This window comes from Macrotis lagotis, chromosome 3 (genome assembly GCF_037893015.1).
Source record: "Macrotis lagotis isolate mMagLag1 chromosome 3, bilby.v1.9.chrom.fasta, whole genome shotgun sequence".
Taxonomy (NCBI): Eukaryota; Metazoa; Chordata; class Mammalia; order Peramelemorphia; family Peramelidae; genus Macrotis; species Macrotis lagotis.
In genome coordinates, this window is record NC_133660.1 from 22216796 (window position 1) to 22288884 (window position 72089).

At 39.1% G+C, this 72089-nt stretch overlaps 1 protein-coding gene and 1 long non-coding RNA gene across 3 annotated transcripts in view; both read left to right on the forward strand.

Annotated features, from left to right (window-relative positions):
• The first annotated feature begins 2414 nt into the window (after positions 1 to 2414).
• LOC141517369 (myozenin-2-like) lies at positions 2415 to 54490 on the forward strand. Of its 2 annotated transcripts, XM_074228318.1 has the most exons (6): positions 2416 to 2582; positions 3314 to 3403; positions 21283 to 21452; positions 35756 to 35885; positions 44127 to 44310; positions 54060 to 54490. In XM_074228318.1, the coding sequence occupies exons 2-6, from the start codon at positions 3382 to 3384 to the stop codon at positions 54292 to 54294; spliced, it is 741 nt and encodes a 246-aa protein (XP_074084419.1). In that variant the 5' UTR covers positions 2416 to 2582; positions 3314 to 3381; the 3' UTR covers positions 54295 to 54490. The 2 variants fall into 2 exon arrangements, with proteins under 2 accessions (XP_074084420.1, XP_074084419.1); XM_074228319.1 differs by lacking the exon at positions 3314 to 3403 and having other exon boundaries at positions 2415 to 2582.
• Positions 54491 to 65994: 11504 nt separating this feature from the next.
• Positions 65995 to 72089, forward strand: part of LOC141516004 (uncharacterized) — an 18809-nt gene continuing 12714 nt past the window's right edge. The window contains exon 1 of the long non-coding RNA XR_012476581.1: positions 65995 to 66411. This is a non-coding gene — a long non-coding RNA (uncharacterized LOC141516004). The remainder of the gene's footprint in view (positions 66412 to 72089) is intronic.

The following is a 72089-nucleotide window of genomic DNA, read 5'->3' on the forward strand; positions in this document are numbered from 1 at the left end:
TTTAATTTTTTTCTCCCCCCCTTTACTTTTTTGCCCAAGCAAGTCTATCTATATTCAATGGGGGAGGGGTATTTTGTTTACTTGTATACAAATATATCTTATTAATGTAAAGAAAAACATTTGTACAAAATGAGAATAAAAAATAAATTAAAAAAAATTGACCCTTAGGGACAGCTAGGTGGCACAATGGATAGAGCACTGGGCCTGGAGTCAGGAGTACATGAGTTCAAATCTGGCCTCAGACACTGTGTGGCCTTGGGCAAGTTACTTAACCCCATTGCCTTGCAAAAACTAAAAAAAAATTTGACCCTTAGAACAGGTCGGATAGAGAGGGTGGTGAAAGTGGGTAAAGATGGATGAAGGAGTAAGGAGGATGCTGAGAGGGAGTAAACTAAGTAAAAGAAGTAAGAAAGACAGACATCATTCAGCCTATGTTCTCATCTTCCCTAGTGTTGTCTCTAGGACATCTAGGAGGTGCAGTGGCTATAATACTGGGTATTGAGTTAGGAAGACTTGAGTTCCAATTTGACTTCAGACACTTACCTGGGCAAGTCACTTAATTCTATTGGTCTTAGTTTCTTCATCTGTTAAATGAGCTACAAAAGTGGCAAGCCACTTCAGTATCTGCCACAAAAACCCCAAAATGGGAGTCACAGAAAGCTGGTTATAAGTGAAAAATGACCAACCAACTAACAACGAGACTCATTTCTCATTTTCTTGACTGGATCATCTGAAAGTAATGTGCCCTCAGGAATAACAACCAGGGATGTGGACTAAGAAAATCAGGATTCCCAAGCTAGGCTGTGGCACTGGCTTCCTGTGTCATTTGGAGCAAGCCCTTAACTGGTTCTCTGTAAACTGAGCATGGAACTAGAAGCCCAATAAGCACTTTTCCAGTTCTGAATCTATGCTTTTAAATCAATATAATTTGGAACCATGAAGGCCTTTGTGAGGATGTTTCCAGAGAAGTCCCTTCTCCTCAGCTATTGCCACCCTTTCTCTCAGAGCCTGGCCCTTCCATGACCTGCTAAACTCACCTGCCCTGCAATCTATCCCCTCCTGGGTCAAGGTGTCAACTCTCACAATTAACAAACTGCTCTGTGCTCAAGGGAGAAGGTATCTTCCGACAAAGACTGGACACAATGTCTCCATCAGCAATTGGATTCCAGTCTTTTCTTTTTCAGGATAAATGATAGATTTGAAACCAGAGAAATAACAGGGAATGGGGATGCAATGAGCTGAAATGAAGTAAATAAATAAGTAACAATGCACCTTCAAAGAGTCAAAAATAACTCACATCACAGCAGCCAATCAAAAATCAGAAATTTGATGGCATGAGATGTATTATTTCATATTGACTTAGATTTAAATGTTGATCACATCTAAGGGGGGGGAACTCACCAATGGCATAATTATAACTTTTAAAGTGATATAATAAGGAGGAACCATTCAAATATGGTCCCAGAAAAATGCCAGCTTTCTTTTGTTCATGATTTTTCCATGACTACCATATTGCTTTAAATCACTATGTGTTTCTGAAATTAACAGGAATGTGATGCATTTAAAAGACTATGAGAGGAAAGTTTTATTCGTAGACTAGATCCATTCCATTAAAAAAATCCTTCAGGAGCAGTGGAGAGAGGACCAACCCAGGAATCAGGAGGATCTGAGTTCAAATTTGACCTCAGACACATAATAATTACCTAGCTGTGTGACCTTGGGCAAGTTATTTAAATCCATTGTCTTGCAAAAACAAAAAAACAAAAAATCCTGCCTCTGAGAACCTCCTACAAGCAAAGTCCTGTGTCAGCTGCCATGATACACATAAGGCAAAATGCAATTTAGTCCTGTCCTCTAAGGGTTTACAGTCTACTTGCAGTGAACAATCATATATACTCTCATCAAGGCTTCATCTGTCTCATCAAAGCAAATGTTTGCTAGGAAGACAACTCTGTCGGTAAACTGAGATCCATTGTTCAAGTCTCCCTCCCTTGATACAAATCTAACTAGTCAAAGGTAAAGGCTATGCCACCTTTAGTCAACAGCATCATGAGTCAATAAATGGCTCTCTTTTCTAAAGAAGGACTTAAATCCACCCCTCTCTCACCCCAGAATAGATCCCCAGGTTCAAGGTGACTTGATCAAGATCAAAGTCATTCCCCCAGCTACCAATTGTTGTAAATTTCTGGAGATCCGTGTCTTGGACTTTTGTTATTTTGTCCTTAAAGCACACAGTAGGTACTCTTTAAGTCCAGGGTGGATGGTGAAGGATGAATGTCATAAACTATGAGTCTAGAGACACAATAGGGACAAGCAAATTCTTCTCTGGTCTCCTTTTTCAATAGGGCAAGAGGAGGGGCTCAAGAGGGTGGTTCTATATTTAGTTTTTTGATGTCAGCTGGCTGCCAGTCTCTTCTGAAAGGCTCAGTCCTCACTTGATATTGGTGTGAGGTACCATGCAGACCCAGACACAAGGATAGAAGCTGTCTGGGCCCAGCTCCCCATCCATAGCCTTCTGACTTCCAAACTTTCCCTCACTGGACAGGCTTCTTCCCTGCCACGAAACAAAGTTGGACAGCCTGGTGAGTAGAACACTTCTCCAACCCTTGGTTCTGGTCTTACAGGGAGAGGGTCACCCCCTCGGAACTTAGAAATGGGCATTTTCCTTTCTTTTCATGGCAGGTACCCAGGTGTAAAGGCCAACACCAAAGTGGTCTTTGATTACTAGCATCTTATTCCTCCTTCAGACCCATCCTAAAAATCTATGAATGTGTTGTTGATGCTAGGAGAGAAATGACAAGGGGATGGGCAGATGACAATGAATCACCAATTCCAAACAATGGGAGGGTGGGAAAAGTTGGCCGATTCCTGAATACTTCACAGTGGCCTAGTGATATTGTACCTGTGTTCAGGAGGACGCTTTGCTCCATGAGCCATCATCAATCAGACCATCATCCAACAGAGATGCCGATCAAGGGCCACTGCTAATGTCTCTGAGACCTCCAACCCTCCTGCGCATCTTCCCTCTGAGATGACCTCCTATCATCTCCTTCCACCATCTGCATGTCTCATGTCCAATTTTTTTGCATGATGTTGCCTCCATTAGAATGAACATTTATTCTGGGGAGCTGGGTTCCTCCAGTTTTTCTTTATATACCCAGGGTTTTGCAGAGTGCCAGAATTCTCCCACTCCCCAGTTGCTTAATTGACGGACTATGCTCAGAGATGGTGACTGAGGAAAGATACCATAGATTGACCCTCTCCCCTGGGCTCAATCTTTTGTTGTTGTGTGCGTTTCTTTCTCTTTCAACAGGGAAACCACTGTGGGATATTAACACCCAGCAGCTTGAAAACACAGAGGAAGCAACAAGTGACACAATCATGAAGGAAATTCATGGAAACGGTAGAAAGCTGGTCCTTAGGGGGGCTCCTAACATTGTTCCCATCCTTCCTAACATGTCTGCCTCTGTTTCCCTCCTATCCTTGAGTCTGTTCATGCTGTCATAAATAACCTCAGGGCTGGGGACAGGGGGTGTGAGAGCCCATGGCTAAGTCCCTCCGCCTTTTGTAGTTGTCTTTTTTCATGGGAAAGTTATTTCCAGATGAACAACTGTTCCAAAGGCATGGAGCCATGGGACAGCTGAGGGACATTCTGCCTGCTTTGCCATTCAGAATTTAATCTGAAGTTCTCCTAATTGCTTTGGGTTGGGTGAGGTCCTAGAAAAACTAGACATCATTGGCCACCCATCTCTGATGGGCTTAGTGGTTTGTTTTTCTTCTCTTTCAGTCATTTGAAGCATCTTTGACTTTCTTTGATTTCCCACATTTTACCTGCCCCGCCCTTCATTCTCCTATCAATTCTCACCTTCTTCAATGATGCATGGAGGCATTTTGGGGAGGAAGTTTTTATTCTTGTATGCTGGTCTCATGAAAATAGGGAAAGATTCATCATATCAATATGGCATGACAGAGAGGGCTTTGACTTTGGAGTTAGCAAGATTTGGATCAAATCCCACCTCAAATACCTATGAGAGTTTAGGAAAATCATTTAAATACTGAGTCTTGAGGTTTGTCATCTGTAAAATGGAGGGTTGGACTAGCTGTCATTTCAGGTCTATTTCAACTCTAACACTTCCAAGTATGTGACTCAAGCCAATGAACCCTTTTAGAAAAATATTGTGATTCTGCAGTTTTACCTTTTTTTCTTTCTTTAAACTCTACCTCCCTCAAACTACCTCCCATACCTTCTTAATAATACAAAAGTGAAATGAATGAGCTTGTTACTGTAGAATGTCAGCCAAAGGTAGCAATTGCCAAGTTTCCTGATTAAGATCTGGCTTGTGTTTTGGGGAATAAGAGAGAAGGAATGGGCATTTCCTGTAGCTTCCTAGTAATTTTCAGAAAAGCTAAGTAGGGACAGCTAGGTGGTACAGTGGAGAGAGCACCAGCCTTGGAGTCAGGAGGACCTGAGTTCAAATTTGACCTCAGACACTAGCTGTGTGGCCTTGGGCAAGTCACTTTATTTGCCCAGCAAATAACCCCCCCCCCAATCCCAACAACAACAAAAAGAAATCCCAGGAAACCTAAGTAGTTCATTCTCCCTATGTGAATATTTATACATCTGTAGGAAAACACAGACATATTTTCTAAAAATCCATTCCTTTACATTTTATTCTTTATAAAACAAGTTCAATGCAAGCAGACATTTCCTAGATATGACTATGTGGGGTGGGGAGTGAATGGGGATTTGGATATAGAATTGGGTTCAAATACTACTTTCAACACTTGGGTAAATCATTAAAAATTTCCCTACTTCATTTTCCTCACCTGTAAAATGAACAATTCACTTAACTCTTCTGTGCCTCAACTGTAAAGTGGGGATAATAATACCATCAGTCTCTATCTCACTGGGTTGTCTGCAGAGTTCAATTGACATAATGTTTGTAAAATGTTTTGGGGACCCAAGAATATTATGAAGTTTTCAACTACATTCTGAGCACATGGGTTATAGTTTTACCTGAAGAGTTTGATTTTGAAGAATTTGTTTTTACTTTGTAGAAAGAGAGGATTTGATGAATCTACTCAGGAAAAGGTTCACAGGCTTACAGCTCATCCTTCTCCAGAAGAGTTCCAATCAGCCCCCAGGGTTACTAAAGGACCAACTGGTTTAGATAAAGTGAAATTTGAGTTGGAATCCAAGCCTAGAATTGCATTTTTATTGTCTTTGATATTGATGTTGCCCATGTTCTCTCTTCATATCCCTCCCAGGACATCAAGGTCATCTAATGGTTTGTTCCCTTGGTTAATCATGTCCCAGCCACTGACCCACCCAATCCAGCATCCAGGTCAGATTTGGTAACTAAGCCAATTCCTTGGCTAAGCATCCTGCCATTCCAATTTGATTTCCAAACTGTCCTCAAAATCACCAATCCCTCTTGGTCTAAACAAATCTATCACCCATTTTATGTCCTTCATAGACATTGACATGAAGGACCAAAGCAGAGGCTAGGGTTACCACTATTCTGGGGCCAGAGATAGATCTAGGAATGTAAGAAAGCTTCCTCCATTGCCAAGATCGAAACGATTTATGAATTATGTTTGAGGAAAGCTAGCACCAATCCAAAAAACTCTTAGGAGAGCGGCTTTAGGACATGACATAGAACAAAGCTCCTGAGATGGGCCCTGGCCATTTAAAGGCTGGTGACGAGGGCCTGCAGGCTGCCATAGGACACTTGCCAGCTGTCCCCCACAGAGTCACATGCCGTCCCTTTGCTGGAGTGGAGTGTTAACTATTCCTGATAACCCAGGGACAATCAGAAACGTGTTCTTCCTCCTGGCAGATATAATAGCTGCAATACTTCAGAACAGGGCTCAGATTCCTCCCTTTCCTTTCGGATTTCCTCTTCCAACCTCTGTGAATTGTGTTTGGGAAAAGGGCAAGGCTGAGGGAGCTGGTGCTAAATGGGGCCTTGTGAAGACTGCTGAGTTTAGAAGCAGGTGACCTGAACTTGTGGTGTCTGTCCTAAATCAAGAGCCTCTCTCAGGCTCAGTTTCTTTATTTGTCAACTGAGGGGTAATCAAACATTGTAGAAATAAATAGAATTGTATATATTTAATAAAACAGAGAAAAATATAATAGAACACAGATAAAATATCTATGTGATTTCTAAGTCAATATGGCACCCCCCTTCCCAGGGGATTCTTATTCATTCTTCTATTTCTATTTGAGTTTTACATCTCTAGACTAAGTGGTCTATAAGTTCCCTTCAGACAGGGGAGCACATGATGCATCCAAAAGAAAATAAAAAAGATTTACGTGGACTTATCCCTCCTCAGAACTGAGCCAAAGCTAATCAGACAGGGTAGCATGCCTTCCTAGTTTTTCAGAAGGCTTTCTGGAAATGCTCAGAGGTCACCTTTCTAGAACAGCAAATACTTGACTCCTTTAGTAGCAATATAGTCAGTCATGGCATAGTCATGGCAAACCAGGATCTTGGAAGGGTCTGTGAAGAATGGTACTTATACAGATGTGGGACTCTCTGCCTTCCTCCCTTAGAGTTGTATTTATCAAGAATATGGATCTTCAATAATAGAATTGGAAATTCTTCTGCCTCTTTCCATTTTTAGCATGCTCTGCTAGGAAAAGGAGATTAAACACATACAAGGGAAATGCAGAAAGGGCATCATATTTTGGAGTTGGCAGGGACCTCAGGGATCAATGGATGATGGGATTATAGTCCTAGAGACACAAGTGAGCCATGAAGGCCATTGGGTGCAACCCTCCATTTTACAGATGAGAAAATAGGACATCAAAGAAGAGAAATGAGTCACTAAAGGTTCCATGAGAAGAAAGCATCCTAAGTGGGTTCTGAACCCAGGTTTGAGCCCATGCTCTGTCCAATAAATAAACAAGCAAGTAAATGAATAGACTATAACCTATGACCCATGACTGACTCACTCTCTGGATCCCTCCCCACTGCAGATCTCAGGACCTCATATCTATTCTGTTATTTGTCTATCTATGTATCTATGTATCCATCTATCCATCTATCCATCTATTTATCCTATCTATCTATCCTGTCTCTATCTTTCTCCCTCCCTTCTTTCCTTCCTTCTTTCCTTTTTCTATCTCTATATCAATCTAACAATATAGCTATATAGTTATAAATATAGATATAAAGTCAGAGAAATGCAGGTGTGTCCAGCTGTGTACACAGCTGGTTCACCTAAGTGAGTGAAATGGGTCTAAAGAAGTGGATTTTTTGCTTCCTCCTAAATAAACTCATCAAAGTATCTCTCAAATAATTTTTATGACTGCCCATTTCCTGGAGTGTACTGGTTATCTCAATGAAGTCTTTCCTAAGTAAATAAACAGGCTGCTTGCCATGGTGGAGAGAACCTCTGTCTGGAAATCAGGAGCCCTGGATTCTAGACTTGATTCTGCCACTAACTAACTTACATATATGTAAGTTTTAAAAAGCAATTTACCAATACTATTCCAACTTATCTTCCTAACAACCCTAGGAGGTGGATGCTATTATTATTCTCATTTTTACAGAAGAGGAAACTGAGGAAGGCAGAGATAAAATGACTTGCCCAGGATCACATTGCTAGTAATTATCTGAGTTTGGATTTCAACTCTAGACCCAGAACTGTATCTACTCTATAATTTTACTGCCCTAGGTTCCCTCTACTGCTCCATTCAGTTCTCAAATTCTCTAAGTCCTTATCTTTAAAGAAGCTGGTATGTCTGATTCTTTTAGCACACTAATTAGAAAACCTAGACTCATGATTTGTTTTAATTGCTACAGAAATTTGTGGTTTCTGTCCTATTTCTTATTTTGATTGGGATTTGTGATTTCCTAGGTAAGGGGTATTTTCAATATGGAAACTCCTTTCACTGTTAAAGATTGTCTTAGAAGGTCATAGCTTTAGGGCTGGAGGGGACCTCAGAGGTCATCTGGTCCTCTTTCTCATGTTCACATGGGGAAACTAAGGTCAAATTAGTGAAGTGTCTTGTTCCTAGGTGGTAAATAGCAAAGCTTTGATTCAAACCTGGGGCCCTTGATGCTAAATTCATCACTGCTTCTACTCCAGTGACTTCTTACCAACACCACTGAAGCTCTTCTCTTCAAGAGTTATTAGATTAGATTGTAAGCTCCTTGAGGGAAAGGAATGTCTTGACTGTATGACTCTTGGACCTCAGAGATCAGTGGATGATGGGATTGTAGCCCTAGAGACACACGTGAGCCATGGGACCTCAAAGTTCTTGATACATAGAAGGCAAGTCATATGTTTAGTGACTGACTAAGCTATCTAGGGGCCTGAGTAACACAAAGCCTTGCTCTTGGTCAAATACATAATGGTGTCAGAAGAGAATGGTCTCCTCCTTAGAAGAGGAAATGAAGTAAATTTCTTCTACCTATGAATCACCAATAATACCAAAAATATAAATATGAAATTTCATGGAACTTAGGCATTAACTCTGAAAATTTCAAAATTGTTTAGGTTAAAAAAATTGCTCAACCTTTCCCTTTTTTGCCGTGTGAATTGAAACCTGGGCAGATGTACATAGTGGGCATAGAGGATAGGGTGTTGGGAATAGTGTAAGGAAGACCTGGGTTCAAATTTGACCTCAAACACTTTCTCAGTGTATGACTCTTAACCTTGTTTGCCTCAGTTTCCTCATCTGTCAAATGAACTGAAGAAGGAAATGGCAAACCACTCCAGGATCTTTCCCAAGAAAAGCCCCAATGGAGTTATGAAGAATAGGACAGGATTGAAATGGCTCAATAAAAAATTGAAACCCAGAAAGAGAAATGAGGAATTCCAAGATCAAAGTAGCAAAAAGTTGTGGTGAGATTTAAACCAAGGTTCTCTGTACTATATAACCTCATAGGTACAACTGAGTGAGTGACCTGGGCTATGGTCCAACCCTTCTATATGACTCACTTTCCTCATCTATAAAATAAGTGAGTTGAATTCTGGTCTCTGACTAATTCTGGTGATTGAATCACACTCTGGTAGATTGTTACATTTATGTCTTCATAGAAGGGAGAGAGATTGGCACAGGCATTGCCAGGGTGGAGGGAACTTTAAGGATGAGGAAATGCCTTCAACAACAGAGAGCAGTTCCTTTCCTACTAGGGGAAGTCTTAGAGAGTTGCCTTGGACACTAAGGATTTTGTGGATTGGTCCAGAGTCATACAGTCAGTATGGGTCAAAATCAAGACTTGAACTCAGATCTTCCTGACTCTAGCTCTCACTCTACTTTGTGGACAGGTCAGGGATGCAGGTGTGTGTGTGTGTGTGTGTGTGTGTGTGTGTGTGTGTGTGTGTGCCCCACATGGACCTCCATGTGAGACTCTCAGGTTGTACATGGATAGAGTCCAGATTGATCTTATTAAGAGAATAAATTGAGATAATATTTGTAAAGTGTTAGGTAAAACTGAAGCATGACATAAATGCTAGTTGTTATTAAATAGGATTAGGACATAGGGCTGGGGAATGAAGATGATTTTGCTTTCTCTCCTGCTCTGGACTTTTATTCAAGCCTTTGTTGTCTTCAGAATTCCAACCCATCCTTTGAAAGTTGACTCAGATGAAGAAAAGGGTTTCATGGAGGACTTTGAGCTAGAAGTTCCTGCTGCTGAGCTCACTCACTTTACATCTGGGGGAAAATGAGGCCCACAAAGGGAAAGTCACTGGTTTGAGGTCACACAGTTCAGAAGGGGTTGACCTGAGACCTGAGCCTGGGTGCTCTGATTCTAGGCCTTGAGGTCACTCTAGGCCCTTTCCATGACCCCCTCTCTCCCCCATGAAATAGTCCCTGCCCTTTGACTTCCCTGTCAGCACCAACCATTCTTTATGCTGGCAGGCTTGTGCTGAAGGGCAGGCTTCCACCTCCCTGGGCTGTGCATCTTAGCAAACTGAGAAACTCTGGGAGGATGGTGATTCCCAGATCACTTCAAGATAATGTCATGCTTGGACCTAGGGCTCTAGGACCAATGCTTGGGAATAAAACTCCCCTGGCACCAAGGAGAGAAAATTAGCTGAGCAACCAGTTAGAACTGAATTTGAGTTCTGCTCCAGCAAGGTTGTAGCTGTGTGACTTTGGGCAAGTCACCTTTCAATTTTCAGGCCTCAAAATACAACCTTCTAATAGATAAATTGCAGAACATGGAGTGACCTGTATTTGGGGAAAGATTTTCCTCATTTGGGAGTTCTCTTGACATAGGAAATCACAAGTCAAATCCATATGTATACATAGAAACAAAATATATATGAACATATATGGGCTTACACATATGTCCTGAGGTATAATTACAAAGGTTTAATAATTGGTTCTTCCAGAAAAAAAGTGGATGATACACTTTTAAGTTTAATTTGCTTAGTTAACATTTTCACCATCATTTTCTTAAATCTAAGCAATCAATAAAACAAACAATAAAACAAAAACTAAATCAATAAAACAATAAAACAATCAATAAAACCGTTCAACAAGTCTGGGTTTATAGCATTTGCCTATTTCTATAGTGTGAATGATCACCCTGAAAATGTAACAACCAGATCTCAAGAGTCAATTGTAGGGTGACTAGGTGGTACAGTGGATAGAGCACTGACCCTGGAGTCAGGAGTACCTGGGTTCAAATCCAACCTCAGACACTTAATAATTACCTAAATGTGTGGCCTTGGGCAAGCCACTTAACCTCATTGCCTTGCAAAAAAAAAGTCAATTGTGTGTTTTTTTGATTGAGTACAAACTGGTTGCAAGTTAAGCCCATGTGTATGTGTGTGATAGACAGATATGTAGAAATACATACATATGTCTGTATGGATGTATGTGTTTATATATGTGTGCATGTTCAAAGGTCATCTAGACTTTTGATTTCATTTCAATGGGGAAATTCTGAATAGGAAACTTCCCTCCAATGATGTAAATGAGACTCTCTCTAGCTTAGAGTCTTAGGGAAATATATAGGGCACAAGGTATTAAGTGACAGGCAGCAGGTTATGTATCATGGATCTAGAGAAGAATTTGAATTCAATTCTTTATGACTTTGAGACCGAATCTCTCTATTCCCTAATACCATGCTGCTTCTCGGACATGTACACACACACATACACACAAGGAATGGTTTCATATATGTGTGCATATTCGCATGTGTATATTTGTCTACTATATGTGTATTAGTGCCTCTTTATTAATAATATGTCATCATATGTAGTGTGATATAGTATCATATTAATGTGATATAATATATCACCTTATAGAATATTATGTAATGTATCACTATAAATTATATAACATGGCACCACATATATTTCATAATGTATCAACATAGAATCTGACATAAGCTATCATCATATAAACATGATATATTATCATATAGAATGATATAAATAATATGCAATGTAGCATCACATATATGACATAACATATATAATGAGAGATCATCATACAGAATATGATATATTGCTATATATTAGGATATAATCTAATCATCATAAGTAATATAAGTCATCATATATAATATGACAGTATATTATCTATAATATGATATACTATATAATCATTCAGAATATGAAATGATGTACTGCTATATATATATGATATGATATATGTCATCATACATAATACGAAATAAAGCACCATCCTATGACATACGACAGGATGTATCCTCATATATAATATGACATCAGATATTATTATAATATATCATAGTATATAACAGTATATAATATAGTATAACATGATGCAATATATAATTGGAGGTTCAATGTGATAGTGAATACAATATTTCTATTCTATATAAGAATCAATTGAAGACACATTTAATTAGGAGAAGAGAAGAGTCAAGGGAAATAGGATCCCATTTACAAGACTGTCAGGTGGAAGAAGACTTGGGTTTATTTGGTTTGTCCCCAGGAAAAAGAACCAAGAGTGATGGGAGGATGTTGCAAAGAGCCCAGTTGAGGAAGGATAAGTTTGGTTGGGATCAGGGCCATCCCAAAATGAAGTGGGTAGCCTCAAATGCTGATGCGTTCACCATCCTTTGGGCTCATTATGTTGGACATCTATTCATAAGGATTTCTCAAGGAATGCATCCCCCTTGGGAGTGGATTAGACTAAACCTTGGCTGCAGGTAGTTTTCTGATTCCCAAATTCTGTGAGTTCATAAGTGCCAGATCTGAAGTCAGAAAGACCTGGATTTACATCTTGATCTGACTCTGATTTTCTACAGGACCCTGAGAAAGTCAGTTGACTTTTGGGAGCCCCAGTTCCCTTACCTGTAAAAAGGGGACAATCATCCTTACAGAACAGGATTGTTTGTGACTCTCAAATGATCCAAAGTGCTTTGCAAACCTTAAAAGCCTATAGAAATGGCTGTATATTGATATTGTGATACATTAATGTGAATAATTGCTGAAGAATGTTTACTTTTGTTGAATCAATGAATGAAGTGTGAATATAGGCCAATTTACTGCAGATTCTTCTCAACCTTGCCCATGTCTCTCATGCCCACAAATGTACCTCAAGAGTATCACAGATGGGTAGCTCATGGCAAGAGGGGAGAAATGCAAGACCCTTTTCAGGTCTAGTTCAAAGATATGATGATTCTAGTCTAGAGCTAAGATTCAACCTGAATCCTCAGATTCCAAATTTGGGTCTAAACATACAAAAATGAATCTAATCTAGCTCTCTTACTGTCAAAATGTAGTCAGTGATTTTTTTCTTGGGTTCGGTTTGGCCCAGCAATGATTTGCAACTCAGACTCAGGAATACAGGTTTTGGAAAGAAGATAGAGATTTATTAAAATAAGTTACAACATATTAAGAAAGTAATAGAAAAATTAAAAAGAGAAGAACGTAGATTGCTGGTTGAATTGGCCAGGCCAGCTGACCAGGGTTCAGCAGGAGGCTGGAAGGTAAAAAAGTGAGCCCCTTCCTCAATCTCCTTAAATTCTCCCCCCCAGAGTCCATGGGAGAGGTGGTGACCTGGGAGGGAGGGCCAAGTGCCACATTGGAGATTTTTGCCTTTTGGGGCTGGGGGTCTCTTTTGGATGGTCTTGGGTGTTTACAAATCTAAAAATCTAAATCTAAAATCTAAATCTAAAATCTAAATCAGGTTGATGGTCAGGCCCTCAGGCGTGGCCTAAATTAGATGTTAAAGGAAGAAGGAAGATTCTCTTAATAATGCAAACAAAAGATTTACAAAGTTTCCTGTTGCTCAGTTTTATGACTCCTCAAATGAAGAAAAGAATATTCTCCTAAATTACCAGAATTTTTTAAAAGGTAATTACTATGAGAGAGCCAGGAGGGTTCTCCTAGAAGGTGACTTCATTCTATGATGAACATGTCATAAAATTTGAACAGTTATGCAATCAGGATTATCCTATCACAATGAGGTGGGATGGAGGGCTTGGCAGGCCTAGAGAGATAGTCTAGTATAGTGTCACAAAGAGGAGGGGAAGTAGCTTGCCCAGTGGCACCCAGCCAAGGGAGCAAAGCCAAGTCCTATCTCGTCACCAACTAAGTCTCCTTCCATCCCTTCATTAGGCCTCTCAGAATTACAGCTTTGAAACTCTTGCCTTTTTGCCTGGGAAGGAAGGTGGGGATCTAAAGGGGGAGGGATGGGGGAGGGCTCCTTCTTTGGTTTGTTTTCCCATCAGCATTCACATAACTCTGAGAAACCAAAGGAAGGAAGTCATGGGAAGGAACAAGGCCCCAGGCTATGTAGCAGGTATGCTAGAATAATCATTCCAAAGACTCAGACTAGGACCAGAATGCACTGGTGATCTGGCCCTATTGCCTAGTGGAACACCAGGGAGGGGCTTTGTAGTTCTGGGAAAGGCCATCAAGGAAGCAAAGTCATTTACAAAGAGGAATTGGGGATCCTGAGCTATTGGGGGGGTAGACATAATACCCATGTCTTTCCTCATTGCACTCTAAATTCATAGAATCATGGCTAGAAAGAATATTTTGTTTTGTTTTGCTTTCATCATGTCTAACTTTTCATGACTCTAGACTGTACTGTCCATGGGGTTTTGTTGGCAAAGAAATTGGAATGGGTTGCTACTTCCTTCTCCAGTGGATTAAGGCAAACAAAGATGAAATGACTGGCCCAGAGTCACACAGTTAGTGTTTGATGTTAGATTTGAACTCAGGTCTTCCTGATTCTAGACCTAGTACTCCAATAATTCCTGAGTCATCTTAGAAATGATCTAATTTAGGGGCTTTTAACTTATCTTCTGTCCTGGACCTTTTGGTCAGTCTGCAAATTTTATATACCCCACCTCAAAATAATGTTTTCCTTTGTTTTGTTTTGTTATTAAATTCACACATGAACAATTTGCTAAATTTCAGTGAGGGCTTAGTGAAAATAAAAGTGTATTTTTCTGTCCATATCCACCAACTCCCTAAAATTTGGATTCATGGATCAGGAGTGTGCTGAAAGATGTTAAACAAATGTACACATTCAAGATGCACTTTTGAGTTTAATTTGTATTATTAATATTTTTCTAGCCCTTGTTTTAAATCTAGACCAGGGGTGTGGAACCTTTTTTTTGCCAAGAGTCATTTGTATTTTTATAAATTCATTCTGAAGCCATACAAAATTATCCTCTTAAAAATTAACCTGCTATAATTGATCAACCATTTAATTAATTTTGGGGCATCTAGGTGGTGCAGTGGATAGAGCACCGGCCCTGGAGTCAGGAGTCCCTGAGTTCAAATCCAGCCTCAGACACTTAATAATTACCTAGCCATGTGGCCTTGGGCAAGACAATTAACCCCATTGCCTTGAAAAATCTAAAACACAACCCCCCCCCAAAAAAAACCCCCATTTAATTCATTTACCCCTAAAAATCTCCTAGATTTATTAAATTTTGAGTCCCACCTTCAGTTGCCATGGCAAATGATTTTGTTGATCTTATATGGCTTACAAGACATATGTTCCACATCCCTAGTAAAGACAATCAATAAAGCAAGAAATCCAGCTCTGATTTAAAACACAGGAGTAAGTTGCCTTCAGCACACTCCTGAGGGGTAGGGAGGAAGTCCAAATAAAGAACCACCATCAAGACCAGTACAACTTCCTTGTTTGATAGCTGAGGGAAATGAAGCCCAGAGGGAAAAAGGGGCTTTGACCAAGGTCACCCAGACAGTCAAGTTCAGATTAAAACCTTTTGAATGACTTCTTCCCTTGAGTCAGTCCCAGTGGTATCTACTCCTCCCAGGTGATCTTCAGAATTTTCTTAAGACAATTTTAAATGGAAGTGATTCAGTTTCCTGGTCTGACACGGGCTTACTGTCCAGGTTTCACAGACATACAGCAATGAGCTCAGCACACCGGTTCCATAGACCTTCAGTCTGGTAATCAGTCTAATAGCTCTTCTCTCCCACACTTTCTTTCAGAACCTCCAAATTCTGAGCTAGCTCGGGCAGACCATGATTACAGATGAGTATATTGAGATTCAGAGAAATTAAGTGACTCATCCTGGGTCGCAACCAAGAACTAGGGTGGGATTTGAACTCAGGACATTTGGCATTCCCCTCTATTCCACACTGCCTTCTCATTGAATCTGAAGAGCACATATTGGTTTTCTGGCAATAAGCCAAAGTTTTTCCTTCCTTTTGCCTCAAGGAGGACAGACTTGATATTATTTAAAAGAGGAACCACAACATTGCCAATCCTGAGAACTACAAATATGACTATAGGGAGCCCCACTTTACCCCAGTCAATATTTCCCCACATCTGTAAGTCAGATGAGTGATTAGGTAATCCTGCTATCTTATGCTCCTACCTAAAACTATTGATTTAATCATTGAGTTCCAATCAGAAGGGATTTGTATTGTTGTTCAGTCATGTCTGACCCTTTGTGATCCCATTTGGAGTTTTCTTGGCAAAGATCCTGGAGTGGTTTGCCATTTCCTCTTTCAACTCATTTGACAGATTCAAAAACAGAGGCAAATAGGATCACACCCTGATAGTGAGGATCAGATGCTCAATTTGGGCTCAGATCTTCCTGACTCCTATCTCTATCCACTCTATCCACTGCTCCACTTAGCTGCTCCCCAAGGAATTTTTTTTAAAAGCTAGCAAGGTCAGTAACTTACCCAAGATTCCAGAGATGGTAAATGATAAAACTGGAATTAGAATCCAAGACTTCTGAAACCAAATCCAGAATTCTTTCCCGGACAACCACACTGTCTACCCTAACTGCCCAATGGCCATTTCTATAAATGGGACAAGTAGATTTAGAGCTGGAAAGAATCTTAGAAACCACCAAATATAACCCCCTCATTTTGTAAGTGTGACAACTGAGGCAAAAACAAAGCTCTGTGACTTATTCTGAGTTGTAGAACTAGGAAGTATATGGGGAAAATTTTGAATCCAGGCCTTCCCGACCATTGTGGTAATCTAGCATGTTCATCCTTCATCCCCAAAGAATCAAGTGTCATCCATGTCCAGTGACATCATGAGGGTGATATCTTGACTTGAATGTGGATTGAATTTAAGAGAGGAACAACTGCCCAAAATCATCACCTCACTCTCTCCTCCAGAATCATCCAAGTCCAATGGCAGGACAAAAGTCTAAATGACTGACCATAGTTTGAGATCCAGTGGAAGGCGTTGGTTTTTCTAAACTAATTAATGGGAATTGGGAAGGAGAAATGAAAGATACATTCCAGTTTGCAATGTATCAAATGTCTTAGAGGTGGTCCCCTTGTTCTTCCTTTGAGTTCCAGGGAGCAGGAAGACAAAAAAGAAGCTTCTTTTTACTTCCTCCCCATAATATCCTGTATCAGGCAAATAAATACTTGGGGGAACCAATTTTTACAGGTACTTTGACAGATAATTTGATAGGACAGAGAACAGTGAATTTAATGTCAGAGAATCTGCATTCAAATTTCCTTCTTGTTCCTCATTGTCTGAGTTATTTTTGAACAAGCTAGGCCTCAGATTATCTACAAAATGGGGGGGGAGAATTCTAAATAGGGGCATTTTGGTGGCACAGTGGCTAGAGTGCCAGTCCTAAAGGAGTCAAATTGTCTGGAGTCAAATTCAGTCCCAGATACTATTTGTGTGACCTTAAGCAAGTCATTTCACCCTGTTTGCCTCAGTTTCCTCTTTTGTAAAATGAGCTAGAGCAGGAAATGGCAAATAATTCCAGGATTTTTATCAAAAAATAAAATGTATGTGTATGGGGGTCAGGGAGTGGGAAGAAGAAGAAGAAGAAGAAGAAGAAGAAGAAGAAGAAGAAGAAGAATCATAAAATCAGAGATGCCTAAAAACAACTAAATAACAGGGCTAAATAATCTTGAAGGTCTCTTCCAGTTCTAAATCCATGATTCTATGAAATTTCAGACTAGGAAACACAAGAGAGGCCTGCAAAGTCCAAGCGGTGTTGACATGACCCCCTTCTCTCTCACACACGCACACATACACATACACATGCACCCCTCATGTTTTGGCCAGTCCCCTTGCAGAGCTACCTGTGAATACTTGCCTCCATGAAAGAATGAATCCATCCACTTATATAGATCTCAAAGGGCATCTGGTCTGTCTTGATGAGGAAAACAGAGGTTCAAGAAGCTTGTCCAAGGTCTTATAGACCTAGAATTGGGAAGACCTTCTCGGGTCATCTTGACCAACTCTCACATTTTATCAATGAGGAAACTGAGGTCCAGGGAAATTACATGACTTACCCAAGATCATATAGACAGAGATTAGACAATCAAACATTTAATAAACATTTGATGAATATTCACCCACCAAGTGTCAGACACTGTGCTAGAATGAGGATGCAAAGACAAAGGTATCATGGGCAGGACTTGGTCCCTAGGCCAGAGTCAGCCCTTCACCCACAGCACTGGGAGAGGGAGGTTTTTGACCCTTTTTTCTACAACTTTTATCTGCCCTCATTATTCCAGGAGGGGAAATAGGGTTTCTATTATTTCTGAATGAAAATCTACTAATTGAAAAAGAATTCGATATTCATGCAACCTTGAAAATTAATGAGCAGAACAAGTGATTTCTTCTTTTGGGGTGGGGGAGAGGAAGAGAGAGGTATCATGAAGTTTAAGACAGAAGCCCAAACCTTTCACAGCCAGCAGACAAGACCAGGGTTAGAGAAGACAGGGAGAATATTTCAATGGGCTCCCTTTAAACAGTGGTGTTCTCTCTCACCATCTAGAATTCCTACTACTCTCCAAGCAAAACATAAACTTCCATCAGGTTTCTGAAATTCATAACATAGTAGGATAAGATAGTAAAGGAGGAAAATACACTTATAAACATGAAAATTTGTCTACAATGTATGGGATTGCTCAGATATTCAAACTCTTTTGTTGTTCAAGTGGTTTTAACACTCCCTGATCCCGTTTGGGGTTTTCTTGGCAGAGGTGCTGGAGTGATTTGCCATTTTCTGCCCAAGATAAATTTTTACAGATGAAGAAACTGAGGCAGAAAGGGTTAAGTGATTTGTGCAGGATCACATGACTGCTAAGTTTCTGTGGCCAGATTTAAACTGATTTCTTCCTGAATCCAGCACCAAAATCACCATATCCCCTATCTGCCCTAAGTCTAAGCCAAGTTGCCCAAAATCAGGAGTGTTATATGAAGCTTCAGTTTAGGATCACAAGGCATAGGGACATCATCTTTCCAAAGGATTAAAAAAAAAAGTCCCAAACCTTGAACCAACTGCCATGAATTGGTTTGGTCCTAGATTTGTTCTTCCCATATTAGAACCTTGAAGGAGCAGAGAGGATCACACCCTGATAGTAAGTATCAGATGCTCAATTTGGACTCAGATCTTCCTGATGCCTATCTCTATCCACTCTATCCACTGCTCCACTTAGCTGCTCCCCAAGGAATTTTTTTAAAAGCCCCCCCCCACAATAGTTTATCAGCATGGTGTTGGCATTTTGTGAACCTGCTGACTGGAATTATTTTCAATGAATGATCTAATCTCATAGAGACAGCTTTCCCAGCCATGAGTGTGAGGAAATAGATAATAGAAGAAGCCTATCATGTATCAGGTAATGCTATGATGAACATTGCTCAGGCCTTACATGGTAACTGGCAATGAAGGGTAGGGAATAACAAGTCTTGGCTTCATGGGGCCCAGGCAGCAACTTGGTTCTCTTAGAAGTTTAAAGAGAAGATAATTTTCATGAAGGGCTGAGATTAACTAAACCATAACTGGAGCATGGCAAATGGAGCTGTGCCTAGGGTGGTCATATTTCACCATCCCTAGCATTTGGAGTCCTTCAGTCATGTAGAAACAAATGAATTGAGCAAAGATATTTAGTTAAAATAGGAAACTACCAGGTGATCCACTTTCTCCCCCAGGTGACCACACCCCATATGAAACTCCTTCCAGCTCCACCCTTCTCTGCTCCCCTAATCTTCTAGCATTGGCTACTTGAACTGGGGGACAGTGAGGGTCATTGTCCCCAAGTACAATTGCCACATAGCATCTTAAAGCCAGAAGGAGCCTTAGACATTACCAAGGGCATCCTCCTCTCCACTCCCCCATAAACACACACACACACACACACACACACACACACACACACACACACACACATACAAACATACACACACTCTTTACAGAGGAGACTGAGACCCAGAGAAACTGTAGTTCCATAAGCTTTAGAGTATTCTTATCTTATTATCCACATGTAATGGGATGTCTTTGCCTGCTATTTATGGATATATTTTATAGGGCTGATGAACTTGGATGGGAAAAAATGACATCTTTATTTTCAATGACCTCTGGTTATCTTTGAAATCCTGTGAGCTTTCTAATGTGCATTTATAAACATTATTTTGGGGAGGGCCCCCTGAGTTTCCCCAGCTTCCCAGAGGACAAGAACTCTTGATTAGGTCAAATTCCTCATTTTACAGAGTAGGACATTGAGGCTCAGTGTGGTTCCTGACTTGTCTGAGGTCATAGAAATGTTCACAAAGCAGAAGTTTCTAAAAGGTAGATGGTGCTGTTGTTGATCCTTCAATTTCATCAGGCATTCATCTAGAGCAGGGGTTCTGGGCTCTTCTGTGTCATGGAAACCCCTTAGCTATCTGAGGAAGTCTATGAACCCCTTCTCAGAATCATGTTTTTTAAATGCATAAAATCAAATGTGTAGGATTCCATAGAAAACTAGTTATATTGAAATGCAATTCTAAAGCATTTTAAAAACAAATTCCCTGAGCCAAGATTAAGAACCCCTGCTCTAACCCAAGGATGAATTAGAAATCTTCCAAGGGAGAATCATCGACCAGCAATCAGAGAAGAAGACCTAGAATTGCATCTCAGGGTCTGGAGGCCACAGGGTGGTACCATGGACAGCACTGTGGGGGCAGAGTGGGTATCTTTTATGTTTCCATACCCTATTCCCTTCAACACAGACACTAACCAGAAGATGAATCCCTTATGAATATTTACTAAATGACTTAGTTACCCCTTAATTTGAAAATGTATTTCTTAACCATTTTTCCTTTTTTTAAAAACAAATTCTGATTGGTACTTTTCATTTTAACATCAGCTACAATTTCCAAAGTATCACTACTCCTTCCCTTCCTAAAAAGCAATATCAAAAAATTTTAAAAGAACTTTTAAAATAGTTCCACAAAACTAACCAAAACTGTGAAAAATTCTGAGATTTTCCATAAGGTTTTAATAATGATCTATTTTTTTATTTATTTAAGGTGATGGGATTGAGTGACTTGCCCAAGGTCACACAGCTAAGCAATTATTAAGTGTCTGAGGTGGGATTTGAATTCAGGTGCTCCTGACTCCAGGGCCAGTGCTCTAGTCACTGTGCCACCTAGCTGCCCCCAGTTCATAAGGTTTTATATACATAACTCCCCCCATCTTTGCAAAGAAGACAAGTGCCTTTTCATAATTCTTCTTTGGGGCCAGGTTTTCCAATCAATTTTAAGGTTTTCTTATTTGTTATTGATCTGAATTTTCCACAGAGAGTTGAAATGGTAGAAAGCATTGATGGATCACAAACAATCTGACTCCCCTTCCAAAGAAGGTTATAGAGAGGTTTTACTCTCTTTTTGTAAAGGGGAGGGGAAGGTAGAGAGGTCCCACTTAACAGAACACCAGAAGAATAGATCCCTGTTTGGTGGCATCAAATGAATTTAGGAAAAGATCCTCTTCATTTTTAAGATCTAAGAGCAGAGAGAGCACTGTAGATGATGAGTTAAGTCAACATCTGAAGCCATTGAGCATAGGGTAACTGGAATCTTGTGTCGTGCTTTTCCAGAAGTAGATGGTATGGACCTGGGCAAAAAGCTGAGCATCCCCAGAGACATCATGCTGGAAGAATTATCAGTACTCAGCAACCGAGGGGCCAGGCTGTTTAAGAGGCGCCAGAGGAGATCTGAGAAGTACACATTTGAAAATTTCCATTGTGAATCCAAAGCAGAAATGAATGTGAGTACCACTCAGCTCCTCAACTTGTGTGTATTTCCCAATGGGGCACATGGCACCACTGTCATGGGAAGCTGATTGTTGGAGCAATTTTTAGTAAAAATAAGTGTCCAGAGAGAGGATGAAGAATGATGGAATGTAAACTTAGTCAGCTGCTCTTCAGCAATTCCCCTCCCAGCATTCACCTGTTTATTATAACTGATACCTCATTTCCAATCCATTATTTCCACTTTATCAATCAATCAGCAACAAAACAAGTTATCTATTTTAAAAAAATCTTAATTGGTACCTCTTGTATTTACATCATCTACATTTTCCTAAGTATCATGCCCCCAAGTTCAGCCTTGTCCTATCTACCACTGGCGAAATAAGAGTTTAAGACATTTTCTCCATTCTTGTGGACATTACAGTATCACTGGGGAGACGAGACTAATTGTTATCTATTGTTTGAGATACAATATAACTCTTGTATGGAAAGGATGGAAAAATGGAAGGAGAAAAAGAAAGGAGAGGAGAGGAGAGGATAGGAAAGGAGGGAGAGAAGAAAGGAGGAAGGAAGCAAAGGAGGGAGGGAAAGAGGTAGAAAAGAATGGAGGGAGGAAGGGAGAAGGGAGGGAAGGAAACTGGGGAGGAAGGAAGGGAAAAATAAGTCTTTATTAAGTACCTGTTATGAGGTCAGTGCCTTCCAAATAATCTCATTTGATCATCACAATAATCTTGGGAATTAAGCATTTTGATTATCTGCATTTTATAACTGAAGAAACTATGTTAGAGAAAATTTAAGAGAGGCAGACTTGCCTAGGGAAACACAACTAATAACTCTGAATTCAGATTTGATTCCAGAGCTTTCTAACTCCAGGTCCAGTGTTCTATCTACTATATCACCTAACTGTCTCTAGAAAGGGAAATAGAACTGTCAGGGAGACCTGGGTTCAAATTCTGCCCTAGACATTCACTAAGTGTGATTTGGGCCAGTCCCTTATCTCATCTGCTAAAGGAATGATCTTAAAGTCAAAAGTCTCTAAAGTTCTAACTCTGAAATCGAAAGTCCTATAAATCCCAGCTCTATCATTTAATATTTGTTTGGCTCTAAGCAAGTCCCGTTATCTCTCTGAACCTCAATTCCCTCATTTGTAAAAATGAGGGGGTTACATTCATTGACCTCTAAAGTCCCTTCAGGTTCTATCTTTGACCCCATATCTGATCATCAAGGTCATGGTGATGTTAGAAAGGGGTAAGGATGATGATGATGATGACTGAACAATGAGTAAACAAGGCAATTGGGTTCTCAGCTGTGTGGGAGGACCAGTGAGTTTTGTAGGACATCCGAGAAGGGAGCTGTGAAGAGAGGCCAGAAGATCTCATGGAGAAGGTGGATCTGAGATTAAGACTAGAGGGTGGATAATAGTCAGACAGATGGAGACTTAGGTGTCCCAGGGAGGGGACCTTCTGTGAATGAAGGCCACCACAAAGACAGAAACCGCTTCACAGGATGGGAAGAGCCCAACCTGACTCAGATGGGGAGGAGTGGGAAATAAGGCAAGACTGCATCCATCAAGGGCGGGGGTGAAAGCCAGGCAGGGTGGTGCAGGCCGGGTATCCTGGGCACATACAGGCAGGTAACAAAAAGAGAAGGTCCTAGAGGTAGTAATGTTTATTTAAGGAAGACTCATTTAGGAAGGACACATAAAATGAATTGCAGCAATCACTCACATTTATCTAGTGTGGTGAGTCTTGCAAAATAGCTCTTTTACATTGGTTATTTCCTTTGATACTCATATAAACCTTGGGAGGGAGGTGCCATTTTACAGATGAGGAAACGGAGGCAGACAGGTTTAATGACTTGACCAAGGTCACCCAGTTAGTAAGTGTCAGAAATTAGATTCAAATTCAACTCTTTCTGCCTCCATGCCCAGTGCTGTAACCACTGAGCAGCCTAGCTACCTCACTAAGAGTTCCAGAGATCCACTAAGGCATCTATCTGTTAGAAGAGTTTGGACTAAAGAATATAAGAATAAGGGATGGAAAAAAGAGACATTGAAAAGGACAAGACTGATTTAGAGAATGAAGGAAACTGAGTCAAAAATGACTCCAAGTCTGGGAACTTAAAGGATTCAGAGTGTCCTACTTCTTCCCTGGTCTCTGTCCTTCTGTATTCACCTTGCTCATGTTTGCATCCTTTCTTCAATAGTCCTGAAAGGGGAATGGAATCTGTTCACTTATTTTCCATGCTTTTTTTCTTTTTTAATACAAATCTGGGATTTTACTGAGGTAGGAATATACTGATGTTGACCTTAGACTGTTAGACAGTCATGGTTCTGTCCTTGGCCAGGGCCACACACTGAACATGTATCAGGATAGGCCTTGATTGTCCAAGGTCACACAGGTCTTCCTGACCCCAAGTTCAATCCTCAGATCACTATGTCACACTGCCTTTTCCACCATAGTTAACAAAATGTCAGCTTTTCTGATAGAGGCATTGTGGCTTTCAGAAACCAATATAAAGTTTTATGGGATGACTGGGAGAAAGGGATAAGGGAAGGGTAAAGTTTAAGTAATATAGAAATAAAGGATATCAATAAAAATCATTTTAAAACAAGAAATTGGTATGTAATCTGTGCCCTCAGAAAGTTCTGTTTTAGCAGATAATATGGATTTCCAGATTCTTTGTTCAGCAAAGCTAAGTATAGTCTAACCTTAGGCCCATTCAAGTAATTTAATAATAATAATAATAATAATATAATTTTAAATTAACATTTTATTTTTCTCCAATTATATGTAAAAACAATTATTAATACTCATTTAAAAGTTTTTTGAGTTCTAAATTCTCTCCCTCCCTAATAACCTTATAAACTTTCTTTCTCTCTTCTTTTTTTTTTACTTTAAGAATGGGGAGGGTCCCCACCCAAGATTATAATTATTTCTGTTACAATCATAATTCTCTACTTCAAGTCAATTTACATCCCAAGAGTCAATTTACACGTCCACCCAAATTCTGTTACATTCAAATTCTCTTCCTCCTTCCCTGCATCATTCCCACCTCAGTCATTTTAGGACCAGTCTTCTGGGCCTTTCAGAGTCCATTTGGAGATGAATGTATTACAGTGAGGGCTTCATTGAGGCAGGGTCCAGGAAATGATTGGCTGGCACAGCTGGTTGGCATCCTGTAGAGACTGGCCTTGGAGCTATATAGCTATAAACCAGAGCATCAGGCGGTTTGAGCACTAAAGAGAACCAAGAATGTTCCAGGCTGCCATTTGGTATGAGAGATTCAGAAAAAAAATCATAATTCAGTTGTTGCTCATGGAGCTAAGGACAGTGCTATGGAGCTCAATCCAATTTCCCAGTCTGTGTAGAGAGAATCCTTTTGTTGGCTGCCAAAATGTAGCCACTGGCTACTTGGGTTCAGTTATGCCTATGAGGAATCATTATTTAGACTCAGGAAAGCACAGGTGGAAATAAAACAAAAATTTATTAAAAAGGTTACAGGACATAAGGAAGGACGAGAGAGAGAGAGAGAGAGAGAGAGAGAGAGAGAGAGAGAGAGAGAGAGAGATAAAAGAACAGCCAAGCAGCCTTGGCTGGGCCATGGTCAGAGAAGTCTGAGCCAGCCCTCTCTTCTTTTTTTCATTCATTCAGCTAAACATTAATCCACCATTCTTTTATTGTCTCTCTGTCTCTCTCTGATACTGTCTCTCTCTTTCCTCTGTCTTCATCCATTTATCTATCCATCACTCCACCACCCACCCACCCACACATCCATATCCTGATAAAATGGTTCAGCTAATGTTTCAAGGATGGGCAGTCTTGTATCATAAGAAGATTACTAATTTTCAGAATCTGTGGATCTGAGTTTAAGTCATAGATTTGCTACTTTCTAGATGCTAAGCAGATAAAACCCCTCTTAGGGTTTCAATTATCTCATCTATCCATTGGAGGGATTGGACAACATAACTCCAGCCTAGAAGCCTAGCTCTTCATTGTTAATAAATTATCTTTTCTTCCCTGTAGTACAATATGAGGAACTTTTAGAAATAATCCAATTGGGTATATGATCAATCTCCACCAGTGTAATTTAATAGTAATAGTAGCAGCAGTGGTTAGGTGGCACAGGGGATAGAACACCAGCCCTAGAGTCAAGAGGACCTGAGTTCAAATCCAACCACAGACACTTAACAATTACCTAGCTTTGTGACCTTGGGCAAGTTACTTAACCCCATTGCCTTAAATTTTAAAAAATAGAGTAATAGTAGCTTGTGTCATTTAGTATTTTTTTCTCTAGAATTTAATCAAGTTTTATATTAATCTTTTCATCCTTTCCACATCCCTAAGTTAGTCTCATGGAGTCAGTCAATCAACAAAGAAATATTTCTCAAGTAGTTATTACATATTGGACATTTGGCTAAGCACTGGAGAGTGAAAGAAACATCAAACTATGATGAGGGACCAATGATGTATCAAGGACAACATTAGAGCTTCCAAAGACCATCTCATCAGCTTCACCCCTTCTCAGAAGATAGGTAGCAAAAATAGAACCTGATGCCATTTGCCTTCCACATAGAAGTCTAAGATGTCTGTGACTGTCAAGTTCTTTTTGAAATCAGTTGTCCTGGGTCCATTCTTTTTACAACATTTGGCTCTGGAAGGATGTTTTGATAGCCTGGAATGCCTAGGATAGATGATCAATGGGTTTCCAACTTATGATCTCAATATCTTTCCATTTGAATGGACACAGCATGTTCTCCTGTATATGACATGGAGCCTGGAGGCCATGGTCTATTTTGGACCTCCCCAGTAATGCTCTGGAAGAACTCCAGAAAGTTACTACAAGACAAAAAATGTTAACTGGTCTTCCATCTGCCTCATTTGGTATCTTCAGTAGAGAACTACACATGAGAGAACTTTTATTTCATACTTTAGAAACTTTTGCATCTTCTAGGAAACAAAGACTAGAGGGAGCATATATTTGGAGCTGCAGAGAACCTGAGTGGCCATCCAGTTCAACTCCCTCACTATTCAGATGGGGAAACTGAGGCCCAGAAAGGTGAAGTGATTGACTAAGAACACACTATAGGTGGGATTTGAACCCAAGTCCTCCAACTCCAGGACTAGGGTTTATTTCTCATCTAACCCTATCATTTGCAGCTAAGGAAACCAGAGCCATGAGAGAAAGTGTAGCATGTAACCAAGCCTACATGAAACCAGGTCTTTCTGACTCCTGGGGTAGGATTCTCCTTATATATCTCTGTGCTATTTAAATGTAATGATTTCCCCCCCCCATACCAAATCCAACACACATACATATAGTCCTATATAATCTACTCACATATGTGTATTCCTATGTACTCATATGCTCACATATAAATGCATAGACATGTGTGCATATTCACTCAGATACATTCACCTGAATTCACATATAAATACTCATATGCTCACATACTTGCACAGACACACATATTCACAAATGAGCCACTTTTCAAAAAAGTCAATTAAAAATGTTTTTTCCCAGGCTTTAAATGAGGTACAAATTGATAAGTTTCTTTAATTTTTTTAGTAACCCCTTTTCAGAAAAATATGAGCTAGTAGAATCTAAGATTAGCTATGAAGTAGCAAAATAAAAAGGGAAACTGAGGTAGTAAGTCTAGAATATACTTTTTTGTGGAATCCTCCAGATCTAGCAATCCATCAAAAAAGTATTAAGTGCTTACTGTATGCCAAACACTTGGAGGACAAAGGTTTAAAAAAAAAAGAAAAAAACAGTCCTTGATTGATCTCAAGAACTTCCCAATTTAATGAGGAAGGAAATGGGTAAATAATTAGGTATTTACAAGACATATAGGGAATAGATGGAGGTTATCCCAACTGCAGTCTGGAAAAGGTCTCCTGGAAAACATAAGATTTGAGGTGACACTTGAAGAAAGGCAGGGGACCCAAGAAAAGCCATGAAGGAATTAAAGAGAATTAGAGAGAGTTCTGGGTAGTGAAGGATGGAGTGGAGTGGGTGAGGAAGGTCAAGACTCAGGGTTGTATAGAGATCACAACATGACGTAGGTTAAAGCAACTGGAGAGGTTCCAAGAATTGGGTAAAGGAAGAGGGAAACAGAGGAGAGGCCCATAATCTGAGAGATTACTTGTTCAAAGCTAAAGGGGATTCAAAATTGCTGGATTTTTAATGTTTTCCTTCTTTGTAAACATTTAAAAATTTTTTTCTAGAATTATTTTTGGTTAAAAGTCTCTGTAACCTACAAGTGGAGGCTTTGGCAGGCTTTGGTGAAAAAAATAACAGTTCTGTGATTTATAAATGGTGTGGGAGGAAAGCCATCAATTATTATTTCCAGACTTCAGTGGAATTTAATTTTAAAATTTTAGAGAATAATTTAAAGCAATCTTTCTTTCCTCATTTCTCAGATTGATCACTTACCCTGGGAGAGACACTTAACCCTTGATTGCCTCGGTTTCCTCATCTGTAAAATGGGGAATAGCACCTACTTCCCAGGATTGTTATGAGGATCAAATGAGATAATAATTATAAAGTGCCTTTAGCACATTGCCTAACATATACTAAGCACTAGATCAATATTAACTATTATTATTATTATTATCCAAAAATAAAGGAATTGAGTTCTATGCTCTTTAAGGTCCCTTCCTATTGATTATACTACAACCTAAATTCAAATCTCACTGCTGACATTTTCTAACAATTCACATTAGATGTTGCTGAAGTATGATATGATTTATATCTCGAGATAATAGTACTTATCCTACCTATCATATCATTCTTATGAAGAAAGTGATTGAATAAACAGAAGGCTCTCTAGAAATGCCAACTATTATTATTGTTTTGTTGTTACCTTTTTTCCCACATTAATGAACATCCTTTAGTTTCCCAGGTCTAATCTAGACCCAGTTATGAAGCTAGTTGGACAACATGCTCCAGTCACCTCCTGAGAGTGTGAAGGATGGCTTGAGGCTTTGCAGTGGGGATAAATGTAAAATTGTGTGACCCTATAATTATGTCTAGTTTACTCTTAGCAAAATATGTCTCTGGCCCCTAGAGAAGCTGCCTAAAATCATCCCGACCTCACCTGACTGTCCTGGATTAGATAATTGGCCTCTTTCAGCTCCAACAGAAAGGAAGTTATCCATCAGGTCTGACTAGGGATAAAAAAAAGGGAGGGGACAAGAGGAGTTCCTCAAACAGTGGAATATGCCCAGGGATCTCTGAAACAAGGGAATGACACCAATTATTAATCTCTTCCATTTATTCTGCTAATCCATAGAAAGAATTTGTAATTATAGCTTGAGGAAAAAAAATCAAATCAGGATGATGAAATAGTCTTAGGAATGTGTTTCAAAATGGCAGTCCATGATTTCAGACATGGAAGCCCATGGACTTCAGAGATCATCATTCAGTCCAAACCAGACTGTAATGAGAATTCTTCCTAGAATATTCTGGCAGTAAAACCTAGAGACATTTCATTTAAAGAAAAGAAGAATGAGGCTAAGGTGAAGGGACAGGGATGAAGTGGGACAGATAATAATTATCTTCAAGTATTGTCGCCCCATGGAAGAGACATTAGGCTTCTGCTTGACCCAAATGGATAACACAAGAAATACTGGAACATCGGGTAAGGACCTAAACCTTTTGAGACTCAGCTTGGGTTCCAAGATACAGATTTTTAGTCAAAATAAGGAAAATCTTTCTGTAACTTAAATTGAACAAAAAGGGGGGCTTCCTTGGGTAGTGGTGGTATATCTCTCTTCAAGAAGAGGTCAGATGAACACATTGGGGAGATGTCAAAGAAGAGATTTTCAGTTGAGTATGGATTGGACTAGATTAGATTGAATTATTATTATGCTTTGTTGTTTTCAGCCATTTCTGTCATATCTAATTCTCTATGACCCCATTTGTGGTTTTCTTGACAAAGGTACTGAAGTGGTTTGCCATTGCCTTCTCCAGCTCATTTTACAGATGAGAAACTGAGGCTAACAGGGTTAAGTGACTTACCCAGGGTCACACAGTTAATAAGTTTCTGAAGCCAGGAATCTTCCTGATTCTGAGTTTAATGTGCTATCTTTTGCTTCATCTATTATTATGCTAAGGAGCCATAAAATCTTGCTAAAAATATCTCAGGGTCCATTTAGTCCACCCCATTCATTTGATATATGAGGAAAATAAAGCTAATGGATGTTAAATGAGTTGCCTAAAATCACACAGCTTATAAGCCTCTGAGGTCCTTTCTTGTTCTGTAAATCTGTGGGATTCTGTATTTTTGATGTCTTGATATCTAGTCCTAGATCCAAGACATCCTACTGATGGGTATTCCCATGATGGTTCATTCTGTTTTTCATAAGATCGCATATCTGATCATGCCAGTTTTTTCTTCAAAAACATACTGTGGCTCCCTATTACTTCCAAAGTAAAGGTCAAATGATAGAGCATCAGAGCTCCGTAAATTCAGCTCTGGAAGAAGCCTTAGAGCTTAATGAAAGAACCCTATGAGGAAATGGCTGTTGAGGCTAATGACTATCTATGGTCACTCAGGTAGCAAATGTCAGAGGCAAAAGAGGAACCTGGCTCCTTTGAAATGTAATTCTAACCCTAAATCTAACCAGTGCTCTCTCTTTGAATAGTTCTAATTACCCAGAAAATCTTCCTTAAAATCCAAACCAGATCTCCCTTCTGAAAAGGGAGTTTTCAGCAAATTACAAGTCAGTGTTCCCATCATATATTAATTATATCCTTGTTCAATCAACCTTTGGGACTCAATTTGAAATGAAAAAAAGATGCAGAATAGTAAAAAAACTGAAAGAACTTCCCATAAAATATGCAGAAAATCTAAGTGGTGGCAATAATATCATGCTCTGAAAACTAAATGTCAATAGGTTCTTCTTGCATGACATGGAAAAGCATTTGTCTCACTAATTAAAATGATATGACCCTAGATTGAGGGCATCTTTTCCCATTTCTCTTTCCCAGAGGAGACCACACTACCTAGAGTAGATTTTTTTTGGTAGGTTTAAGTTACACAATAATATGATTCCTAGAATCCCTGGCCCTTAGCACCAGCCTAGGCAGGGTGATGAAGGAGAGAGAGTACTGGGCTAGAAGTCAAAAGACCTAGGTTGGATTAAATAACTTTGGAGTTCCTTTCCAACTTCAGCTAGATAGAACTGGGATCTGGGATATGTCCATCTTCAGAATTTCTGTCTTGGGGTCCAGTTGTTTCCATTCATGAGAAACATGACAGAATATTACAGAACTCGTCCCAATAGACAAGAAATGAAAGAGAATGAAATTTGTAATGGGCTTTAATTCTACTTGCAACATTCTAGCAACCTAAAAGGAAAGGGATGGCTAGTGAAAATTTAGAAAGGAGAATAGCACTCACAGAGAGAAAGGTATCATCAAGATCAGGTCATGCTAGATTATCCTATTTCTCTTTTTGGAAGAATGTTATTAGATATACAGATATTGTTTAATCTAGGCTTAAAGTTTCATTTTAATCTTGTGGGGAAAAAATGGAGGCAAGTAGATAAATGGACAGTTAAGTAGATTCTAAAGTGTTTGAATGACTAGACCCAAAGAGAGTTGATAATGGGTCAATGTCAATCAAAGGGAAGTTCTCTAGTAGATTTGTACTTGACTCTATTATCTTCAATGTTTTAATCAAACACTTGAATGTTCATCAGATTAATGAATGTCACAAATCCAGAGCAGGATAGTGTGGGGGTGGGGTAAAAGATATAAAATGTTGGATGACAGAATCAAGAACTGAAGAGAAATTGAAAGGTTTGATTCCTTAATAGAAATCAAGCCAATTTGATTCCTTAATAGAAAGCAATGCACTTGGATTCAAGAAATCATTTTCAGAAGCATCAGATGAGAAAGACATGGTTAGAAACCAGATCAACTGGAAAGGGTATGGGGAGTTTAGCAAATTGGAAGTCAACAGTAAACATAACTTGAATTAAATAAGATATGCCCAGAATTAGGGAGACAATAGACTCCCTGAGCAGATCATATCTCTGTAGCCTGAATTTAATTATAGGGTCACATTTTAAGACGAGCCTTGAAGAACAACCAAAGTGGTAAGATGCCTTGAAAATTGGCCATATAAGAATTGGTTGAAGGGGCTGGAAATGTTCAATTTGAAGAGAAGAGTTTGGGGAAAAGAGGATTGTTATCTAACTATGGGACACAGAAGAAAGGTTATACTTGTTTGGCATTTGCCCCTGGAGGACAAAATGAAGAATAATTGATGGAAATTTCACAAGGGCTGATTATGGTTCAGGGGAAAAAAACCTTTCTAACAATTCAGACCACCCCAAAGTAGAATGAGATGTCTCACAAGGTTCTTCAAAGAAAAGATGTGGGGTAGCTTTTAAAAGAAATTCTTGGTCAAGTATGAATTGAACTTGAGGATTCAGAAGCCCCTTCTAACTCTGTGATGTAATAATAAAAATAATAATAATAATAAATAATAATAATAATTTGGTCTCATTTCAGTAGAGAAGGTAGATATTTCCCTTGAGGTCTCACTTTAACTTGGAAAAGAGGAAAAGTCTATGGCAATGAGCTTTCCTTCCCTGCCCAAGAGCTAGAGGATTTAGAAAGATCATTGGTATTATTTTCTAGTTTTGAATTCATGGATCAGTTCTCTAGATTTAAAAAATAAATTTTCAGTACAGGAACTATTTTTCCTCCAACTCCTCAGAAATTGCAAGTACATTTTATTTATAGACATCATTTTGGGAGTAGAGAGAGGAAAATTATTCTCTAATTTTTGAACTTCAAAAGATTTTTAAATGCATGATTCCATTCATTTTTATAATAATATTTCTAAATGACTGGAAGTATTATCCTGATTTTAGAAATTAAGAAATTGCAGTCAGAGACGTATTTTGATTTTAATAATTTTTTCCAATAACACATAAAACCAATTTCTAACCTTCATTTTTTACAATTTTGAGTTCCAAATTCTCTCTCACCTTCCCTCTCTAACTCCCTAATTGAGAAGGCAAGTAATTTGATAGAGGTTATATACTGGGCAGGCATACAGAATATATTTCAAATTAGACATGTGGTGAAAGAAAACGCAGACCAAAAAAAAAATTCAAGAAAAATAAAGTAAAAAGGAGTATGCTTTGATCTGCCTTCAGATTTGATCAGTTCTTTTCAGTTCAGAGATATTAAATGAATTTCACAAGTTCATAGGTGAATTAATGGAGGAATCAGAACTACCTCACATTTTAATCACCTCCCTTTGGGGAGAAATAACAAGTTATTTGAGTTAGTCGAATTTTTTTTCAAACTCTGTTCCATGATGTGAAATGTATTGCAATTGGCACAAAATAATGAGCAGTTTTAACAATCACCTGATGAGGAAAGGATCAAGGAAAGGTGGATGAAAAGATGGTAGAAATATTGACCCACAGTCGTGAACAATTATAGAATTAGAAAGAACTTTAGAAATCATCTGGTCCCAATTCAATGACAAATATACTGGGATATATGACTTTATAGTTTTTCTACCAAAAGAAGTTGCCTTCTCTACATGGAGCATATTAAAGATGTAATTGTCAGTATTTTCCAATGACAATAAAACCCCAAAACTACCACCACCTTTGTGACTCATTTAAGTACAGAGGAGAGATTCTGAGCCTTCAGAGTTGATGCCAATGAAGTTCAAGTGGTAACAGACCCTACCAGGTTGGTACCAAACTAGACTAAGGTCCAGCCTTCCAAGGTAAAAGAGACTCATATCCAGGTTGGCCATAAGATGGCCTATTTTTAGACCCCCAACTCTCCAAGACTATCTGCTAAGTCAGGAAGGAATTAAAATAATATGATTGGAGGAAATACTTATACTGATAAAAGAATTGATCCCTAGACTATTAAAGTAACAAAGAGAAATCTTGTGTAATACAGGCAGAAGAGAAAGACAGAAAGTGATCATCAGAGCAAAATCATTCTTCTAGAAGTCTGTTGTTTGGATTATTCTTCCTGGCTTAATGGTCAGTCCTCTATAACACCACCACTACTATTGAAAGATTCAAGCAGAATCTACTGACCAATTATTTCTTTTATTTATGGGACCAAAGCATGCGCTCCATTGGATACCACCCTTCCCCCAGAACCTAGTCTAGATCTAGGTAGATTCCCCCAATTTATTAACTGTATATATAAATGTATGGGAAGCTAATTTTTTTAATCCTTCATTTCCAAAGATCACATCAGGGAGATAATACCATGACAGTCACATGACTTGGGTTTGAGTGGGGGTGGGGGGAAGCTGTGCTAAGTCACCAGCCTCACTTTCTTCTCCAGAGCCATCTGGTCCAGTAGCTACATATGAATCAGGACAACTGGAGATGGCCCTGGATGCAAGGCAATCAGGGTTAAATGACTTGCCCATGGTCATTCAGACCTTATGGGCAGCTAGGTAGCAAAGTGCAGAGTACACCAGACCTGAAGTCAGGAGGATAGTTCAAATCTGAGCATAGACATTTATGAGCTGTGTGACCCTGGGTAAGTCACTTAACTCTGCTTGCTTCAGTTTTCTCATCTGTCAAATGAGCTGGAGAAAAAAGTGGCAAACCACTTCAGTACCTTTGCCAAGAAATCCACAAATGGGGTCATGGAGAGTTAGATATGACAGAAAAGACTGACCAACAAAAAAAAATACATATATACATATAGATAGATAGATTCATAATCTTTCAGTAGAGATGCTTTGTTCAGATTCAATTCAGCTGAGATAAAGATCTTTGTTTTTGTTTGCTTTTCTTACCTTCCTTGTTGAGAGTCACTGAAGAATAGAAAGAGGGCTATAATTTAGGTTGCATCTCTTACTAAAATAAGGCACAGCATGGCCACCATAGGGCATGACTGTGTATTTAAACAATAACCACTGGGGTACTTGGTGTTTCCTGTCAACTCATGACTAACTGGAAAGAGTAGATTCTCTAGTCTGTCATTAATCCCCAGGAAATGGCTCACCCTTGAGTAGGCTGGTGTGACTATTTTAAGGCATCAAGGTTGGCAATGTGATTGAAGCTTCAGATGATACTGGTTTCAGCATTGCATGGTGAGAATGAAGAGCAAATGAATTCCCTCAACATAGGTCAATCTCTCAATAGTCTATCTTATTTGTAAGGAAATGAATTTGGTCGTTTCCCCCAAAAAGTGAATAAATCAGTTATTAAGGTCAATGAAATACTAGAGTTCGAGACATATCTAGTCAGTCCTAGACCTCTGATCATACTTTATCTGCCTCATCTACCTTCCTACCCCTGCCCCATCTTCATGCCATATTTTAGACTGTTGCTGCTGCTTCTTCAAAGTAGAATCCAGAAATCATAGCCTGAAGCTGATCAGCTTAGGTTCTTGACCTGAGATAGTGCAGTCCTGTTGGTGGCTGTTAATGACTCTTCTTGATTCCACTTTTTGTTTTTTGGCAAAAACACTGGAGTGGTTTTAGTCATTACCTTCTCTAACTCTTTTTCCAGATGAGGAAACTGAAGTGTCTGTAGTCAGATTTGAACTCAGGAAGATGAGTCTTCCTGATTCTAAGCCCATCTATCTGGGCATGAATTGACTGAAACATATTACCAGTGATAGCCACAAAAAAAGTATAAAAATGTTAATACAGAAAATATATGAGCACAAAGGGAAATGGACTAGAGAGAGAGAGAGAGAATTTTTAGATTATAATAAAAATCCTCAAATATACTCAGTGTTCACAATCCACTGATACAGTGGCTATAGTTTCTGAGTCCAGAATAAAGAAGACTTGAATTCAAATTTAGTCTCAGACACAGGTCTCATGACCCTGTGCAAGTCACTTAACCTCTGCCTCAGTTTCTTCTTCTGTTAAAAATGGGAGTAACATCACCTACTTCCCAGAGTTGTTGTGAAGATGAAATAAGATAATATTTGGGAAGCATATTGCAGAACTCAAAGCAGTGTAGAAATGATGGCTATGCTTATTATGGTGAATTAGCAACATCCCATAAAATTCAGAAGAGGAGCTAAACCATAATTATGAAAATAAATGGAGAGGGGCAGCTAGGTGGCACATTGGATAGAGCATCAGCCCTGGAGTCAGGAGTACCTGAGTTCAAATCCGACCTCAGACACTTAATAATTATGTAGCTGTGTGGCCTTGGGCAAGCAACTTAACTCCATTGCCTTGCAAAAAATCAAAATAAATAAATAAATGGAGTAAGTGTCATGTATCAATGTTAGTGTCTCTTCTCGATGTGCTTAATATTAATAAGAGTTTCCTTTTGCTCCCATGCAGTACAGGATTGCCATGCAGAATGGAACTTTGGATGGTGGCAGCATGGAAGGTGGCTCCCAACATGGCCCACTGACACCTCCTAACACACCAGACCCCCGGAGTCCACCCAACCCAGAAAACATCGCACCAGGTAAAGAGCCATCCCAGCAAGAAAGGGGTTGGGAGCTAGCATTCATTCTACTAACTAAATTTTGTGGAGCTTTTTACCATCAAATCTCTCCCTTTGAATAGTATTTTAAAATGTAAGCCAACATTTAGATATGGGTTATTAGTGCCAGTTCTCTCTAGATATTGGTATCATTATCTTTTTAAAAAAACATGCAGTCATTGTATTCACAATGATACACCCTTTTCATAATAATAAATGACTTTTACCTTGGGCTCTAAGGCTTGCAAAAGTATTTTTTCCAAGTATCATTTCATTTGATTTGGGAAAGGTAGAGTGGAGCCGTGGCTAGAGCACCCTGGCCAGGAGTCAGGGGGAATTTATCATCCTGAGTTCAAGTCTGACCTCAGATACTTAGACTTACTAATTATATGACCTTGGACAAGTCGCTTAACTCTGTCTGCTTCAGTTTCCTCTTCTGTAAAATGACCTGGAGAAGAAAATGGCAAACCACTCCTGGATCTCTATCAAGAAAACCCCAAATCAGGTCATGAGAATCAGGCATGGTTGAACAACAACAACTCTTTTACAAATGAGGAAACTGAGACTGAAAAATTAAGTAACATGCCTTAAGTCATACAAGTAATAAATGTCCAAGGCTGAACTTAAGTTTTCCTAATTCCAAGTTCAGTAATTTGTCCACTCTAATATCTATGCACCTAAATTATTTCACATATTTTGACCACTTTCTATATACTATGAAAGATTCAAAAATAAAAATATACTGTCCCATGGGAATCCATGCTTATATATGAAAATAAAATGAAAAGCAAGCCCAGGCTCTATAAATGTAAATGCATTGGAAATGTTAATGAAATATGAAATATAAAGACTTTTACACTATCAAAATCTCAAACTAATTCAGGAGACAAATTTATTAAGTACCTTTCCTATGCAAGTAGCTAGGGAAAAAAGTCAGACCAAAATGACCTTGCCTTCAAGGGATCCTCATTACTTGCTTCTAAGAAAAGACCACCTAAATCAAGTGATTTGTCCATGTTGATCACATAGATGAGAACCTGGATCCCAGTACTTCCTAACTTCAAGCCCAAGGTTATAGCTATTCTCCCATGCTATTCATCATTCTCTAAAACAAGGCTAGACCTGTAGAAATGGATGCATGCCCATTGGATGCAATCCAAGTTAGCTAAGATTAGATAAAGCCAAAAATGACATTGAAACTGGACAAGTGGCATGAAAAGGATCTTTTAAGTTGAAAGATGGTTACCTTTGACTCTAATTAGTCAACTCTGACCTTATCCTGAGGTGTTTAAGGCCTACACACCTGGGAGGTCACATTGCACCACCTTTACAGACCCCCTTTAATATTCTGTGTTGACCTCCTGATGAGCAGGCACTGCCTGGTTTCTTCATATTGTCTCCTCAATGCCTAGTGCCTGTATATAGTAAGTGTCTAATAAATGTTTTATCTATCTATGCTCAACTACCTATCTAAAATAGGGCTAATTCTACCTGGGGCACTTCCATCAAAGAGTTGCTGTGAATTGACAGTTTGCAGGTGAAGCAGTTTTCAAACCTGGAAATGTTAGCTATAAGCAAATGGTCAATCACTGTATGCATATGCAGCCCCAGACACAGGGAAATTCCAAGAGGCCAATCAATAGAGCCTTCCCTCAAGGAGCTTGCAATCTAATATAAGAGAAAAGGCAAAGACATGAGCTAGACTGTCTCACAGAATGACCTATATCTAAGGCTGGGGTTAGGGATTGGACCTGGTATTTTGAAAGTATTGGGAAAAACTCCCTCTACCAAAGGAGTTTTGTACTTCCTATGAAAATTTTGATTCTGAGAATGGCCTGGGTTCCTTAGAAGAAGACTTGCTCAGTCTCATAGATGTTATGTGTCAATATATGCCCCTGCCCACTGAACCAAAGACTAGAGTGGGGAATTCAGGTACAGGCATGGGGGGGGGGGTCCCAAATCTTGTTATTAGGTAAAACAACATAAAAAAGGAGTGTTTGGAAGCAGAGAGTAATCTACAGTGTCAAGTGAAATAGAGGATGAGGCCTGGAAAAGAACATCAGATTTGACTTTTCTAGGTAGGATATTAGGGTTGTTGTTGCTGTTGTCCTGTCATTTCTGATTTTCTGTGACCCTATTAGGGGTTTCCTTGGCAGAGATCCTGGAGTTGTTTGTCATTTCCTTCTCTAGTCCATTTGGCAGATGAGGAAACTGAAGCAAAGAGGGTAAAGTGACTTGCCCAGTGTCACACAGCTGGTTTTGAACTTGTCTTCCTGATTCTAGTCCTGCTGCTTTAGCTCTTTTACTACCTAACCACCTAAAATATTAGAAAGGAGATATACTTTTGATCTATAAAGATTTCAGATTTGAATCACATAAACGTACAAGCTCTGGACCTTTGTTAAGGGGCTAGTCTGAGGTTAGAGAAGGACAAGGTTTGAACTCAGCCAGCAAAGTATTTCCTTCCCCTTTGATACACATTAAAATATGGAAAAATCTTGGTTTATAGAATTCTATGGAATTTTTAAAGATGTTCCCATTGATCATAAAGGAAATCAAACAGAACTGGACTATGAGAATCATATGGGATTGGAAAGGAAAACTACTTTCCTTAGGCACATCCCTTTCTTCCCGAAGCTTTGTTCCTCATCAGCTAAGTGAAGTTATTGGTCTAGATCAATGAATCCTATTTCTTGTTGTTATTGTATGAAACTCTTCCAAAGCTAATGACAATCAAAAAAGTGTTGTGAAACCTTAGAACAATTTAATATACTACTCATATGAAGCCTTATTAAGTTATTTGACTGTTTCAGTCATGTCCTACTCTTTCTGACTCCAGTTGGGGGGTTCTTGGCAAAGATACTGGAGCATTTTGCCATTTCCTTCTCCAGCTCATTTGACAGATGCAGAAACTGAGACAAAGAGGGTGAAGTGACTTGCCCAGGATCACACCCTAGTAAATATTTGAGGTTGGATTTGAACTTGGGTCCTCCTGATTCCAGGACCAGAGTTCTATTAACCTTATCATTTTAGCTACCTCATAGGATGCTTTACAATGAATTATTCATGCTTAAAGAATTTTTAGCATTTATCTACAAGGGATTCACAGACCACCAAGCAGGAATCCCTGGACTCTATGACATAAGATTCCTTCTAATCCTAAACTGATGATCTTGTATGTTAGGAATTTTGAAAGGGAATCTGAATGGATAGAACACTGGCCCTGGAGTCAGGAGGACCTCAGTTCAAATCTGGCCTCAGACACTTAATTACCTAGCTATGTGATCTTGGGCAAGTCACTTAACCCCATTGCCTTGCAAAACCCCCCAAAAAAATAAATTTAAAAAAGAAAGAGAATTAGACATTGATTAGGAAAGAGTGAATTAAAAATATATTTTTCATCAATAATTTTATATAATTATATTTATGTATACCTATAAATTTTATTCTTTCCAGAATTTGTCTAGATGTATCCTTGAGTTTCAAACCAAAGTAGATATATCAAGTTCCTGACTTGGTTCTAGGTAGAAGATGCAGGTGTGAGTAAGACAGGCACAAGGAATAGAGGGTTTAACACAACTAGAACAAGCTAGGATAATAATCACAAGAAGAGGAGAAACAGAATCTTAAAGTAATTCCTGGGAGGATGAAAAAAGGCTTTGGGAAGAAGCTCGGTTTTGAGTTGGCCCTTACATATGAGCAGAATAAGCAGATAGAAGGAATCACATGAGCAAAGGCGTGTAGGCAGTAAAACATTGTGCATATTGGAATTATGATGACTAGTTGAGTGGTTATTGCTCTGTTGACCAAATCACGTATAAAAATAGTCATTTTACAGAGAACAGAGAACAATGGGAATACTGAGAAATGATATGAATTCTATGGAATGCAAGTCAATGGATGCAGGAGCTCATGTGATCTCCATTGAATTGCTTGGACACGACTCTGGGAAGGTGGGGGACAAAGACCCCTAGCTACTTGTACCTTAGGGAGAAGTCTAATGAATGTTTAACAACCAGCTCTGGGGGGAGTGGGGGGATAATATATAACACACTTAAGTTTAATGTAAATTATTGACATTTTCTTCCTCATTTTAAGTCTAGATTATTAAAAAAAATCAAACCTCCTTTTATAGAATTTGTTGATCTCTGAGGCATAAATACTCATTCTGGAAATTTAACAATCCAGCCAAACTGGTCAGAGTTGACTTCAGGACATCTTTGCTTCAAGTTAGAGACAGAAATGAGTGGAGTTTTCCACTCCTCTGGCTTGGGGGGGAGTGGGCAGTTAAGCCCATGGAACCAAAGATCTAGAATTGAAAGGTATTCGTCTATATCCTCATTTTACTAAGGAACCTCAGACCTAGGAAATTAAGTAACTTGTCCACAAGGAGTGAGCACTAGAAGTGGGATATGAACCCCAATCTTCTAGTTCTCCAAGGAAGATAGATGCCACAATAAATGGAATCATGTCTTGAATCAGCAAGACTGAGTTCAAATCCAGTCTCAAACTCAAATACTGTCAGCTGTGTGATGATGATGAGTACTTAATCACTGCCTCAGTTTCCTCATCTTTAAAATAAGGATAATAATGTCACCTATTTCCTTGGGTTGTCAAGAGAATCAAATGAGATTCCTTTTTTTGCTTTGCTTTCATTTTTACATTTAAAAAATCTCAAATATTTTACTTTTTTCAATTTTATGTAAAAATTTTTAGCTTTTTAAAAAACTCTTCAGTTCCTAACAACCTCCCTCCCTTCTTCAAGTCCTCCCTCATTGTTTTAAGTAATATGATAAAGGTTATACACATGCAACTAAGGGTTGCTGAGGAAGGACCTAGAGTCAGGAAGACTCATGTTCCTAAATTTAAATGCAATCTTGGACATTTATTAGCTCTATGACTCTGTGCAGGTCACTTAGCCCTATTTACCTCAGTTTTTTCATCTGTCAAATGAGCTGGAGAAGGAAATGACAAACCCCTTCAGTATGTCTGCCAAGAAAACCCGAAATGGGGTCAGGGAGAGTTGGCTCCAACTAAAATGAATGAACAACAACTAATGCTTATGCAGTTATATAAAACTATTTCAGTGTTAGTCATGTGGAAACACACACCACAAAAAAAAAAGTCTAAGAAAAATAAAGTTCAAAAATGTATAGCTCAATCTCTATTCAGTCTCTTTCAGTTCTTTCTCTGGAGGTGGATAGCATTTTCATCATGAGTCTTTCTGAACTGTCTTGCATCACTGTATTGCTGAGAAGAGTTAAATCATTCACATTCTTCATTGCACAATATTGCTATTATTGTGTCCAATGTTCTGGTTATGCTCACTTCACTTTCCAAGAAATAATATATTTAGTTATTTTTTATTTTTTGCTAGGCAATGGGGTTAAGTGGCTTGCCAAAGGCCACCACAGCTAGGTAATTATTAAGTGTCTGAGGCTGGATTTGAACTCAGGTCCTCCTGACTCCAGGGCTGGTGCTCTATCCACTGCACCACCTAGCCACTCCAAAACAATGTATTTAAAGAGGCACATGGAATGTTCTCAATAAATATATATCCCCTTCCCTTCTTTTCCCTTCCTCCCAAGTTCTTTTGTGTCTTGGGTTAACTGCTAATCTCAAAGCAAATCTAAGTCCTTCGAATCTAGTTGTAGGATCATAAATTTGGAACTTGAAGGGTCATCTTATTTTAATTTTTTTGTTTTTGAAAATTAATGAGGTTAAGTGACTTGTCCAAGGTCACACAGTTAATAAGTATCAAATATCTAACACCACTTTTAAGATCTTCCTGATTCCAGGGCTGGAGCTCTGTTCACTGTGCCACCCAGCTGCCCCTTAAAGAGTCATCTTATCCAGTCTCTCACCACATGAAGAAGGAGGATGGAAGGGAACTAGATTTTATGAAGAGCCTACTAGTGTCCACCTTAACACCCCTTAAACCAAGGCTTAACAAAGGGAATTGGTTTGCACAGGAGGCAAATTAGAGAAGCAGGATCAGAGCCAGGTTTTAACTTAGGCATCGGGACTTCAAATCTAGCACCATTACGTAGCCTCCCACCACTCTGTCCCTCTCAGATTCACAATCCAGAACAATTTCATAGACCACCAGGTCATTCTACTAGTGAGCATATGTGAACTTACTTGAACTTCCTTTACAGATGATTTTTTTAGAGTTGCCAGCCACAAACCCTCCTCTTTTAAAAATAAATTCATTTATTTTCCAACTACATATAAAGATAGTTTTCAACAATCATATTTGGGTAAGGTTCTGAGTTCCATATTTTTCTCCCTCCCTCTCTCCCTCCTTTCCCTTCCCCCTTCCCTAGACAGAGATTAATCTAATATAGGTTATCCATGCATAACTGCTAAATATATTTCCATATTAATCAGGTCAGTCACAAACCCTTAAAGGGAAAATTCTATTGGATACAGACACAAACCAAAGAGTTAAGACTTGAAGTTAGAAACAATTGGGAGAATCTTCAAGTTTCCCAGAAGGAGATCAGTGACATTTGTAGAAAAGGAAATTTTACTGTATAAAAGATGGATTAGTCAGACCTCCTTGGATCATTTTCCTGGAATACTTCTGGGTGGGGCTGTAGAAATTACTTGAAAGTATTTTCTATTCCCCCCTTCCCCTTCTCGAAGAGGCAGAGCTGCATCTTACCCAGCTTCCCCAGATTTACCCTCCTGCATTCTTCCTCTTGGAAAGGGGGCCCTGGAGATTTAATTGGCCACACTCGGTTACAACAATTAGCTTGCTCTTAGCCTGGGCAGAGCAGCAATATAGTTGCTTTCCTAGCTCAAAGCATTTCTATGAGACACAAAGTTATTAATACAATTACAATAGCTCATGGCCCCCAGTTAGGGAAAAAAAACCTGTCTATACATGCTGGGAAAAATCAGGATATGGTAAACTCTTAGGGAAAAATAAAAGCAAATAGCATATAGTCCTGTACCTGTTACAAGACAAGGCAAGGGAAATTGGGGAAAACCCTCTCTTTTTTTTTTTTCTGAAATTTCCCCTCAATCTTTGAAGGCCCAAATGCACTGATCTGAGCTGTCTGCAGGAGTCCAGTAGCCCATCTCAATCTCTCCCTTCTCTTCCAGACTCAGCTGCCGTCTCAGTTTCTCCTTTTGCTTCCTGTCCCTATGTGATGCATTTTTTCCATCTTGGCTTCTTAAGGCTCCACTGGGGCCAGGCCGGGGTGGCTCCCCACAGCTGTTGTGACCACCACTCCTTCCTCTCCATCTGTTCTCTGTCAAGCTATGGGTCTCTTTTTATAAACCCAGGCATGACTCAGGTCTCCTTTCTGGCTTAAAGATTGTGATTCTCCAAAACACTCTCAGGGCTGCAAGGGAATTCTTGTCTCTTTGAACATCAAATCCCAGAAAGCTGGTCCTTTCAAAGGCCTATTCTATAGCCAGAGAATAATGGAGTTGTGAGAGATCAGAAAGACCATCCATCAAGACCATGTCAATTGTTTTACTGAGGAAAAATGAGGTCTAGAGAGAGTGTAAAGAAGGGGCCAGAGGCTAGAACTTTTTCTTTGGAATAAAATAAACAGGGAATGATAGGGCAAGGGATCAATTTGGGTGATTTCTTCAATGTGGGTCACTCCTGATGTGGAAGCAATCTCCTCTAATGCAGAGTTTCTCTTCATTGTGTCTCTGAGTTTCCTTGAACTGGGAAGTTCCATCCATGGTCACCCAGCATATATGAATCAAAGGCAGGACTTTAGCCTAGATGGTACTGATTCCATGGTTAATCCTCTATCCAATACACTGTACTGCCTCTCGGAGCAAAGGGCAATAAGAAAGGTTATTCTTTAGCTTTTCTAATCTAAAAAGTCAAAAATAATCCAAGTTAAAAAAAATCCCTCATTTTTCTGGTGCCTAATTCAAAGAACACTGAAATTAATAGAATTTTTCCTTTCCTATAGGACAAATATAATCTGTAGGTAAGGAATTTTTGGCCTCAGAATGATAATTCTTCAAGTTTATATGTTAAGAAAACTAGTCTTTCTTTAAAAGAAAATGCATGAGTAATTTTTTTAAAATTATAACTCTTTGGATTACAGTTTTCATGGGGAACTATCAACAGGTTGTGTATTTCACAAGTTTATTCTAGCATTTTAAAAATAACATAATAAAATGCTAGTTGTTGCTTAGCAAACCCCAGATAGTCTGTGCTAACTTCTTCTCGTTGTATTTTTTCCAAAGGATACTCTGGACCGCTGAAGGAAATTCCTCCTGAGAGATTCAACACCACAGCTGTACCTAAGTACTATCAGTCTCCTTGGGAACAGGCCATTAGTAATGAGCCAGAGCTATTGGAGTCTTTCTACCCCAAACTCTTTAAGCCCGAAGAAAAGGTTGAACTTCCAGACTTCCGAAGCTTTAACAGGTAATTTACTTCTTTAGGTAAAGAACAGTTAGGTGGAATACTCATTTTTTACATCAAAGAACACTTCATTGGAAAAGAGTTTTGAGTATCACATAGAATGGGGCAGTTTTTCCCTTTGGGGGTGTCCTTCACTAGTCATCTGGACCAGAAAGATGATAGGTGGGAACAAATTTAGCTTCCAGAATTCTTACTTTCAGGTCCAATCCCTACTCTATTGGATGGTCCTGGAAGTATCACCTAGCAGAAGGTTTAGTGGGCAGTTTCCCCCCAAGTAGTACAGTCACCCCTTTTCTAGACCAGGTTCACTTCTGCCTCACAGACTCTAAAGGTGTGTTTCACATTCATTCTTCCTGTATTGAAAGTATGAAGGGATTTCAATGTTTTCATTGCATTTGGAATTTGTGAGTAGAATGTCTGCTCTTCCTTCTTTCATCCATCAGAGAGGCTCAAATATGTCTCCAAACTCTCTCCTGAGATCCAAGCCTCTCCCCCTCTTGGCTCCTGGTCTTATATTAATTACATCAGACATTTAGAGACTAACAGATTTTCTTTTGAATAAAATAGAATAAAATGACAATGGAATATATAGGCTTTGGACTTTCTCTCTATCTGGACTCCAATTCATAATGGAAAATTGGGTCCCCAGAAGGCAGCTGGCTACTTGTCCCTTTAAGGAGGACAACCTCCACTAAGGTTCTAGGGATAACTCAGAAAGGTAGTGTTGGGTGTATGTGTGAGGTAGGCAAACTACAGGAACTGACAAACCTTAACCACTGTGCTTCCCCATATGGTGATGAACTGATTTTAATTGGTGAGCCTGTCAATTATTTTTTAAATTTTATTTATTTGAGGCAATGGGGTTAAGTGACTTGGCCAAGGTCACACAGCTAGATAATTATTAAGTGTCTGAGGCCGAATTTGAACTCAGATCCTCCTGATTCCAGGGCTGATACTCTGTCCACTGAGCCACCTAGCTGCCCCCCCCCATTAGCTTTTATACATGATTATATTTACAATGGCAGTTTAATGGGAATGGTTGACCCCAAACTGCTTCAAGAATCTGGAACATGTTCTCTACAGAGTCTAAGGGAAAGTGGATCAGCTTAAGGTTTATGGGGCAAATGGATTCTGGAAATCCTATTCTCCCCTTATTGAGTCCTCCTAATATTCTCTGGACATGGGCTAGCTTTCTGAGGGATTCCTTGAAGAAGCTGCCCTTCCTCTAGGGGCCTAGTCTGACTTTAGCTCTGATGGGACTGCTCTAGTAGGATCCTTCTCCAGGAACGTTGCTAGGAGGCTCCTGGGAGCTTCACAGCTTCAGTACCTGTTTAGATTTGCAAGATCATGTTTTTTGTGGTATTTGTGGGGGGGGGGGGATTATTCCCCCTTTTGGTGTCATGAATGTCTTTGACAATCTGCTGAAACCTATGGACCCCTTTTTTTTTAAGTTTTTGCAAGGCAATGGGGTTAAGTGGCTTCCCAAGGCCACACAGCTAGGTAATTATTAAGTATCTGAGACCGGATTTGAACTCAGGTACTCCTGACTCCAGGGCTGATGCTCTATCCACTGAGCCACCTAGCTGCCCCAACACTTTTTCAGAATAATGTTTCTAGACATATACAATAATATACAAATAAACATAAAACAAAATTCAAATAATACAAAAACATATACAATTAAATACAAATAAACATATAAAATAAATTACAAAGGAAAGTATATTTTGTTAAATTGTCAAAATACTTTGACAATACTTTTTTAATACTAAAAAAAATCTTAGACCCTAGTTTCAGAGCCCTTGCTCTAGTAAAAGAGAGAGGGCTTTTGAAGGAACTAATTCCTCCAACTTAAGCTGACCCTCCATTGAAATAGGCATTGGAGTTCCAACTTGGCTTTCCATTTTGTATAAAGCTCCCCACAGCATGATTTAGAATTGGTTCTATCTTTGCTGCTTATTATTTCTATGAACCTTGGCCTCAGTTTCCTCATCTCTCAAATGGAGGTGGTCTCTTGGGTCATATACTACATTTTGGATTGTATGTTTCTTTCTCATTTTCCAAAATATGTCCTTACTCTGAATGACTTTCATTGACTTCGGTCTGTGTGATGTCACCATTGTCTAACAATTATTATTTAAGAAAGGTTTTCCTTGAGGATAGAGTTAGTTGATAGATTTCTGTAAGAATCCACTGTAGCTACATCCTTGGAGTCCAATTCAGAAAGATGTTGAAACCAAACCCACCCTAATTATGTGGTAAAAAAATGCTCTGACCAAGTTCCAGGGCCAGAACAGAACAGAACAACTAATTATCTTTTGTTTTGTTTTGCTTTGAATTTAATTTTTTTCTCAATAAACAAAAAAAAAATCTATTTTCTCTTCTTCCCACTGTCTCCCTTCTTCCTCCATCAAAATATGGGGGGAAAACCCCAAAATACTTGCATATACATCTCTCTGTCTCTCTGTCTGTCTGTCTGTCTCTTTCTCTCTCTCTCTCTGTATATATATATATATATATATATGTATATATATATATATATATATATATATATATATAAAAACTCAAGTAGGGTAAAGGCCCACCTTGGCCAAATGCAAGAAAATATGTCTCGTTCTGTAGCCTGTGTCCAACCTTTCTTTACACAGTCTTCATTTCTGATTTTCTTGATTCGAGTTTTTAAATCTTTCAAATTTGTTTATCTTTAAGATATCGAACAATGAAGTTTCCAAAGCACTTGCCAAATTGACTCAGGTTATAGATTCATACAACAGAGATTTGTTTCTACCCAGTCTCCATTTATATTTTTTATTTATTTTGTGTGTGTATATATATGTATATATATATATATATACACATATATATATATATATATATATATAATTTTTTTATGTTTTTTGCAAGGCAAATGGGGTTAAGTGGCTTGCCCAAGTCCACACAGCTAGGTAATTATTGTGTCTGAGACCAGATTTGAACTCAGGTACTCCTGACTCCAGAGCCGGTGCTCTATCTACTGCGCCACCTAGCCGCCCGCCTAAATATTTTTAATGTGATGTAGTAGGAATGAATGAATGAATAAAAAAACACATTTATTAAAGCTTTAAAATGTGCCAATACCTGGGAATACAAACAAAATTAGAACAGACTCTGATCTCAAGAAGACTTGAGAGGAGACACATGTATAGGGAGGAGCCGGAGTAGTCACTGGTTGAATGGAAAGGCTTACGGTTTCTATCATCACTTAGGAAATCTAGATTTCAATTTTGAATTTGATGTGAGTATTATTGGAAAAATTACCAGGCTTTTTTTTTCAAAAGAAGAGGAAGACATAGAATGGGCAGACTAACAAAGAAAAGAAAATACTGGCAAAAAAATATATATAATAATGATAATAATAGCAACAATAATAGCTAATACAGCAATAGTACTTTAAGGCTTATAAAATCCTTCATATGTATCATCTTTGATTTGTATGAGCTAGAATTTTTATTTTTATATAATAAAATTATATCTTTTACCTTGTGTTAGCCTCTCAATAATCCCTTGTTTGGTCATAAACTTGTTTCTTATCCATAGATCTGTTTTTTCTCCATGTTTTCCTAATTTGTTGTGTTCTGACCTCTCATATCTAAGTCATGTACCCATTGGAGCTTATCTTGTCTAAAGTGCACAGTGTGGCCCTAAATGGAATCCTCTGCATTCCTAATCCTTACAAATTACAATGCTCAAATGCCAGCTAAACACATTTAAACAAGAAATCATTTTGTACGTGCTTATCTGAGTGAAACTGAAGTCTCTTATCTCATAGGCTTTGGGATTTAAAGAGGAAACTTAGACATCAACTAGCTCAGGAATTTTTAATATGGGTCCATGACTGTTTTTAAAAAAATATATTTTGTTAACTATCTTTCAATAGAATTGACCTCTTTTGCAATCCTATGTATTTCATTTTATGCATTTTAAGACTATGATTCTGAGAAGGTATCTTCATAAACTTCACCAAACTGCCTAAAGAAGTCCATAACACAAAGGGTTAAGAATTCCTGATCTAGTCCAAGACTCATAATTTATGGATCAGAAAATGGAAGCCCAGAGAGAGGATGAGGGGCAGCTAGGTGGCGCAGTGGATAGAGCACCGGCCCTGGAGTCAGGAGGACCTGAGTTCAAATCTGACCTCAGACTCTTAATAATTACCTAGCTGTGTGGCCTTGGGCAAGTCACTTAACCCCATTGCCTTGCAAAATCCAGAGAGAGAGAGAGAGAGAGAGAAGATGACCCAGAGTCTGGGATTCACTTAGGGAGTGAATAATAGAACCAGTGTTGCCATGTGGATAGGAGAATGAAGGTCCACTCCCATCCATGATCTGCCTCAAATCCCAAGAATTTAAGACTAAGTCTGAGGGGCGGCTAGGTGGCACAGTGGATAAAGCACCGGCTCTGGAGTCAGGAGTACCTGGGTTCAAATCTGGTCTCAGACATTTAATAATTACCTAGCTGTGTGGCCTTGGGCAAGCCACTTAACCCTGTTTGCCTTGAAAAAAAAAACTAAGTCTGATGGACTCAACTCCTAGAATGTCCACTCCAAGAAGTCAGGGGTAGAATTGTTAAATGATGGTGAAAAATAAGAGCTTGCTATCAAGGTTTTTGGTGGAAATTTCAGTCATCTGAGGCAACTCAAATCTGTTTAGTGAAACCTTAACCAACCCCACAGTCTCATTCTTGCACCTAAGCTTCTGCCCAGTTCTGTGTACTGAAAACAATGATGACAAAGGGCCTGGCAGTTCACACACAGCAAAATACCTTGTTATGAAATGGCCAGGAAAGAAGTCTAGCAGGGCAGAGCATGACGGTGGCTTTCCCAATAGCAATTCTCATTGATTCACTGGCGGGGAAACACTCTCTCATTTCACAGATGGGGAAAATAATAGCCTCAGGCCGGTGATGGGAATGATGAGGCAAGGATTGTTAAATTAAAAAAAAAATAAAGACACTAACCTAATTCTAGGACAGTCAGGAAGAGGAATTGAATATTTATTCTTTTTTGAGTAAATCCAGTAAAACAAGAATGAAAAAAAAATCATGTATGTGTATATATAATAGAAAATGACCACTTAGATCAATGGGTCAAATTCTGATAAAAAAGCAGAAATACTCAATTTCTACCATTACAAAAGAAAAGGCAATTATCACAAAAAATTGGCAGGTTTCTAAAAAAGTAGTCATAATGTAGAGCAATTGTTCTCAAAATATAGTTTGTGGACCCCTGGGGGATTCCCAAAACCCTTTGTGGGGTTCCAAGAGGTCAAAACAATTTTCATAATACTACCAAGATGCCATTTGCCTTTTAAAATTCTCTCTTTTCCACATAAATGTATGAGGTTATATTTTCTTCATATGCATGGTGCATTTTTTAGTATGTCATAGTTCTTCTTCTCCCAACCCCCTTTAATTTTGGTAGCTCAAAACCACACTAAGACTTCTGGGACACCTTGTTTCAACCCAAACAAACAACGTCAAAATAAATTGAATGCAGAAGCAGCTTTGAGAATGCAGCTGTCTTCTATTAAACCAGTCAAAATAGATATTGGCAAAGAAATATGGAAAACAAGGCCATTCTCACTCTGTTTTTTGTTTTGGAAATAGTCATTTTTCATAAAAACCTGACATTTATGATTTTAAAAAAAAATCTAATTTCTAAAATAACAAAAGTGGATAGGTGTAATCCATACAAACAAAAGCTCATTGGAGGAACCTCATCAACAAGAGGTTCAGTCCTGTCCTGAGTTCAAGTTTGGCCTCAGTCAATTCAAAACAAATAAATAATATTTAAGAGGATAAATGGATTGGGGCAGCTAGGTGGTACAGTAGATGTTCTATCTACTCGGAAGGAACTGAGTTCAAATCTAGCCTCAGTCACTTAATACCTGTTTGACCCTGGGAGACTCACTTAACCACATTGCCTGAAAAAAAAATAGAACAAAGGGGTCCTAGGAATATAACAGAAAGAACCCTAGATATGAATTCTATTTTAATAGATCAGAGTCTGAATGTGGATTCTGCCATTTTATCCCTGTGTGACCCTGGACAAGTCACTTGAACTCTCCAACTCCCCATTTCCTCATCTATAAAATGACAAGGTTGCATGTGAGGATCTCGGTGGTCCCTTCCACCTCTAGCTCTTAAAGAGAGAACTCTCAAAGACTCCCTTGAATTTTCTGTAGTAAAGAAAATGGTCCATATGACTTGTTCAGCGTTGCTCGATGAAAGGTGAGAATGAAATTCACTGGGTGTTGTATTTCAGTGGCATCGAACTGGTTGGACTGGTTTTGTTCTCTACACTGACCAGCCTCTTGACATGGCCTCTGGAGGTGGGGACTCTTCATTGAATGTTTCCCATGGGTCATAGAATCAGCTTCAGAAACATTAGCTGTGTTAAAGCTACAGTCACAGGATCTGGGTTCTCTTTGAGAACAAAGGTTGCATCAAGTTAAATTCTCGCCTTAAGCAGGAATCCCTTCTAGGTTGTTCCTAAACATGTGTTCACCCAGCCTTAGTTTGCCAGGAGATTGTTCCTCCAATAGAGTTACTTTAAAGCACTTTGCTGGCATCCCCACAAGACTGATTCTCTCTCATTGTTATGTTGTATTAAATGAATAAAATAAAACAGAAGACAACACAGTCTCTGCTGTCATACAGAGATAAGATCTGGAAGTAACCATGATACTAATAATTGTGATACAAGACTGAGTGTGCAGGCAGTTGGGTGGGGAAAGGCACAGAGCACCAGCCCTGGAGCCAGGTGGTCCTGAGTTCAAATCTGGCTTCAGACACATGAAAATTACCTAGCTATGTGACCTTGGCCAAGTCACTTAACCCCATTGCCTTAAATAAATAAATAAAATTTCAAGAAAAAAGACTGAGTGTGCAAGCTCTAAGAGATTTCCAGGTCCCAGAGCTGAGTTCAGAAATCACTTGTGGGGAGTGGGCCGGGAAAGATGGCACTCGAGCTGGCTGAATTCTTGAGAGATGTAGAGAAATGCTCCTCTTTATCAAAATTAGTGCCGGCACATCTGAGGACAAATAGGCCAAGAGACACATTTACATATGTGGGAATGTTTACATAAGTTTGTCTAAAACATTTTAAGACCAACTTATATTTGGAAGGCCTGCAGGTCCTATCTTTGACACTTATTGGCTGCATGATCCTGGTTGAATCATTTTGATCTCTCTATGTGCTGGGTAAATCTCTAAAATTAGAAATTTCAGGGGCAGCTAGATAGATCACTGACCATTTTCTATGTCCCAGATTCCATTTGGCAGTCTGGTGAGACCTTTTTCAGAATTCTCTTTATTATCTATATTTATAATTGAAGAAAATGTTAATTTCCATTTAGGTTAGTAAAAAGAAAGATGTCATTTTTTTTCTCCCATTCAAGTCCACTCCCTAAATGTAGCCACAGATCCCTTAGGGATTTGGGTGCCCATGAGAATCTTTGGATCCCAAGTTAAATAGTTTTGACCTAGAAGAATGTCCTGAATGAGAACATTCTTTTTAGACAGAGACAATGAGCTGGTTGTCGTCAGTGACTGTCTTCTTCCATCATCTGCTGTTGTTGGGATTGAGTGAATTTCCAGCATGTCTGACTCTTCATGGCTCCATCTGGGGTTTTCTTGGCAAAGACAATGAAGGGGGTTGCCATTTTCTTCTCTGTTCCCATCTTCTTCCACCTTGAGAATAATGAATAATAAATGTGATGGCTTATAGCGGGATCTGGAAAGCCAGATATGTCTGGGGCCAAGTCCTGTCTGCCACCTATGTGTGTGGCAGATTGGGCAAATTGCTTCCCCTCTAGAATGTAGCTTCTTCAGTCCTTAAAAGAAACAGTTGGATGAAGTGACTTCTGGAGTCTATGAGATGTACAGTATGTTTTGGTGAGACCTGCACTTTAGGAAAACTACTTTGAGGGACAGCTAGGTGGTGTAGTAGATAGAGCACTGGCCCTGGAGCCAGGAGGACCTGAGTTCAAATTCGATCTCAGACATTTAATAATTGCCTAGCTGTGTGACCTTGGGCAAGTCACTTAACCTCACTGCCTTAAATAAAAAAAACACTTTGACTTCTATGTATAAGATTACTTGGAGAAGAAGAAAAAAAAACTAATTTGGACAATTCAATTTTTTCCCAATGAGAGAAATGGGCTTCCAGGCTGCTTTTCACAACGAAAGTTGAGACTTCTCACTGCTTTCTGGATGGTCTGATGCTACTTAGATACAAGGACTGACAGGCCCCCATCTTGTCATGAACATATCACAGTTGTTCCTTCCTCCATTCCATTGCCTCTGCATTTTCATCTCCCTGGAATTCCCTCTCTCTTCTACATCATTTATCTAAATCCTACTCAGGTAATTAACTCCCATGTTTTTGAAGTGTTTCCAAGTTTACAAACTGCTTTCCTCTCTATAAAAGCAGATAGTGTAACAATTATTCTAATTTTACAGAACAGAAAACACTCTCCAAAAACCTAAATGACATTCCCAAGGTCATATAGCAAATGAGCATTAATACTTGGGGTGAGGGTCCCTCAGGACTGATCAGTAAACTTGAATCCATAATAACTATCTGGAATAAGGTGGGACAACTTGGCCCAAGGAGTAAAATGAGTTAAAATGGAACCCTCTGAAGGCAGGCTCTTTGCACCAAATAGGAACTTAAAATCTGATGACCTAAATATGTGATTTAGGATTGAAAGGAAAGAACTGTTGACAGAGTCAGAAGACCTATGTTCAAATTTCACTGCTTTTGGTTACTATCTGTGTGATTTTCAGCAAATCATTTGATATCCATGGGACTCAAGTTTTTTAATTTGTAAAAGAAGGAGGCTGGACAAGTTGACCCTGAGATCCTTTCCAAATTTAGACCTGCAATCCTAGGAGATATGGAATCCCACAAGAGTCTGGGGTACATTATCAGTAGGTGAATGTTGATGGTTATTGACCCATAGACTGTCTTAAAAAGGATTCTCCAAAACCCCAATTTCCATTGTGGGAACAGTGGCAATAATAAAACAAGGATGTGTGTAGAAATTTGTTACTCTCCTTTCAAGTTGTTCTCTAATATTTTGCATGCCATTGAACAAACTGGCATTTTCTTCCAAACATTTTTATACTGGATTGGTTATGATGAGTCAGAAATAGAGCTTAAAATATTAACTTTGCTTAAGGATGATAGACAATACAAATATCAACAATAAACCATGACCTTTGAAGGTATTTGGAGACAAAACTAAACAAATGAATAAACCTGGTGCTGGAAGAGACCTCAGATGCCATTGAGACTAGCCTCCTCCTTTGAAGATGACTTGAGAACCAGTGCTCAGCTGGAATCTGAGATAAGCTAATAACTATTAAATGAGGCAAAAAAAAAGAGAAAACACTGAACCCATGTATTTCAGCCACATTTAATATGAGAATGTGTGTCTCACATGAAATCTAAGACTGGGTCTTTTCCTAGACACTTCGGAGAGGAGCAAAGATACTAGGTCCATTGGCCTTTAGAAATGGTACCACACTCAAGTTTCCTTTGAATTACAGCTTCTGACCTTGATCAAATTACTTCATCTCCCTGAGTCTCAGTTTCCTCGCCTGTAAAATGAAGAGGTTGATTCATAATCTCTTGGATCCTTTCCAAATCAGATACTTTCACTATTAAAAGTAATTAAACTTTTCTGTATTTCTTTTCACTCTCTGCACAGGGTTGCCACACCATTTGGAGGATTTGAGAAGGCATCTAAAATGGTCAAATTCAAAGTTCCAGATTTTGAGCTTCTTCTGCTAACAGATCCCAGATTCATGGCTTTTGCCAATCCTCTTTCCAGTCGGCGGTCCTTCAATAGAACTCCTAAAGGATGGATATCAGAGAATGTTCCCATAGTAATCACTCCTGTGCCAGTAGAGGAGAATACTATGCCAGAAACAGATGACCTATGAGAAGCAGCAAAAGCTCTAATGCATCATCCCCACAACACACTGAAATGGAGGCCCCTTGTCTTACCAGGATGCTTAAAAACAGATGCTCCTTCTTTTCCTTAGAATCTAATTGATAAACATTTTAATGGCAATAATCCAAATGTGGAGTTTTGTTCCATTTACACAAAGAATATTAATAAAATCATTTAGAACTTGATCAGCAAAATTGCTCATCTCATATGTTTTCCTTCATATTTCTTGTATAAGGCCTAGGTATAAACAAATTTCAATCTTTAATTAGCATAATAAATATATGAAAAAATTCATAATTTTGACTTCCCACTTCTGTGAAAGAGAGAAGAAATAAATAGAAGTTCATGTAGGTGATTGGAAGAGCTTAGACCAATGGAGTAAATGGAGGAGAATAAATTTGGAAGACATGGAATAAAATTTGAAGATAATTCAGACACTTGTCTAAATTCTAAATTCTAAAGAGGAATAGGATCCAGATTGTTTAAGGAACTATTAAGAAGATTAAGGAGGATGGAGAAGGCATTAGGGAATGGAAACTGAAGGAGCGGATTCAAGTAGGTTTAAGAGAAGACTGTTGGCAAGAGGAAGCAAATTAAGAAAAGATAAATGGAGCAATTAGAGGAATAAGCAAATTGATAGGGCAAATTGGTGGATGAGGCAAACTGGTGATAGAGATGGGAGATTGGTGCCAGACTTAATGTAGAATTGTCCTTGAGACAAAGGAAGGGGGTTATCAAGTTACTAAGAGGTGATAAGTGCTTAGGGTCAAGCTGGAAATCTTAAATAGTCTTGGTTTTTTATTTAAAAAAAAACTAAAACACTCTGTCAAATTGAGGAATAGAAGAAATTGTGTAATGGCTTCCATGTTGATTATGCAATTTGGCATTTTCCCCAGGGTATATGGAGACTTAAGGAGTTGGAGTGAGAGGGGGTGGAGACAAGAATCTCTAGGTCTGGGCAAATCTGTACTAGAGATAGCATGAGGAAGATCTGGAAAGGCTCAGGAGTTCATACTTATGAAGGAAACCTTACAGACTGGAGAGGAGAAATCACTGGACCTAAGATCTCTACCTTTTCCCAGGAGGCCTCTAATGGAGCAACTCAGGGATCCATGTTTGGTCCTGTCCTATTGACCATGTTTATCAATGACTTGGATAAAAACATAGATGACAGGTTTAACACATTTGCGCTGGAAGGGATAGTTAACCCAATGGTTGGAAAGGCTAAGATCCCAAAGGATCTTAAGAGGGTGTAATTTAGATCTGTATTTAATGTGATCAAATTCAATGGAGATTAAGGTTTGTGCTCAGGTACAAACAATTTACCTCACTGGTACAAGATGCATGAAACTATGATGAGAGAATATTTGTTGTGAAAAAGTTCTGAGGGTTTGAAGTGGACTGTAATCCTGATGTGAGTCAGCAGTGTGATGAGGCAACCCCCCAAATAATAGGATCTTAGACTGCATTAAAACAGGTATAGCATATGAAAATGTGGAGGTGGCCCTCCCATTTTAGCCTGCCCTGATCAGATCTCAGAAGAAGCATTTTGTTTAGTTCTAGGTGGCAGCATTCAGAAAATGTACATTAGAGAATGTTTGGAGCTGGGCAAGCAAGATGGTGAAGGTCCATGTCTCATGAGGCTGTGACCATGGATGTTCCCATTTGACAAACTGGGCATGGGGGGAAAACTGGGGTGGGAAAAGGGCTTAGCTTAAAAGCTGCCCACAAATATTTGAAGGGCTGTTATGTGAAAGAGGGATTAGGCTTGTTTTGTTTGGCTTCAGAGTCTAAATGACTGGAACAATGGGTGGAAGTTTCAGATGCCAATTTAGGCTTGATATCAGGGAAAAACTTCCTAACATGGAGAAATGGCCCAAAATCAATGGGCTCCCTTGAGGGAGTGGGCCCCAGCCTTGGAGGTCTTCAAGCAGAAGTTAGACACTATTTGTTGGGTGTGTTATAGTAGGGATTCCATTCAAGGGAGAGTTAGACTATATGGCTTCTGATCTCGTCCAGCTCTCCAGTAGTAGGTTTGGCACAAAGAGATTCTAAAAATTTTGGTAGGAATTCCCAAAGTCTAAGATCTATACATCTCAAGTAGAGGAGGAAAAGGAGAGGGGGTTTGGATTTTGGTTCTCTCAATTTATCCCAGCTCCCCTCCCTCACTGCACTTCTCATTCACTCTTTCACTGACCCCAGGGGCAGGATCCTAGAAAGGGAAGTGACCTTAAAGGACATTTTGGTCCCAACTACATATGAACAAGTAACCCTTCTGTGATATACTCAGCATATGGTTAATTAAGGCTTTGCTTCAAATATCCCCATTGAAGAAGTGGGAGTGGAGAGACACACTTAAATGTAACTTTTGTTATTTTTTCTTCACTTGTGTCAGTCATTGTGAACTTTTCATGACTCCACTTGGGGTTTTCTTATTAGACATACTGGACAGTTTTTCCATTTCCTTCTCCAGACCTTTTGTCATACAAGGAAAATAAGGCAAACAGGGTTAAGTGACTTGTCCAGGGTTGCACAGCTAGTAAGTATCTGAAACTGAATTTGAACTCAAATCTTCCTGAGTGCCTGGTACCCTAGCTGCTCCTCATGCTACTTTTGGGATAGTTCTAATTTGGGGGAGATTTTTCCTTATTCTGAATCCAAATTGGTCTCATTTGTACTTTCTGCCTACTTTGTAAGAGTAACTGTACCCCGGGAGGGCAAAACAAAACGAACCTAATTCCTTTTCCACATGACATTCCTTCAAACAACTTTAAGGCACCTATTTTCTTCATCTTTGATAAATACTAGTAAATAAAGCTGAAAACAAAAGCTTCTAGGTCTCAAGGGCAACATTATCCTGCAAAGAGTCCTAGATCTAGAGCCACAGGTTCTAGACTCAAGTTTTGGTTCTGTTACTTAGTTTAACATAGTCATTTAAAGGCCTTTATGGGCCTCCTATTTTCATCTATGGACTAAATGGGTCAGACTAAATGACTGCTAAGGTTCCTTCCAGGTATCTTCCATTGGTGCTTTCCAATGACAAACTCCTAACTAATCTACTCAGATGAGAAGACCTCATAAGGCAGAGTGAGTTCCCGGAGGGGGGGGGGGGGGGGGGGGGGGGGATGCTTAGAGCCAGGCCTGTCTGTCATTTTTCCATCTGTTGCAAAGCAACACTTTCATTTGTAACAGAAAAAGACATCATCTACCACTTTCTGCCAGTTAATCTCCAAACTTGGGTGTAGAGACCCTCCACTGCAAAAGAAGAATCTTCCCTTCACTCAAGCTATAGCTATCCTTTGTGAGTAGAACAGTGGCATCCTGTACTCAAGGAACATTCTCATACCTGGTCACACCTTCACATCTCAGTGACTCTGAAATTCCATAGATTGTATTCCGAACCCCACCCCATATCCCCTCCTTGCTCATTCCCATTTTCCTCACCCCTCCCATCTCAAAGTTTCCTTCTAACTCCACCCAGCTCTTCCAATGAACCCTCTGAAATGCCTGTTCCACACTATTATTCTATTAGAAACCAGGAGGGATGGTAATTCAGAGAAGCTTGGAAGGATTTTTTTTTTTGCAAGGCAAATGGTGTTAAGTGGCTTGCCCAAAGCCACACAGCTAGGTAATTATTTAAGCATCTGAGATTGGATTTGAACCCAAGGTACTCCTGACTCCAACTGCCCTGAAGCTTAGAAGTATTTGCATGAACTGATGCTGAGTGAGATGAGCAGAGCAAGAAGAACCTTTGTACAGCCTAACAGCAACATGGGGGTGATGATCAACCTTGATGGACTCAAACATTCCATCAGTGCAACAATCAGGGACAATTTTGGACTGTCTGCAATGGAGAATACCATCTGTATCCAGAGAACTGTGGATTTTGAACAAAGACCAAAGACTATTTCCTTTAATTTAGAAAAAAAAACCCACTATCTTCTTATGTAATTCTGCTATCTCCTATACTTTATTTTTTCTTCCTTAAGGGTATGATTTCTCTCTCATCACATGGAAACAATGTAAAGATTAACAGAATGCCCTGGGGGGGGGGAGAGTAAGATGGGGGGATGGTAAAACTCAAAATAAATAAAATCTTAAAGAAAGGGAAAAAAACAGTGAAATGCCTGTTCCACAGATGCCAAATTTTCCTTTATTTTAAAACTATTCCTCTCTTCCTCTTTCTGTCTATTGGGTCTTGCTGAAATCTGACTTTCCTCTGATTTCCCAGTTTCTCTGGCTACTCTTTTCAGTACTGGCTATCATTCTCCTTGGCTATCTGGTTAAGACAGGAAAATGGGAATATTACTTGCTCTCATTATCGCCTCTGGGTTTTCCTTCTTCCTCCATCACTCATGATGCTCTCTTCCTTTGAAATTCTTATTATACATGTCCACCATAAATTCAAAACTCTGGTAGTGATTGTCTAAAGATCCCTCCCAAAAAATCTATAGATCTTCTTCAATGAGTTTGATACCTGGCTTACAGTTTTTTTCTCCTCCCCAATTCATCTCCCATGTGTTGTTCCTCAACCCCTCTTCAGTTACATGCAAAGATGGTCATCCTTTTCATCTTGCCATCACCCACACATGAACCATTTCTATGCTCCAGAATTTTGAAATTCCCATTTCTGACTATATTCTATTGACTTTCCCCTTCTTCTCCTTCTCCCTCTTCCTTATACAACCCTTCTCTTCAACCTCACCATGATCTGACCCCTCAATTCTCCCCTACACTAACCATTTTCTCCTCTTCTCCCTATCTTAACTCCCTGGTGAACCAATTCATCTCTACTCTGCTGTATTCTATTGAATTTCTAGTCCTATGTATCAAATCACCAATTATGCACCACCAAATCGGAACGTTGGATCATTCCCACCATTCATCATCTTCACCCTATACAAGTACAACTGAATAAAGGTGGAGAAACTCGTGTAACTTTTCTCGTTGGGGTCACTACAAATTTATGTTACAAAATCTCAGTGGGGCCTTCCTTGCTTCTAGGCATGCTACAGCTCCCTTAACAACTCACTATCTCACTCTCCACAGCAATTCTGCCAAGCTTTTTCCTCTCTCCTCAAACTTCCCAAGGTTTTCCCTCCTCCCTCTAAGCTGAAACCTTGCCTTATATTATAAGAAATGACAATTGAGGCTGCTTGTGAACTCTCTCTTCTTTCCTCCTCCTCATCTCCCACAATTCAAGGTCTTTCTGCTATCCTCTCCTCCTTCACTTTTGTTTCACATAATGAAGTGATCTTATTATTCACTAAAATTAACCTCTATTTAAGCAGCACCATTTTGTCTCTTCCAACACATTCTTTGCTCTGTCATCCCTATTCTTTCACTTCTATTCAATCTCTCTCTTTCTATTAGAACATTTTCTACTTCTGACAAACATGCCAATGTCTCCTCTATCCAGAAAAAAAAAAATCCTCGTTTGATCATTCCATCTCTATCCCAAATGCTTCTATCTTTGGTAATTAAACTCAAAAAGGTCATCTATGAAGTGCTTCCACTTTTCTCTCTTCTCTTCTTAACCCCTTCCAATCTGTTTTATGACCTCATCATTCTGCTGAAACCACCCTCTCCAATGATCTCTTAGTTGCCAAATCTTTTTTGTGGCCTTTTCTCAATCTTCCCTCTCCTTAACCTCTCTGCAGCCTTGAGTACTATTGGTCATTCTCTCCTCTTTGATTTTCTCTTCTCTCTAGATTTTCAGGACTCCCCTCTCATCTGGGTTTCCTCATACCAACCTGACCTCTATTCTGTCCCCTTTGCTCTGTCCTCCTCCAGATCAAGCACCCTAACTATTGATGTCCCATAAGTTTTGGGTCTGTACCCTTTTCTGTCCCCTTTTCTACACTTACTTCACTTGGTGATCTCATTAGCTCTCATGAATGTTATGAACATCTCTATGCTGATGATTCTCAGACCTACCTTTCCTGCCCAAACCTCTTTGCTGACCTCAAAGTTTCCATCTCTACCTGCCTTTCTGACATCTCCAGCTGGATGTTCAGTGACATTTTAAACTCAATACATCCGAAGCAGAACTCATTATCTTTTCCCCTAAATCTTCCTTTCTCCTCCACCTTCCCTGTTACTATAAAGGGCACCACCTCCTCTCAATCCCTCAGGCTCACAACAATCACAACCTGGATTCCTTACTATCTCTCTCTCACATCTAAGCTGTTGCCCAATACACCCCTTCTCTCCTCTGACACTGCCCCGACTCTGGGCCAGGCCTTACCACCTCATACTTGGACTACCACAATAGCTGCTGAGGGGTCTCCCTGCCTCAGGACTCCCCATTCCATTCCATCCTCCATCTAGTCACCAGAGTGAGACCATGTTATTCCCACCCCACTGAACACACACACACACACACACACACACACACACACACACACACACACACACACACACTCAGTAACCTCCAGTGGCTCCCTATGGTCTCCAAGAGCAAATACAAAATGTTTGTCATTCAAAGTTCTTCATCATCTGCCCTCTCCAATCTTTGGACTAGAATTTAGGATTCTTATGTTTTACTCCCCACCATGAATTCGTTGATCTGGTGACATTGGATGGACCTTCTGGTGTTCCACACAAAAAAATGAACAATGAGTTCTTCTCTCCTCTGCCAGGCCCATTCTCCCTCCTCTGTTCTGACTACTAACCTCCCTGGCTTTTTAAAGATTCCACCTAAAATTCCACCTTCAATTTTCAGGAAGCCTATCCTAACCCACTTCATTCTAGTATGAACCTTCTTTTAATGATTTCCTATTTATTCTGTGGCAACTAATTAGTACATTAGATAGAACATTGGGTCTGGTGTCAAGAAGACTTATCTTCCTAAATTCAAATTAGGTCTCATATACTTACTAGCGGTGTGACCTTGGGTAAGTCACTTTACCCTGTTTGCCTCAGTTTCTCATCTATAAAATGAGTTGAAGAAAGAATTGGCAAACCACTCCAGTATTTTTGTCAAAAAAATCCCAAATGGGTCATTTGAGTGTGTCAGACACAACTGAACAACATTTAGCCTGAACATAGTTAACTTTCTATATTGTTGCATTTTGTCTTCCCATTATTAGCTAATTACCTCTTTAGGGGCAAGGACTGTTAGCATAGTGTCTGGCACATAGTAGGGAATTCACATTTACTGATTGATGGATCTAAATCTATGAATATAAAGTATTTAAATTCTTCAGGGATAAGATAGCAACATATTTCATTATAATAAATCTAAAAGAATTACAGGAAAGGAAGAACTTTAGGAAAGTTTGAGGAGATCGACAGCATTAACAACAGGCTGTGGGGAAGTAGGATCAGAGAGGACTTTATGGAAAGATGACATCCAAGGAGAACCATGGCATGATGGGAAAAGTGAGAATGAGCAGGGGACTTTTCACTCATGGGATAAGAATTCTAGGTCCATGTACAGAAGACAGGTCATATTTGGGGAAAGAGATAGAAGTCAAATTTGACTGCAAGACCCTATAGGAAGGTGAGAAAATCAAACAACACTGGCAAGGTGTTGGAACCAGATGTGAGGGGGATTTAAAATTAATTAACCAGATGCACAAAATCTATGTCCCAAATATTGCTTATTGCCATCAACTCAATGCTCATTTGCATGTTTCTCTGCATATCCCGTGTTCAATTCTAGTGTGTTGTAGACAATCCTTGGGTGACAGTTACATGCATCTGACTAGTAGGTCACATCTGAAAGGTGCCAGGAAATCTTTTTGGTAGAAAAGCATTTTGATATGGCAGCAAATGCTCATATTTAGGAAACAACAGCAAATCAGCAAGCAATCTAGAAAATTTTTTCTTAAATCAAAAGGGGCAGGAAGAAATGAAAAGGGAAGTTAGGGGTGAGCTTGTCTTCCATCAATAGCTCTGAAATATCATACTTCAGTGTCAAGAGTTTCTTTCTTAAACATAAATCTTAAAAGTAGAGAAAAGAATTTTTTAAGTGTGAAGATATTCCAATTATGCTGGATTACTTTTTGTTTTTTGTTGTTTTCCCCATATACTGATTTAAAGATAAAGCATCTTGGATCAGTAGTCTGAGAAGGTGTAGCATTATGTTTCCACCTCTAAGTTTATAACGTTGATGCAAGATGATGACTTAGGCCGTGCCTTTTTTCTTAGTAAGCTATTTCATAATATTTTTTGGAATTTGTTTATACATTCAGGAAAACATTCTTCATGTTGTATCTAGTATAGTGCACTTAACCATTTCTCTCTCTCTTTTTAAGGCTGCTTTTTATTGCTATCTAATCCTTGAATAGAGAAGTATTTATTTTCTTTTCCTGACTTTGAAATTGTAGTTGTCACAATTTAATTTAGATTTTACAAATCCTGTAAATCTAATTCTGTGAACCTGGATTCAAACTTCTGCGTTTTGGGGTTTTTTTAGTTATCGATTTACCTTACAACTGCTGTCAGAGTGTAAACCAACCCATGACAGTTTTTTGTACTTTTTAAAGGACTTTTCATGATTATTGTTTAAGGACAATTGAGAGGTTCTAAGTTGTTCTGGATTATGAGAATTATTTATGGTGTATCTTGGCTCTACATCACAATGCTATATCCTCAGTGTCCCCATTCCTCAAGGGCACGTGTCCCTGGAGCAATTTCCATTTGCTATTTATTGCTCTGACAGTTATAATTTGAATCAGATTGAGAAGAGGGTCTGAATAAACTATATTTGATGTTTTAAAATGTTATTTTTAGAATCCACTGTTTGACTTTTTAATATTAATTTTATTTTTTTATTATGTTTTGGCTTCTGAACTCTTTCCCCTCCCTCCCCCTCTCCCACCCCACACTACAGGTTACCTCTCTCTCTCTCTCTCTCTCTCTCTCTCTCTCTCACACACACACACACACACACACACATACACATACACATATGCATGTATATTTCAGTCATTCACATTTATTCTTTGAACAATAATTTTCTTACTGTATACAATGTTCTCTTGGTTCTGCTCACTTCACTATTATTTTGTGCAAGTCTTTCCAAAATTTTTCTAACATCAACTAGCTCATCATTTCTTATAGCACAACCGCATACGGTCAGTCATTTACACAACTTATCCAGCCATTCCAGTTCTTTGTCACCACATATAGACAGAAATATAAATATTTTAGAAAATATTCTTTTCTATTTTCTCTGGTTATCTTGGGAAACAGAACTAATAGTAGTTTTGCTGGGGTCCAAGAATAAAGAATTTTATAATTCTTTGAGCATAAGTCCCAGATTGCTTTCACCCCTTCATACCCTGGCTCCATTCTTCCTATCTTCTCATTCCTAACATAGCTTCAAACTCCTAACCCCACATTTCATCCCTGGACTCCCTGCCACACCTGACTCCAGGCCTTTTCACTGATTGTCCCCTCACCTGAAGCTCTCCTTGATGCCCTTCCCCTCCCCATATCCTCCTGGGGCTCCCCTGAATTCCTTCAATTCTCAGCTACAATCCAGCTTTCTAAAAGGAAACCTTTTCTGGTCCCCCTATATGCCAGAACCTTCTCTGTGTAGATTATCTTTAATTGGTGCCATCTATAAGCTTGTTTGTATTTAAGTTGTTTACATGTTGACTTCCCCATTTACATGTGAATTCCCCAAAGGTGAGGACTGGGTTTTTGCCTTTCTTCATATACTCCCAGGGTCTAGCATGGATCCTAGAGAAAAACCAGTTCTTAATAATGATTTGTTGCTTGCAGAAGTCCCATCATTTATGGATGAATTTATGGAGAATTTATGAAGCAAACTCAGATTTCCCCTACCTGCCATCTCTTTGTTAGAGGCAGTTTGTGGTGCGTTAGGAGTCCTGGTGCCAGACTCTGATTGTTATTGTTCTTCCTTCATTTTGGAGACCCATGATGTCACAATATTGAATGAGTGATGTTTTGACTTGTCTATGAATTAAGTAAGGAAGAATTGCACAGAGTAGAAAGCCTGTCTCAGAAACAAAGCTGAGTGATCATATGCAAGGGTCTCTGCCTCCCAGGCTCAATCCTCTGTAAACTAATGATAATCATATTTATATAGGTTTATTAGGAGTAAATTGCCAAGTGTGAGTTATTTTTAATAATGGCATAACCACTGCCCAGATACCCAGATTCAAAATAGCAAACTAGCATTTATATGAAGCTTTAACATCAATAAAACACTTTACAACTATTACCTCATTTAATCCTCACAACAGTCCTGAGAGGTATTATTAGCCCCATTTCACAGATGAGGAAACCGAGGCAGAGAGAGGAATTGACTTGCCCATAGTAACACTGAATTGGCTTCAATATGACTAGTAAATGATTGTGACAATAATAGAACATGAGTCTTTCTGACTCCATTCCAGTATCTTGAGTTTGCATCTTGCCTCTGACATTTGTTCATTGTGTAACCTAGGAAATGTCATTGAATCTCTCTGAGCCTGAGTCTCCTCCTTTGTAAAAGGGAGATAATTACACCCATAGTTCTTGTCTGAAATGGTGACTGTTGAAAGAATAGTGAAATAATCCATGTAAAGTTTTGCAAGCCTTGAAGAATTGTGTCAGTGTCAGTGTGTTCACAAATAGTATTCCTTCCTCCTGAAATTTCCTTCCACCTATCAAAATTCTCCTCCTTATTCAAATGTCAACTCCTCTGAGGAACCCTTTGTTACAATTCTCTGGCAGAAGGAATTTCCATGTCAAGCCCTCTGTATTCTCCCTTCTCACGTGGCTATTTGCATCTATATATGTCTGACAATCTGAAGGGTGTTCAAGCTTGTTCATTTGTATATTCTCCCTGGAACCCAAGGAAGAGTCTTAATACACATTTGTTCCAACGTTGGATTGAAATTCACTTGAAATCAGTGTTAAATGGAGATTTTTCTAAACTCTTATGTGGATTGTAGATTGAGAGCTGGAAGGGACCTAAAAAACCCTCTTGTTCATTTTATAAATGAGGAAACTGAGTCCCAAGGTGATTTAAGTGGTTTTCCCAAGGTCACATAAAAGATTGGAGTTAAGATTTGAATTCAGGTCTTGGGACTCCTCTATATTGTACCATGTACTTCTTTCATATGAATTCTTCAGTCCAACTCAATAATCCCAACAGTTTTTTGGACCCAAGTCATCTGAGTGAACCTGTCTGGAACAAGAATTTGAACATTCTTGAGGTTTTTGCTTTTGTAATTCTGTCCCTTCACTGACTCATTGAATTTTAATTTGGGGTTTCCAGAATGTTGGTAGATATATCCATATAATCCAAAGACTCAGGGAAGGAAAAAGATTCATGGAAGATGGACTAAAAATATATTGGGTTGGGGTTGGTCATTACCAATTCTTTGGGTCTGATGACTATGCTAGAAAGCATTCCTTAATAAGTAACTTTGAATTGTCATTCTTAGCACGTAGAAATAGATTTGCTTTGTTTTTTCTTCCAAATAGATTTAAAGTCATTAGTTAGCTATATTTTGGAAAACTGAGGTATTACCCTGGATGAGGAAATCAAGGGAGAGGAGGATGAGAAATCAGAGGACTCCCCACTGGAATCAGCCTCATTGAGAGAATCTAAATCCCAGGACTGAAGTCACAATGACCTCTGCTCGTTTGCTATAGTGATAGGGACAATGGCTAAGGATTGCCCTTGCTGGAGTGAGGTAAAATATTTAGAAGAGGAAAAGTAAATACAAACTGAGAAATGAACCTAGTCCTTTGGGTAAGGTCTTACATCCTGGTCAGTTTCTTCATCTCTTAAAAGCATCCTCAGATACTGGCTGTATGACACTGGGCAAGTCATTGAAGCTTTATTTACCTCAACTATAAAATGGAAATAACAACATTTACCTCCCAGGATTCTTGTAAGGAACAAAGGCATATTATTTATACAGAATTTAGAATAATATCTGGGATATAATATTTATTTAATAAAATAATTAAGCTTAAAAGGAAACTGCAGATTCTCAGATGCTGAGATGAGGAAGAAGTAATCCAGGCAGGAGATCAACAAAGAGCATGAATGGAGAAAACAGAAGAGAATATTTAGAAGTTCATTTTCAATAGATTATGCATGAGAAAGGAAATAATGTGAAATAAGACTTGAAAGGTAAGTCAGGATCACATTTAGGGGGCCTTAGATACCATGCTGAACAAGTCTATATTTTATTCTAAAACCAATCATCACTTGCATCACACCTAAGTAAGCATTTGATATGTTCAGAGCACTATTACTAGAGGATGGAATTACAAAGACAAAACATAATGGGCCCTTGCCTTCAAGGAGCTTATTTTCTTCCTTGGGAGACAAACATGCATGCATAGAAATGTAATGGGGACTGGCCAGTGAGAACCAGCGTGACCTGCTCTGCATCTTTCACTTTGACATTAATAAACCTGTTTTCAAATGTTGTAATGGAAAACCCAAAGCTTAGTGGCCAATCCCTGCCCTACTCTAACACTTTCCCCTACCTTACATAAATTTATGCAGAATAAATATGAAACAAATACATAAATACAAAATAATATGGGGAGGGAGGAGACTAACAACTTAGTGGCATCAAGAAATGCCTCCTGGGCGGCTAGGTGGTGTAGTGGATAGAGCACCGGCCTTGGAGTCAGGAGTACCTGAGTTCAAATCCAGCCTCAGACACTTAATCATTACCTAGCTGTGTGGCCTTGGGCAAGCCACTTAACCCCATTGCCTTACAAAAAAAAAACCTAAAAAAAAAAGAAATGCCTCCTATAGAAGATGAAGTCTTTTTAAGAAAACTGAAGGTTATAATAGGTAGAAATGCGTAGAGAATGAGTTCTAGGGATGGGAGAGAGGCTTTCAGTGGCTCAGAGATGGAAGATGAAGTGTTCTTTCTAAGGAATAGGAAGGAGAGTTTGGCTGGAGAACTAGTGTATAATGCCTGGAGATGCAAATTGGAACCAGGTTGGGAGGGACTTTAAATACCAAACAGATGAGTTTATAGTTGATTCTAGAGGTAAAATGAAGCATTTACTGAATAGTAAAGTGACATAGTTTAGGAAAACCACTTTGACAATTATGTAGAATGGATTGGAGAAGGAAAAGACACTTGAGGTAGGGTGACTAACTAGGAGGTCATTGAAGAGGTGATGAGTGCCCAAATGAGGCAGTGTCTGGGAAAATAGAGAAAAGGGGAAGATGTGAGAAATGTTGGAGAGATAGGAATGACAAGATAATAAATTAGTTATGGGGAAGAGGGTAAAGTAGAATGAGGAAGAGGTGACTTGCAGATGTGATGCTGGTATGAGGAAATTCAGAAGAGGGGAGGGTTCTGGGGGAAGAGGTGATGAGTTCTGTTTTAGACATGTCCCATTGGAAATGACTACAAGCTATAGGAGTTGAGACGTCCTGTATACAAGTGGTGGTGGAAGACAAGAGTCCAGGAGAGAAACTGGGACTGGACTGGTACATCTGAGAATAGTCTAATAGAAATGATACTTAAACTCATGAAAACTGAAAAGGTACCAAGTGGGAGGGTAAAGGGAGAAGTGAAAGAGTATGGAGAAAGAAGGGAGTCAAAGTCCTAGGGAGTCAACTCAACTAACTCTGGAGTGTCTATTGTTAAATTTTCATTTGTGAACATTTACACCATGGAAATCCCCTATTGCTATAAGTCTGGACTTGAGTTATTGTTTTGTTGATTTTTTTTTAGACTTAAAAAAGTAATGTTAATATTGAAAACATTGAATTGTTAATTGAAAATGTTATTATCAAAAACTTAAACTTAAAAGTATGTACATTTCTTTTCTGGAAATTCAGTTATAAAACATTAATCAGCACACACCACTGTTAAGTGGTGGAATATAGATATGGTGATCCAACACATGAGACTGAGGAGAAGACTTTAGAGAGATGGAAGGAGTACAGGGAAAGAGTCAAGTCATGAAAACCTAGAAAGGAGAGTGTTAAGAGGAGAGAGAGGTCAACAGTATTGATAGGGCAGAAAGTTCAAGAAAGCTAAGGATTGAGAGACATGTCATCAGATTGGGCAATTAAGAGACATTGATAACTTTGGAGAGAGAGCTGTTTTTTGGTTGAATGATGAAACTAGAAGGTAGATCTCAAAGGCTTGAGAAGTGAGTAAAGTTGAAAACTGGTAAAAGACAGGGTTTGTTTGTTTATTTGGTTGGTTTTTCAATTTTCTTTTGCAGGATTTGTTTTCTAGGAGTTTGACTATGAATTGGGAGAAGGGATATAGGATGCTAGCATGACAAGTGAGGAGTTTTTAAGGATGAGGGAAACCTGGCTGTGTTTTTATGCAGCAGGAAAGAGGTAACAGATGAGGAAAGGTAAAAATGAAAGAAATTATTGTAGGAGCAATACTCTAGAGAAGACAGGGAACAATAGCAAGGATTTACATAGAAGGGCTTGGTCTTGATTGCCATTGACAGGCTTTTGTAGGATTATTTTAGTAGCTTAAGTAAGAAGACTATATTGCAGAGAGGAAGTACTAGGGAGGATCAAGGACACTTGTTTCCTTTCAGTAGTCCAGGTAAGGAAAATGGGGGCCTGAATTAAGATATTGGCTTCAAGAGTAGAGAGATGAGGACAGATGAGAAATGTCATAGCAGGGAAAATGGCAGAGCCTGGTTCCTGGTTCAATGAAAGGCCCTCAGATACAGAAGCTAAACAAAGGGGATATGGTCATCAATTATGAAAACTGGGTTCCTTCTTGGGGGTGGGTGGGCTCACATACTCACTTTCATTCATTTCGAAGTCTGAGATACCAGATAACATCTGTTATCTTCTTGGTGTTTAACATGGAGAGTATGTATTACTTATATAACCAAACAATGATTATTCCGTAGGGGCTAGAATAATCCCCAAAGGCCGATTCAGTTGTTTTTAATCCCTCCTCTGAGGTTCTCCCATACTCCTAAGGAGATTTGGGAATCTCTCTCTTCCCATGGCTCAGGTCACCACAAATAATATTTCACCAATTTTAAGGGCTTCCCAACCAACCCAATTCCATCTGTCATTCAGATGAGCTTTTTTTTTTTTAGGTTTTTTGCAAGGCAATGGGGTTAAAGTGGCTTGCCCAAGGCCACACAGCTAGGTAATTATTAAGTGTCTGAGGTCACATTTGAACTCAGGTCCTCCTGACTTCAGGGCTGGTGCCCTATCCATTGCACCACCTAGCTGCCCCTCAGATGAGCTTTTGCAAGAAAAAAACAAATATTGCAAACGCCACACCTGGGAGGCATAACTCTCTCTCTCCTCCCCACTTTATAGTATCAGTCTTTGTTTTTATAAAGTAAGTCGTTATCAATGTTTCCTGTTTCTTACATCACCATGGTTTTCTTTTTTAAAGAAAGATTTTATTTTGAATTTTACAATTTTCCCCCTAATCTTGCTTCCCTCCCCCACCCCCCACAGAAGGCATTCTGTTAGTCTTTGCATTGTTTCCATGGTAGACATTGATCTAAGTCGAATGTGATGAGAGAGAAATCATATCCTTAAGGAAGAAAAATAAAGTATAAGAGCAAAATTACATAATAAGATAATGTTTTGTTTTTTAAATTAAAGGTAATAGTCTTTGGTCTTTGTTCAAACTCCACAATTCTTTCTCTGGGTACAGATGGTATTCTCCATCACAGAAACCCCCAAATCGTGCCTGATTGTTTCTCTGTTGGTATTAGCAAGTCCATTAAGGTTGATCATCGCCCCCATATTGCTTTCAGGGTGTACAGTGTTCTTCTGGTTCTGCTCATCTCGCTCTGCATCAGTTCATTCAAGTCCCTCCAGGCTTCCCTGAGTTCCCGTCCCTCCTGGGTTCTAATGGAACAATAGTGTTCCATCACATACACACACAGTTTGTTAAGCCATTCCCCAATTGAAGGGCATTCACCTAATTTCCAATTCTTTGCCACCACAAACAGGGCTGTATAGTACTCAGTCTTAAAGTAAGGGAGGGGTTCACAATTTCATTCCATTCCTCTACAGCAATACTCCCATCAAGTTTTAAGTCAAAAACTGCCTTGGGTTTATGTATGTCTCAAGAAGTTGACTTTTCAGGCTTCCAAACTGAACATGCAATCTGGAACCTTGCTACCTGGATCACAGTGGTTTGAGTTCTTGGATTCAAGGGCCCTATCTCCTGTATCTAGGACTAAAAAGAGCAAATAAGAAAAGATGGAAATCCCAAGTTGAATTCACAGGGTCACAGGATCTAAAGGGACCTGTGTATATGAGCCCAGTGACCTGATACTGTAAGATCAGAATAGTTGGTATTCAATGGAAGACCTTGGTCTTTTAGAGTCAGGTCTTTCCCATTTCACCAAGGCTCTATGGCATTCCAGCATTGTGATGGGATATGACTATGCTGTAAGAAATGATGAGCTGGATGATCTTAAAAATAACATGGAGAGGCTTGCATAAAATAATGAAGAGCAAAATGAGCAGAACCAAGAAAATGGTATATACAGTAACAACAATGCTGCTTTAAAATCAACCTGGAGTGATTAAGTCATTTTGACTATTATAAATATCTAAACTGACTACAAAGGATGTATGAAGGAAGAATATTTGCATCTAGAGAAAGAAGTGATAAACAGAAACCTATATAGAATGATTTTTATATACTTACAAACACACATTTGTGGCAATTGGTAGCTACTTTGGGGGAGGGAAGAAAAAAAAGAATGTAACATAACTTTTATTATATTTTTATTATATGTTTATAAGTTGTATATAATAGATTTGCAGTTTCATGTGCAATATATTTTTTCTATTCTACTATGTTATGGAAAAGCTTGGTCTCATTTCTTAAATTCAGAATAAAAGTAGAGGAGGTAGGGTGACTCTTTCCTCCCCCTAGCTTAATTCTTAGATGATTAAAAACTTCACCACACCCCAATCCTCATACCTCCCACCAGTACTACAGGAAAGAGAGAAAGACTGACCCAGGCTGACAGATTTAAAGACAAATCATGTTCTGGCTACACATTCAATGGGAAAGGCTGATTCCACCCTGGGGTAGAGGAATTGTAGAATGACTTCTCCCAGAAGCAGATTCCTGCCATTTCTTAAATAGCCTCCCTTTTGGGTCACCTGAGTACATACAAAAACCTGGTCACAAGAGAAAAAATACAGTCCTTTGTGATTTATTCATTCATATTCTTTGGTTTTGATGACTCAGAGTGAGTCACTGGACCCTAATAACTCTGTAGGAGAGAATGAGACTGGTGACTGCATAGCCGTGCCTCACTCAAATCCAATTCACTTGCAAGCCAAGATATCCTCCCAAAGTCATTGGTCCTCTTTGAGGATTGAAGGACTACCACCACCACCACCACCACCACCATCCCCACCAATAATCCATATTTTTCAATACTCTTCTCATGTACTGAGGGCCTTTCTCTAAGTGTTCTCAGTTTATAAGCAGACCACTACAGCATAGATGCTCTCCATCTATGACCCTTTACCCTTCCCCAGGGTCCCTTCAAACTTTTATTTGGTGTTGTCATTAGAACCATTATTGTAGTTGTTCACTAGCACTAAGACATGGTCCTTGAGGCGACCCAGAATAATGATGGTGATGATGATGATAAACATGTTCATAGTAATTTAAGGTTTGCTAACATTTGCCACATCCATTTTATTTATTTATTTTTGGAGGCAATCAAAGTTGGGCAGTTTGTCCAGGGTCACACAGCTAGTAAGTCTCTTGAGGCAGGATTTGAACTCAAGTCCTCCTCACTGCAGGACCAGGGCTCTATCCACAGTATCACCTAGCTTCCATTACTACATTCATT

Excerpts from the sequence above, each read along its gene's own strand:
- LOC141517369 (XM_074228318.1), top strand. The coding sequence starts at position 3,382 with ATGAAGGAAATTCATGGAAACG. Across the intron at positions 3,404-21,282 it reads GAAGGAAATTCATGGAAACG|AAGTAGATGGTATGGACCTG; the intron begins GTAGAAAGCTGG and ends GTGCTTTTCCAG. Across the intron at positions 44,311-54,059 it reads GACTTCCGAAGCTTTAACAG|GGTTGCCACACCATTTGGAG; the intron begins GTAATTTACTTC and ends CTCTCTGCACAG.